The 72,089-nt window shown below is 43.4% G+C and overlaps 2 protein-coding genes and 1 long non-coding RNA gene across 4 annotated transcripts; 2 read left to right on the top strand and 1 right to left on the bottom strand.

Annotated features, from left to right (window-relative positions):
• Positions 1-29,301: 29,301 nt before the first annotated feature.
• LOC125524154 (uncharacterized) lies at positions 29,302-48,598 on the top strand. 2 transcript variants are annotated; one of them, XM_087535516.1, is made up of 2 exons: positions 29,302-29,521; positions 48,091-48,598. In XM_087535516.1, exon 2 carries the CDS (start codon positions 48,113-48,115, stop codon positions 48,323-48,325), a length of 213 nt encoding a protein of 70 aa, XP_087391642.1. In that variant the 5' UTR covers positions 29,302-29,521; positions 48,091-48,112; the 3' UTR covers positions 48,326-48,598. The 2 variants fall into 2 exon arrangements, with proteins under 2 accessions (XP_087391642.1, XP_087391641.1); XM_087535515.1 differs by having other exon boundaries at positions 29,347-29,521; positions 48,094-48,598.
• LOC147960181 (uncharacterized) lies at positions 43,659-46,875 on the bottom strand. The gene is made up of 3 exons (XR_015611445.1): positions 46,579-46,875; positions 45,273-45,347; positions 43,659-43,981 (listed from the first exon to the last, which is right to left on the bottom strand). It is a non-coding gene; the product is annotated as an uncharacterized LOC147960181 (long non-coding RNA).
• Positions 48,599-51,062: 2,464 nt separating the features above from the next.
• On the top strand, positions 51,063-53,381 carry LOC125520928 (lipid phosphate phosphatase 2). The gene is made up of 7 exons (XM_048685971.2): positions 51,063-51,482; positions 51,613-51,700; positions 51,810-51,919; positions 52,089-52,182; positions 52,277-52,465; positions 52,569-52,628; positions 53,021-53,381. Exons 1-7 carry the CDS (start codon positions 51,249-51,251, stop codon positions 53,200-53,202), a joined length of 957 nt encoding a protein of 318 aa, XP_048541928.1. The 5' UTR covers positions 51,063-51,248; the 3' UTR covers positions 53,203-53,381.
• Positions 53,382-72,089: the final 18,708 nt, after the last annotated feature.

The following is a 72,089-nucleotide window of genomic DNA, read 5'->3' as shown; positions in this document are numbered from 1 at the left end:
ACCCTCCACCCTCGTGGGGCCCTCGTGTCCTTCCCGGACTGCTACTTAATTTTCTATTTTTCTAAATATTCCAAAACGGAGAAATATTGCCTTAAAAATTGTTTTGGAGTCGGTTTACTTACCGTACCACATACCTAGTCCTTTTCGGAGTCTGAAACGTTCTGGAAAGTGTCCCTTATGTATTCCTCCGGGGTTACGGTTTCAATAATATTGGTTTCAACATTTATGGGATTACTTGAGATATAATGTTTGATTCTTTGACCGTTTACCACCTTCGGATTTGTGCCTTCGAAGTTGTTGATTTTTATGGCACCGGAACGATAGACCTCCTCGATAACATAGGGGCCTTCCCATTTAGAGAGAAGTTTCCCTACAAAAAATCTTAAACGAGAGTTGTATAGCAATACATAATCACCTACATTAAACTCACGCTTTTGTATCCTTTTGTCATGCCATCTTTTAACCTTTTCTTTAAACAACTTGGCATTTTCATAAGCTTGGGTTCTCCATTCATCAAGTGAGCTAATATCAAATAACCTCTTTTCACCGGCAAGTTTGAAATCATAGTTGAGCTCTTTAATAGCCCAATATGCCTTATGTTCTAGTTCGAGAGGTAAGTGACATGCTTTTCCATATACCATTTTATACGGAGACATACCCATAGGATTTTTATATGCATTCTATAGGCCCATAATGCATCATAAAGTTTCTTGGACCAATTCTTTCTAGACCTATTGACAGTCTTTTGCAAAATTAATTTGAGTTCTCTATTACTCAATTCTACTTGACCACTAGACTGTGGGTGATACGGAGATGCAATTCTATGATTGACGTCATATTTAGCAAGCATTTTACGGAAAGCACCATGAATAAAATGTGAACCACCATTAGTCATTAAATATCTAGGGACTCCAAACCTCGGAAAAATAACTTCTTTAAGCATTTTAATAGAAGTGTTATGATCAGCACTACTAGTTGGAATAGCTTCTACCCACTTAGTAACATAATCAACAGCAACTAAAATATGTGTATATCCATTAGAGGCAGGAAAAGGTCCCATATAATCAAAGCCCCAAACATCAAACGGTTCAATAACAAGTGAATAGTTCGTAGGCATTTCTTGACGTCTACTAATATTACCAATTCTTTGACATTCATCACAAGATAGGACAAACTTACGGGCATCCTTGAAGAGAGTAGGCCAATAAAAACCGGATTGCAATACCTTATGTGCATTTCTATCTCCCGCGTGGTGTCCTCCATAAGTTTCGGAGTGGCACTTGCGCAGGATCTGTTCCTGTTCATGCTCAGGTACACAACGTCTAATAACACCATCTACTCCTTCCTTATAAAGATGTGGGTCATTCCAAAAGTAATGTCTCAAATCATGGAAGAACTTTTTCTTTTGTTGGTATGTGAAGCTAGGTGGTATAAATTTAGCAACTATGTAATTAGCATAATCAGCATACCAAGGGGTACTACGAGAAGTACTTATGACATTTAATTGTTCATCAGGAAAACTATCATCAATAGATAGTGGGTCATCAAGAACATTCTCTAACCTAGATAAGTTGTCTGCAACGGGGTTCTCAGCTCCTTTTCTATCAACAATATGCAAATCAAATTCTTGTAGCAAGAGAACCCATCTAATAAGTCTAGGTTTAGCATCTTTCTTCTCCATAAGATATTTAATAGCAGCATGATCAGTGTGGATAGTTACTTTAGAATCAACAATATAAGGTCTGAACTTATCACAAGCAAATACAACTGCTAAAAGTTCTTTTTCAGTAGTAGCATAATTTCTTTGAGCATTGTCTAGAGTCTTACTAGCATAATGGATAACATTTAATTTCTTATCAACTCTTTGCCCTAGAACAGCACCTACAGTATAATCGCTAGCATCACACATAATTTCAAAGGGTAAATTCCAATCAGATGGCTGAACAATAGGTGCAGAGACTAATGCTTTCTTAAGTATTTCAAATGCTACTACACAATCATCATCAAAGACAAACGGTACATCTTTTTGTAATAAATTAGTCAGAGGCCGAGAAATTTTCGAGAAGTCCTTGATGAACCTCTTATAAAATCCGGCGTGACCAAGGAAACTTCTTATACCTTTGATGTCCTTGGGACATGGCATCTTTTCAATAGCATCAACCTTGGCTTTATCAACTTCAATACCTCTTTCAGAAACTTTATGCCCCAAGACAATACCCTCATTAACCATAAAGTGGCACTTTTCCCAATTCAAGACAAGATTAGTTTCTTCACATCTCTGCAAAACTCGATCAAGATTGCTCAAGCAATCATCAAAAGAAGATCCATAGACGAAAAAGTCGTCCATGAAAACCTCACAAATCTTTTCACAAAAGTCAGAGAATATAGCCATCATGCATCTTTGAAAGGTAGCAGGTGCATTACATAAACCAAAAGGCATACGTCTATAAGCAAAAGTACCAAAAGGGCATGTAAAAGTAGTCTTTGGTTGATCTTTAGCCAACACAGGTATTTGAGAGAAACTAGAATAACCATCTAGAAAGCAGTAATGTGTATGTTTGCATAATATTTCTAGCATTTGATCGATAAAAGGTAAGGGGTAATGATCTTTCTTAGTAGCCCTATTTAATTTGCGGAAATCAATTACCATCCTATGACCTGTAATAATTCTTTGTGGAATCAATTCATCTTTATCATTAGGAACAACAGTAATACCTCCCTTCTTAGGGACACAATGAACAGGACTTACCCACTGACTATCAGCAACGGGATAAATTATACCTACCTCCAGAAGCTTTAGTATTTCTTTTCTTACCACTTCTTTCATTTTAGGATTCAGACATCGTTGAGGATCACGAACTGGTTTGGCATCTGCTTCCAAATTTATTTTATGTTGACATAGAGTGGGACTAATGACCTTAAGATCATCAATAGTATATCCAATAGCAGCACGGTGCTTCTTCAGAGTTTTCAATAATCTTTCTTCTTCATGCTCTGAAAGGTTAGCACTAATAATAACAAGATATGTCTTCTTTTCATCAAGATAACCATATTTAAGATTGTCAGGTAATGGTTTAAGCTCAAACATGGGATCACCCTTAGGTGGAGGACGATCCCCTAGGATTTCAATAGGCAAATTGTGTTTTAGCATAGGTTCTTGTTTAAAGAATACTTCATCTATTTCCCTTCTTTCATTCATAAACATATCATTCTCATGGTCTAGCAAATATTGTTCTAAAGGATCATTAGGAGGTACGGCAATAGAAGCAAGACCAATAATTTCATCCTTACTAGGCAATTCTTCTTCACGGTGTTGTTTACTAAATTTAGATAAATTAAACTCATGAGTCATATCATCCAAGCCAATAGTAACAACATTATTTTCGCAGTCTATCCTAACGTTAACTGTATTCAAGAAGGGTCTACCAAATATAATGGGACAAAAGCTATCTTGTGGAGAACTAAGAACAAGAAAATCAGCAGGATATTTAGTTTTCCCGCACAAGACTTCAACATCTCTAACAATTCCCATTGCTGAAATAGTATCTCTATTAGCAAGTTTAATTGTGACATCAATATCTTCTAACTCAGCAGGTGCAATTTCATGCTTGATTTATTTATACAAGTCATAAGGTATAACACTAGCACTAGCACCCATATCACATAAGCCATGATAACAATGATCTCCTATTTTAACACAAATGACAGGCACGCCTACCACAGGTCTAGGTTTATCTTTAGCACAGGGTTTAGCAATTCTAGCAGTTTCATCGCAGAACTGAATAACATGCCCATCAATATTATCAGACAAGAGCTCTTTAACAATAGCAATATTAGGTTCAATTTTAACTTTCTCAGGAGGTGTATGTGTTTTAATATTGCTTTTACGAACCACAGTTGAAGCTTTAGCATGATCCTTTATCCTAACAGGGAAAGGTGGTTTCTCAACATAAGAAGTAGGAACAATAGGATCATTATAAGTGGCAGTCTTTTCTTCAACTTTAATAGGTCCAGCTACTTTTACTTCTATGGGAGGATGATATTTAAACCACTTCTCCTTAGGGAGATCAACATAAGTAGCAAAAGATTCACAGAAAGAAGCTACTATCTCAGAATCAAGTCCATATTTAGTGCTAAACTTACGGAAAATATCGGTATCCATAAAAGATTTAACACAATCAAACTTAAGTGTCATACCTAACTCCTTACCATTGTCGAGGTCCCAATCTTCAGATTTGCGTTTAATTCTATCCAATAAATCCCATTTCAATTCAATAGTCTTCATCATAAAAGAGCCAGCACAAGAAGTATCAAGCATGGTGCGATTGTTATCAGAAAGCCGAGCATAAAAATTTTGAATAATTGTTTCTCTTGGAAGCTCATGATTGGGGCATGAATATAACGTTGATTTAAGCCTCCCCCAAGCTTGAGCGATGCTTTCTCCTTTGTGAGGCCAAAAATTATATATATAATTGCGATCACGATGAACAAGATGCATAGGGTAATACTTTTGATGAAATTCCAATTTCAATCTTCTATAGTTCCATGATCCCATATCATCACATAGCCTATACCATGTCAATGCGTCTCCCTTAAAAGATAAAGGGAAGACCTTCTTCTTAGCAACGTCATTGGGAATACCTGCAAGCTTAAATAATCCACAAACTTCATCCACATATATTAGGTGTTCATCAGGATGCTTTGTTCCATCTCCTGTAAAAGGATTAGCTAGCAGTTTTTGTATTATACTCGAAGGATACTCATAAGGAATTTCATTTTCATATTCATTTTCAATAGGTTCAGTAGGTTGAGGAGCAACTCTTTGCTCTACTGGTCGGGGTGAAGATACCCCGAACAAGCCCCTCAGAGGATTAATTTCCATAGTAACAAGTGACAGTAAATTTCAGCACACTATATAAATTTTTCCTTACCAAATTCCACCTACCAAAGGCGCTTCACTCCCCGGCAATGGCGCCAGAAAAGAGTCTTGATGACCCACAAGTATAGGGGATCTATCGTAGTCCTTTCGATAAGTAAGAGTGTCGAACCCAACGAGGAGCAGAAGAAAATGATAAACGGTTTTCAGCAAGGTATTCTATGCAAGTACTGAAATAAGTGGTAACAGGTAGTTTTGTGATGAGATAATTTGTAACGAGCAACAAATAACAAAAGTAAATAAAGTGCAGCAAGATGGCCCAATCCTTTTTGTAGCAAAGGACAAGCCTGGACAAACTCTTATATAAGGAAAAGCGCTCCCGAGGACACATGGGAATATCGTCAAGCTAGTTTTCATCACGTTCATATGATTCATGTTCGGTACTTTGATAATTTGACATGTGGGTGGACCGGTGCTTGGGTGCTGTTCTTACTTGAACAAGCATCCCACTTATGATTAACCTCTATTGCAAGCATCCGCAACTACAACAAAAGTATTAGGTAAACCTAACCATAGCATGAAACATATGGATCCAAATCAGCCCCTTACGAAGCAACGCATAAACTAGGGTTTAAGATTCTGTCACTCTAGCAACCCATCATCTACTTATTACTTCCCAATGCCTTCCTCTAGGCCCAAATAATGGTGAAGTGTTATGTAGTCGATGTTCACATAACACCACTAGAGGCTAGACAACATACATCTCATCAAAATATCGAACGAATACCAAATTCACATGACTACTAATAGTAAGACTTCTCCCTTGTCCTCAGGAACAAATGTAACTACTCACAAAGCATAAACATGTTCATAATCAGAGGGGTATTAATATGCATAAAGGATCTGAACATATGATCTTCCACCAATTAAACCAACTAGCATCAACTACAAGGAGTAATTAACACTACCAGCAACCTACTAGCACCAATCCCGGACTTGAAGGCAAGAATCAGATACAAGAGATGAACTAGGGTTTTGAGATGAGATGGTGCTGATGAAGATGTTGATGGAGATTGCCCTCTCCCGATGAGAGGAGCGTTGGTGATGACGATGGCGATGATTTCCCCCTCCGGGAGGGAAGTTTCCCCGGCAGAACAGCTCTGCCGGAGCTCTGGATTGGATCCGCCAAGGTTCCGCCTCGTGGCGGTGGAGTTTCGTCCCGAAAGGTTGCTTCTTATTTCTTTCTCGACGAAAGACTTCATATAGGAGAAGATGGTCATCGGAGAGCCACCAGGGGGCCCACAAGGTAGGGGGCGCGCCCCCCACCCTCGTGAGAAGGGTGTGGGCCCCCCTGGTCTTCATCTTTGGTGAGGATTTTTCATTATTTATTATAAGGTGTTCCGTGGAGTTTCAGGACTTTTGGAGTTGTGCAGAATAGGTCTCTAATATTTGCTCCTTTTCCAGCCCAGAATTCCAGCTGCCGGCATTCTCCCTCCTTATGTAAACCTTGTAAAATAAGAGAGAAAAGCCATAAGTATTGTGACATAATGTGAAATAACAGCCCATAATGCAATAAATATTTATATAAAAGCATGATGCAAAATGGACGTATCAAGGGTTTATGTTGAGTTGGCATGGATCAAGACTGGGATTTGTCACTCCGTATGACAGAGAGGTATCTCAGGGCCCACTCGGTAATACAACATCACAACAGGATTGCAAGCAATGTGACTAATGAGTTAGTCACGGGATCTTGTATTACAGAACGAGTAAAGAGTTTTGCCACTAACGAGATTGAACTAGGTATGGAGATATCGACGATCGAATCTCGGGCAAGTAACATACCGATGGACAAAGGGAACTGCATGCAGGATTAGCTGAATCCTTGACATCGAGGTTCGACCGATAAGATCTTCGTAGAATATGTGGGAACCAATATGGACATCCAGGTGCTGCTGTTGGTTATTGACCATAGAAGTGTCTCTGTTATGTCTGCATAGTTCTCGAACCCGCAGGGTCTACACACTTAACGTTTGGTGATGATATAAGTATAGTTGAGTCATTATGGTGGTTACCGAAGGTTGTTCAGAGTCCCGGATGAGATCCTGGATGTGACAAGGAACTCCAGAATGGTCCGGAGGTGAAGATTGATATATTGGACGAAGGGTATTGGACTCCGAAATTGTTCCGGGGGTACCGGGTGATGACCAGCATGACCGAAAGGGGTTTCGGGGGGCCCCGACAAGTATTGGGGCCCCATGGGCCAAGGGGGGGCAAACCAGCCCACTAAGGGGCTGTGCGCCCCCCTCACCCTTTCCCACATAACCAGGAGAGGTGGGGCACCCCCTCTAGGGTGTCCTCCACCTGGCTTGGGGGGCAAGCTGTGACGCCCCCGATTCAATCATACACTAATCATACACGCAAATGTGTACGATCAAGATCAGGGACTCACAGGAAGATATCACAACGCAACTCTAGACACAAATTAAAATAATAAAAGCTTTATATTACAAGCTAGGGGCCTTGAGGGCTCGAATACATAAGCTCGAATACAAACGAGTCAGCGGAAGCAACAATATCTGAGTACAGACATAAGTTAGACAAGTTTGCCTTAAGAAGGCTAGCACAAAAGCAACAACAATCGAAAAGGCAAGGCCTCCTGCCTGGGAGCCTCCTAACTACTCCTGGTCGTCGGCGGCCTCCACGTAGTAGTAGGCATCCTCGGTGTAGTAGTAATCATCTGTGGTGTCGTCTGGCTCCTGAGCTCCACCATCTGGTTGCGACATCCGGAAATAATGGAAAAGGGGAAAAAGAGGGAGCAAAGCAACTGTGAGTACTCATCCAAAGTACTTGCAAGCAAGGATCTACACTACTTATGCATTGGTATCAATGAAAGGGGTAGCATCTGTGGACTAACTGCAGAATGCTAGAATAAGAGGGGGAGAAGCTAGTCCTATCAAAGACTAACATCTTCTGTAAACCACCATCTTGCAGCAACAGGAGGGAGTAGAGTAGTATAACATAAGTCATATTTATGTTGTTGTATCAACGCTCCGGGATCCTTTCTCGACCCCCGAAGCAACATATCCAAATCATGCCTCAACATCCAGTTCTAGTTATATCGATCAGGATACAACTCCAAGTGTCCGTTACCGTAGGACACAGGCTATCGATAGATGTTTTCTTCCCTGCAGGGGTGCACCAACTTACCCACCACGCTCGATTAACTCCGGCCGGACACACTTTCCTGGGTCATGCCCGGCCTCGGCCAAAGAATACGCCACAACCCGACCTAGGCTTAATAGAGAGGTCAGCACGCCAGACTAAACCTATGCCCCCAACGGTCTTGGTCCATCGCCCCGAGAACTCCTGCATGTTGCGAGGGCGGCCGGTGAGCAAACCTAGCTACCTCCTTAAAAAAGGCAGGTGCTTACGCAGTCCAACCCGGTGCGCACCGCTCATTCGCTGACGTCCATTAAGCTTCGGTTGATGCATACAACGCAGAACGCCCATACTATGCCCACGTGATGGTTAGTGCTATCAGGCCAGAGGCCCCTCGGATCAAATATCCAAATCATAGTGGATTAGGAACGTGCGGTAACAAGCAGAGACTCATGAAAGATGTGACCCGGTCGACCCGTCTCGAGGACTTGTGGCAAGGGCTAAGAATGCCCGGCCACGCCTCGTAGTTATCTCGCGGGCACCCTCCAGGTTAACCCGACTCCACATCACTGACATTAAGCATGCGCGGGTACCCCTCAGGGCCGACCCGTCTTTAGTAACATGGTTCAGTGTAAGTCATAGTAACCATAGTAATTGTGTGTCTAACACCAAGGGGAACCCTGAGGAACCACCCTCGATTGATTCCAATCGATGTAATCATCAAGGTGAACGTAAGAGGAACCACCCTCGAGGTTCACACTTGAGGGGTTGCACGACAGAGTCGTATCGGAAGTGGTTAAGGAGGAAATCACCCTCGATGACCACGACCGAATAGCTACACTACAGAGATCTCATCAGGAGTGATGTATGAGGTTCCACCTGTTGGGGAACGTAGTAATTTCAAAAATTTCCTACGCACACGCAAGATCATGGTGATGCATAGCAACGAGAGGGGAGAGTGTTGTCTACGTACCCTCGTAGACCGTTCGCGGAAGCGTTATATCAACGCGGTTGATGTAGTCGTACGTCTTCATGATCCGACCGATCCATGTACCGAAAGCACGGCACCTTCGAGTTCTGCACACGTTCGGCTCGGTGACGTCCTCGCCTTCTTGATCCATCAAGAGGGGCGAAGTAGTAGATGAGTTCCGGCAGCATGACGGTGTGGTGACGGTGTTGGTGAACAACAATCTCCGCAGGGCTTCGCCTAAGCACTACGAAAACTAGGACGGAGGATAAACTAGAGGGGACGGGGTTGCCGGCACACGGCTTGGTGTTTCTTGATGTGTCTTTGGTGCTAGCCCTGCCCCTCTATTTATATGTTGAGCCCTGGGGTCGAAACTTGGAGCAAAAGCCTCCTCAAAGTCGGTTTTGCCCGAAAGGCAAGAGTCCCACTCGGACTCCAGGACCAAACTCCACAATCCTTGGCGTCTGGCCCAGACGCCATGGGCCTCGGCGTCTGGCCCAGGGCCAGACGCCAGGGTCTCCGGCGTTTGGCCCCCTGGCCTCCGCAAAACTCCTTTTGCACCGACTTATAGCCCCATGGGCCTGACCCCTTGGCAAAACCATATCATCCAATATATGAATCTTTACCTCCGGACCGTTCCGGAGCTCCTCGTCATGTCCGTGATCTCATCTGGGACTCCGAACAACATTCGGTCGCCAACATACATAACTCATATAATACTATATCGTCAACAAACGTTAAGCATGCGGACCCTACGGGTTCGAGAACTATGTAGACATGACCGAGACACCTCTCTGGTCAATAACCAATAGTGGGACCTGGATGCCCATATTGGCTCCTACATATTCTACGAAGATCTTTATCGGTCAGACCGCATAACAACATACGTTGTTCCCTTTGTCATCGGTATGTTACTTGCCCGAGATTCGATCGTCGATATCTCAATACCTAGTTCAATCTCGTTACCGGCAAGTCTCTTTACTCGTTCCGTAATACATCATTCCGCAACTAACTCATTAGTTGCAATGCTTGCAAGGCTTTAAGTGATGTGCATTACCGAGTGGGCCCAGAGATAGCTCTCCGACAATCGGAGTGACAAATCCTAATCTCGAAATACGCCAACCCAACAAGTACCTTCGAAGACACCTGTAGAGCACCTTTATAATCACCCAGTTACGTTGTGACGTTTGGTAGCACACAAAGTGTTCCTCCGATAAATGGGAGTTGTATAATCTCATAGTCATAGGAACATGTATAAGTCATGAAGAAAGCAATAGCAACAAACTAAACGATCAAGTACTAAGCTAACGGAATGGGTCAAGTCAATCACATCATTCTCGTAATGATGTGATCCCCTTAATCAAATGACAACTCATGTCTATGGTTAGGAAACATAACCATCTTTGATCAATGAGCTAGTCAAGTAGAGGCATACTAGTGACACTCTGTTTGTCTATGTATTCACACATGTATTATGCTTCCGGATAATACAATTCTAGCATGAATAATAAACATTTATCATGATATAAGGAAATAAATAATAACTTTATTATTGCCTCTAGGGCATATTTCCTTCAGTCTCCCACTTGCACTAGAGTCAATAATCTAGTTTACATCGCCATGTGATTTAATACCAATAGTTCACATCACCATGTGATTAACACCCATAGTTCACATCGACATGTGACCAACACCCAAAGGGTTTACTAGAGTCAATAATCTAGTTCACGTCGCTATGTGATTAACACCCAAAGAGTACTAAGGTGTGGTCATGTTTTGCTTGTGAGAGAAGTTTAGTCAACGGGTCTGCCACATTCAGAACCGTAAGTATTTTTGCAAATTTCTATGTCAACAATGCTCTGCACAGAGCTACTCTAGATAATTGCTCCCACTTTCAATATGTATCCAGATTGAGATTTAGAGTCATCTGGATCAGTGTCAAAATTTGCATCGACGTAACTCTTTACGACGTACCTTTTTGTCACCTCCATAATCGAGAAACATATCCTTATTCCACTAAGGATAATTTTGACCGTTGTCAAGTGATCTATTCCTAGATCACTATTGTACCCCCTTGTCAAAAACAGTTTAGGGTATACAATAGATCTGGTACACAGCATGGCATATTTTATAGAACCCATGGCCAAGGCATAGGGAATGACTTTCATTCTCTTTCTATCTTCTGCCGCGGTCGGGCTTTGAGTCTTACTCAGTTTCACACCTTGTAACACAGGCAAGAACTCTTTCTTTAACTGTTCCATTTTGAACTACTTCAAAATCTTGTCAAGGTATGTACTCATTGAAGAACTTATCAATCGTCTTGATCTATCTCTATAGATCTTGATGCTCAATATGCATGTAAGCAGCTTCACCGAGGTCTTTCTTTGAAAAACTCCTATCAAACACTCCTTTATGCTTTGCAGAATAATTCTACATTATCTCCGATCAACAATATGTCATTCACATATACTTATCAGAAATGCTGTAGTGCTCCCACTCACTTTCTTGTAAATACAGGCTTCACCGCAAGTCTGTATAAAACTATATGCTTTGATCAACTTATCAAAAGCGTATATTCCAACTCCGAGATGATTGCACCAGTCCATAGATGGATTGTTGGAGCTTGCATATTTTGTTAGCACCTTTAGGATTGACAAAACCTTCTGGTTGCATCATATACAACTCTTTCTTTAATAAATCCTTTAAGGAATGCAGTTTTGTTTATCCATTTGCCAGATTTCATAAAATGCAGCAATTTGCTAACATGATTCAGACAGACTTAAGCATCGCTACGAGTGAGAAAAACTCATCATAGTCAAAACCTTGAACTTTGTCAAAAACCTTTTTCGACAAGTCTAGCTTTGTAGATAGTAACACTACTATTAGCGTCTGTCTTCCTCTTGAAGATCCATTTATTTTCTATGGCTTGCGGATCAACGGGCAAGTCAATCAAAGTCCACACTTTGTTCTCATACATGGATCCCATCTCAGATTTCATGGCCTCAAGCCATTTCGCGGAATCTGGGCTCATCATCGCTTCCTCATAGTTTGTAGGTTCGTCATGGTCAATTAACATGACCTCCAGAACAGGATTACCGTACCACTCTGGTGTGGATCTCACTCTGATTGACCTACGAGGTTCGGTAGTAACTTGATCTGAAGTTACATGATCATCATCATTAGCTTCCTCACTAATTGGTGTAGGAGTCACAGAAACAGATTTCTGTGATGAACTACTTTCCAATAAGGGAGCAGGTATAGTTACCTCATCAAGTTCTACTTTCCTCCCACTCACTTCTTTCGAGAGAAACTCCTTCTCTAGAAAGGATCCATTCTCAGCAATGAATATCTTGCCTTCAGATTTGTGATAGAAGGTGTACCCAACAGTTTCGTTTGGGTATCCTATGAAGATTTACTTCTCTGATTTGGGTTCGAGCTTATCATGTTGAAACTTTTTCACATAAGCATCGCAGTCCCAAACTTTAAGAAATGACAGCTTAGGTTTCTTGCCAAACCATAGTTCATATGGTGTCGTCTCAACGGATTTAGATGGTGCCCTATTTAACGTGAATGTAGTTGTCTCTAATGCATAACCCCAAAACGATAGTGGTAAATTGGTAAGAGACATCATAGATCGCACCATATCTAATAAAGTACGATTACGATGTTCGGACACACCATTACGCTGTGGTGTTCCAGGTGGCATGAGTTTGTGAAACTATTCCACATTATTTTAATTGAAGGCCAAACTCGTAACTCAAATATTCGTCTCTGCGATCAGATCGTAGAAAGTTTATTTTCTTATTACGATGATTTTCCACTTCACTCTGAAAATTCTTTGAACTTTTCAAATGTTTCAGACTTATGTTTCATCAAGTAGATATACCTATATCTGCTCAAATCATTTGTGAAGGTCAGAAAATAACAATACCCGCCGCGAGCCTCAACACTCATTGGACTGCATACATCAGTATGTATTATTTCCAACAAATCTGTTGCTCGCTCCATTGTTCCGGAGAACAGAGTCTTAGTCATCTTGCCCATGAGGCATGGTTCGCAAGCATCAACTGATTCATAATCAAGTGATTCCAAAAGCCCATTAGCATGGAGTTTTTTCATGCGCTTTATACCAATATGACCCAAACGGTAGTGCCACAAATAAATTGCACTATCATTATTAACTTTGCATCTTTTGGCTTCAATATTATGAATATGCGTATCACTACGATCGAGATCCAACAAACCAATTTCATTGGGTGTATAACCAAAGAAGGTTTTATTTGTGTAAACAGAACAACAATTATTCTCTGATTTTAAATGAATAACCGTATTGCAATAAACATGATCAAATCATATTCATGCTCAACGCAAACACCAAATAACATTTATTTAGGTTTAACACTAATCCCAAAAGTATAGGGAGTGTACGATGATGATCATATCAATCTTGGAACCACTTCCAACACACATCGTCACTTCACCCTTAACTAGTCTCTGTTCATTCTACAACTCCCGTTTCCAGTTACTACTCTTAGCAACTGAACTAGTATCAAATACCGAGGGGCTGCTATAAACACTAGTAAAGTACACATTAATAACATGTATATCCAATATATCTTTGTTCACCTCGCCATCCTTCTTATCCGCCAAATACTTGGGGCAGTTCCGCTTCTAGTGACCAGTCCCTTTGCAGTAGAAGCACTCAGTCTCAGGCTTAGGTCCAGACTTGGGCTTCTTCACTTGAGCAGCAACTTGCTTGCTATTCTTCTTGAAGTTCCCCTTTCTTCCCTTTGTCCCTTTACTTGAAACTAGTGGTTTTGTTTACCATCAACACTTGATGCTTTTCTTGATTTCTACCTTCGTCGATTTCAGCATCACAAAGAGCTTGGGAATCGTTTCTGTTATCCCTTGCATATTATAGTTCATCACGAAGTTCTACTAACTTGGTGATGGTCACTAGAGAATTCTGGCAATCACTATTTTATCTGGAAGATTAACTCCCACTTGATTCAAGCGATTGTAGTACCCAGACAATCTGAGCACATGCTCACTGCTTGAGCTATTCTCCTCCATCTTTTAGCTATAGAACTTGTTGGAGACTTCATATCTCTCAACTCGGGTATTTGCTTGAAATATTAACTTCAACTCCTGGAACATCTCATATGGTCCATGACGTTCAAAACGTCTTTGAAGTCCCGATTCTAAGCCGTTTAAGCATGGTGCACTAAACTATGAAGTAGTCATTGCTACGTCTTGAGCTTGCGTTGGTTTTCCCCGAAGAGGAAGGGATGATGCAGCAGAGTAGCGTAAGTATTTCCCTCAGTTTTTGAGAACCAAGGTATCAATCCAGTAGGAGCCCACGCTCAAGTCCCTCGTACCTGCACAAAGCGATAGCTACTCGCAACCAACGCGATTAGGGGTTGTCAAGCCCTTCACGGTCACTTACGAGAGTGAGATCTGATAGATAGAATATTTTTGGTATTTTTGATATAAAGATGCAAAGTAAAAGTAAAGGCAAAGTAAATAGCAAAACAATATAAAAGTGATGGAGATTGATATGATGAGAATAGACCCGGGGGCCATAGGTTTCACTAGTGGCTTCTCTCAAGAGCATAAGTATTCTACGGTGGGTGAACAAATTACTGTTGAGCAATTGATAGAATTGAGCATAATTATGAGAATATCTAGGCATGATCATGTATATAGGCATCACGTCCGTGACAAGTAGACCAAAACGATTCTGCATCTACTACTATTACTCCACTCATCGACCGCTATCCAGCATGCATCTAGAGTATTAAGTTAAAAATAGAGTAGCGCCTTAAGCAAGATGACATGATGTAGAGAGATAAATTCATGCAATATGAAATAAACCCCATCTTCTTATCCTCGATGGCAACGATACAATACATGCCTTGCTGCCCCTTCTGTCACTGGGTAAGGACACCGCAAGATCGAACCCAAAGCTAAGCACTTCTCCCATGGCAAGAACTACCAATCTAGTTGGCCAAACCAAACGGATAATTCGAAGAGACTTGCAAAGATAACCAATCATGCATAAAAGAATTAAAAGAATATTCAAATATTATTCATAGATAGACTTGATCATAAACCTACAATTCATCGGTCTCAACAAACACACCGCAAAAAGAAGATTACATCGAATAGATCTCCACAAGAGAGGGGGAGAACTTTGTATTGATATTCAAAGAGAGAGAAGAAGCCATCTAGCTACTAAATATGGACCCGAAGGTCTGAGGTAAACTACTCACACTTCATCGGAGGGGCTAGGATGATGTAGAAGCCCTCCGTGATGACGGCCCTCTTCCGGCGGAGCTCCGGAACAGGCCCCAAGATGGGATCTCGTGGATACAGAAAGTTACGGCGGTGGAATTAGGTTTTTGGCTCCTGTTCTGATCATTTGGGGGTACCTGTGTATATATAGGAGGAAGGAGTACGTCGGTGGAGCACCGAGGGGCCCACGAGGCAGGGGGCGCGCCCTAGGGGGGGCGCCCCCCACCCTCGTGACCACCTCTTTGATCCCTTGCAGTAGGGTCCAAGTCTCCTGGATCAAGTTCGGTGAGAAAATCACGTTTCCGAAGATTTTATTCCGTTTGGACTTCGTTTGATATTCTGTTTATCCGAAACACTAAAATAGGCAAAAAACAGCAATTCTGGGCTGGGCCTCCGGTTAATAGGTTAGTCCCAAAAATAATATAAAAGTGTAAAATAAAGCCCAATATAGTCCAAAACAGTAGATAATATAGCATGGAGCAATCAAAAATTATAGATACGTTGGAGACGTATCAGGCATCCCCAAGCTTAATTCCTGCTCGTCCTCGAGTACGTAAATGATAAAAGGAGAATTTTTAATGCGGAGTGCTACTTGGCATAATTTCAATGCAAATCTTCTTAATTGTGGTATGAATATTCAGATTAGAAAGATTCAAGACAAAAGTTTATATTGACATAGCAAATAATAATACTTCAAGCATACTAACAAAGCAATTATGTCTTCTCAAAATAACATGGCCAAAGAAAGTTATCCCTACAAAATCATATAGTCTGGTTATGCTCCATCTTCCCACACAAAGTATTTAAATCATGCACAACCCCAATGACAAGCCAAGCAATTGTTTCATACTCTAACTTTTTCAAAACTTTTTCAATCTTCACGCAATACATGAGCGTGAGCCATGGATATAGCACTATGGGTGGAATAGAATGGTGGTTGTGGAGAAGACAAAAAGGAGAAGATAGTCTCACATCGACTAGGCGTATCAACGGGCTATGGAGATTCCCATCAATAGATATCAATATGAGTGAGTAGGGATTGCCATGCAACGGATGCACTAGAGCTATAAATGTATGAAAGCTCAACAAAAGAAACTAGTGGGTGTGCATCCAACTTGCTTGCTCACGAAGACCTAGGGCAATTTGAGGAAGCCCATCATTAGAATATACAAGCCAAGTTCTATAACGTAAAATTCCCACTAGTATATGAAAGTGACAACATATGAGACTCTCTATATGAAGAACATGGTGCTACTTTGAAGCACAATATATGAGACTTGTTATATCATGGTGCTACTTTGAAGCACAAGTGTGGAAAAAAGGATAGTAGCATTGCCCCTTTTTTATTTTTATTTTTTGGGGCCTTCTTTTTTTCTTTGGACTTTCTCCTTTTTGGGGGGACAATGCTCTATTGAATGATGATCATCACACTTCTATTTATTTACAACTCAATGATTACAACTCGATACTAAAACAAAGTATGACTCTATATGAATGCCTCCGGCGGTGTACCGGGATATGCAATGAATCACGAGTGACAAGTATGAAAGAATTATGAACGGTGGCTTTGCCACAAATACTATGTCAACTACATGATCATGCTAAGCAATATGACAATGATGGATGTGTCATGATGAACTAGATGGTGGAAAGTTGCATGGCAATATATCTCGGAATGGCTATGGAAATGCCATAATAGGTAGGTATGGTGGCTGTTTTGAGGAAGGTATATGGTAGGTGTATGATACCGGCGAAAGTTGCGCGGTATGAGAGAGGCTAGCAAAGGTGGAAGGGTGAGAGTGCGTATAATCCATGGACTCAACATTTGTCATAAAAAACTCATATACTTATTGCAAAAATTTAGAAGTTATCAAAGCAAAGTATTACACGCATGCTCCTAGGGGGATAGATTGGTAGGAAAAGACCATCGCTCGTCCCCGACCGCCACTCATAAGGAAGACAATCAATAAATAAATCATGCTCTGACTTCATCACATAACGGTTCACCATACGTGCATGCTACGGGAATCACAAACTTCAACACAAGTATTCTTTAAATTCACAACTACTCAACTAGCATGACTTTAATATTATCACCTCCATATCTCAAAACAATTATCATGCTTCAATCTTTTCTTAGTATTCAACACACTCAAAAGAAAGTTTCACAAATCTTGAATAACAAGCATATTATTATTAGGCAAATTACCATGCTATTAAGAGACTCTCAAATTAATTTAAGTGAATCATGAGAGATCAATAGTTTCTTTAAAACGAATCCACCACCGTGCTCTAAAAGATCTAAGTGAAGCACATAGAGTAAAAATATCTTGCTCAAAAGATATAAGTGAAGCACATAGAGCAAAATTATCTAGCTCAAAAGATATAAGTGAAGCACATAGAGTAAAATTATCTAGCTCAAAAGATATAAGTGAAGCACATAGAGCAAAATTATCTAGCTCAAAAGATATAAGTGAAGCACATAGAGTATTCTATCAAATTTTAATTCGTGTATGTCTCTCTGAAAAGGTGTGTACAGCAAGGATGATTGTGGCATACTAACAAACAAAGACACAAATAATACAAGACTCTCCAAGCAAAACACATATCATGTTGGTGAATAAAAATATAGCTCCAAGTAAATTACCGATGGAAGTGGACGAAAGAGGGGATGCCTTCCGAGGCATCCCCAAGCTTTGACTTTTTGGTGTCCTTGGATTATATTGGGGTGCCATGGGCATCCCCAAGCTTAGGCTCTTGCCACTCCTTGTTCCATGATTCATCAAAAGAATTCACCCAAAACTTGAAAACTTCACAACACAAAACTCAAAATAGAAAACTCGTGAGCTCCGTTAGCGAAAGAAAACAAACGACCACTTCAAGGTACTGTAATGAACTCATTCTTTATTTATATTGGTGTTAAACCTACTGTTTTAAAACTTCTCTATGGATTATAAACTATTTTACTAGCCATAGATTCATCAAAATAAGCAAACAACACACGAAAAACAGAATCTGTCAAAAACAGAACAGTCTGTAGTAATCTGTAGCTAGCGCAAGATCTGGAAACCCCAAAATTCTAAAATAAATTTCTGGACGTGAGTAATTTATCTATTAATCATATGAAAAAAGAATTAACTAAATATCACTCAACAAATAAAAATGACAGCAGTTCTCGTGAGCGCTAAAGTTTCTGTTTTTTATAGCAAGTTCAACAAGACTTTCCCCAAGTCTTCCCAACGGTTCTACTTGGCACAAACACTGATTAAACACAAAAAACACAACCAAAACAGAGGTTAAATAATTTATTTATTACTAAACAGGAGCAAAAAGCAAGTAATAAAAATAAAATTGGGTTGCCTCCCAACAAGCGCTATCGTTTAACGCCCCTAGCTAGGCATAACGAGCAAGAATAGATCTAGGTATTGCCATCTTTGGTAGGCAATCCATAAGTGGCTCTCATGATATTTTCATATGGTAATTTTATTTTCTTTCTTGAAAAGTGTTCCGTGCCCTTTTTTAATGGAAATTTAAATCTAATATTCCCTTCCTTCATATCAATAATCGCACCAACCGTTCTAAGGAAAGGTCTACCAAGAATAATAGGGTAAGAAGGATTGCAATCTATATCAAGAACAATGAAATCTACAGGCACATAATTCCTATTTGCAACAATAAGAAAATCATTAATTCTTCCCATAGGTTTCTTAATAGTGGAATCCGCAAGATGCAAGTTTAGAGAGCAATCATCAAAATTACGGAAATCTAGTAAATCACACAAAGTCTTGGGAATAGTAGAGACACTAGCACCCAAATCACACAAAGCATAAAACTCATGATCTTTAATTTTAATTTTAATAGTTGGTTCCCACTCATCATAGAGTTTTCTAGGGATAGAAACTTTCAACTCAAGTCTTTCTTCATAAGATTGCATCAAGGCATCAACAATATGTTCGGTGAAGGCTTTATTTCGACTATAAGCATGTGGAGAATTTAGCACGGATTGCAACAAGGAAATACAATCAATCAAAGAGCAATTTTCATAATTAAATTCCTTGAAATCCAATATAGTGGGTTTAGCAACATCTAGATTTTTATTTCTTTCAATCCCACTTTCATCAATTTCATCATTAAGATCTAAACACTCCGAATTTTTAGAACGCCTTCTAGGTAAAGGAAGATCATATTCAGTTTCATCAAGATTCATATTGAAAAATAAAGATTTAATTGGAGACACATCAATAACTTTTATATCTTCAACTTGATTTTCATAGGAATTGGAAGAACACGCTTTAATAAAGGCATCTTTGGAAGCACGCATCCTAGCGGTTCTTTCTTTACACTCATCAATTGAAATTCTCATGGCTTTTAGAGACTCATTAATATCTAAGTTTCAAATCATCAACATCAAGAGCAATTCTATCAATGTTCCTAGCCAAATCATCAATCTTAAGCAATTTTTCTTCAATCATAGCATTAAAATTCTTTTGCGAAGAAATAAATTCTTTAATATTAGATTCAAAATCAGAGGGCATCTTATTATAATTTCCATAAGAGTTGTTGTAGGAATTCCCATAATTATTAGAAGGATTACTAGGATGTGGCCTAGGATTAAAATTCCCTCTATAAGCGTTGTTACCAAAATTATTCTACCAATAAAATTCACATCCATAGATTCATGATTATTCTCAATCAAAGTAGACAAAGGCATATCATTAGGATCAGAAGAAACACTCTTAGTAGCAAATAATTTCATAAGTTCATCCATCTTTCCACTCAACACATTAATTTCTTCTATCGCATGCACATTTTTATTAGAAGTTCTTTCAGTATGCCATTGAGAATAATTAACCATAATATTATCTAGGAGTTTAGTAGCACCTCCTAAAGTGATTTCCATAAAAGTGCCTCCCGCGGCCGAATCTAAAAGATTTCTAGAAGCAAAATCCAATCCGGCATAAAAATTTTGTATAATCATCCACAAATTCAAACCATGAGTAGGGCAATTACGTATCATTAATTTCATTCTCTCCCAAGCTTATGCAACATGTTCATAATCAAGTTGTTTAAAGTTCATTATATCGTTTCTAAGAGAGATGATCTTAGCGGGAGGAAAATACTTAGAGATAAAAGCATCTTTGCATTTGTTCCATGAATCAATACTATTCTTAGGCAAAGACAAAAACCAAGCTTTAGCACGATCTCTAAGCAAAAAAGGAAATAACTTCAATTTAACGACATCATTATTGACATCTTTTTTCTTTTGCATATCACATAAATCAACGAAGCTATTCAGATGAGTAGCGATATCTTCACTAGGAAGGCCGGCGAATTGATATTTCATAACAAGATTCAACAAAGCAGTATTAATTTCACAAGATTCAGCATCGGTAAGAGGAGCAATCGGAGTGCTAAGGAAATCATTATTATTGATATTGGTGAAGTCACACAATTTGGTAGTATCTTGAGCCATCGCGACAAACAAGCAATCTAACACACGAGCAAACAAAAAGCAAGCGGACAAAAGAGGCAAACAGAGAGGGAGGATAGAGAGAGAGGGCGAATAAAACGGCAAGGGTGAATTGGGGGGAGAGGAAAACGAGAGGCAAATGGCAAATAATGTAATACGAGAGATAGGGATTGTGATGGGTACTTGGTATATTGACTTTTTGCGTAGACTCCCCGGCAACGGCGCCAGAAATCCTTCTTGCTACGTCTTGAGCTTGCGTTGGTTTTCCCCGAAGAGGAAGGGATGATGCAGCAGAGTAGCGTAAGTATTTCCCTCAGTTTTTGAGAACCAAGGTATCAATCCAGTAGGAGCCCACGCTCAAGTCCCTCGTACCTGCACAAAGCAATAGCTACTCGCAACCAACGCGATTAGGGGTTGTCAAGCCCTTCACGGTCACTTATGAGAGTGAGATCTGATAGATAGAATATTTTTGGTATTTTTGATATAAAGATGCAAAGTAAAAGTAAAGGCAAAGTAAATAGCAAAACAATATAAAAGTGATGGAGATTGATATGATGAGAATAGACCCGGGGGCCATAGGTTTCACTAGTGGCTTCACTCAAGAGCATAAGTATTCTACGGTGGGTGAACAAATTACTGTTGAGCAATTGATAGAATTGAGCATAATTATGAGAATATCTAGGCATGATCATGTATATAGGCATCACGTCCGTGACAAGTAGACCGAAACAATTCTGCATCTACTACTATTACTCCACTCATCGACCGCTATCCAGCATGCATCTAGAGTATTAAGTTAAAAACAGAGTAGCGCCTTAAGCAAGATGACATGATGTAGAGAGATAAATTCATGCAATATGAAATAAACCCCATCTTCTTATCCTCGATGGCAACGATACAATACATGCCTTGCTGCCCCTTCTGTCACTGGGTAAGGACACCGCAAGATCGAACCCAAAGCTAAGCACTTCTCCCATGGCAAGAACTACCAATCTAGTTGGCCAAACCAAACGGATAATTCGAAGAGACTTGCAAAGATAACCAATCATGCATAAAATAATTCAGATAAGATTCAAATATTATTCATAGATAGACTTGATCATAAACCCACAATTCATCGGTCTCAACAAACACACCGCAAAAAGAAGATTACATCGAATAGATCTCCACAAGAGAGGGGGAGAACTTTGTATTGAGATTCAAAGAGAGAGAAGAAGCTATCTAGCTACTAACTATGGAACCGAAGGTCTGAGGTAAACTACTCACACTTCATCGGAGGGGCTAGGATGATGTAGAAGCCCTCCGTGATGACGGCCCTCTTCCGGCGGAGCTCCGGAACAGGCCCCAAGATGGGATCTCGTGGATACAGAAAGTTGCGGTGGTGGAATTAGGTTTTTGGCTCCTGTTCTGATCGTTTGGGGGTACGTGTGTATATATAGGAGGAAGGAGTGCGTCGGTGGAGCACCGAGGGGCCCATGAGGCAGGGGCGCGCCCTAGGGGGGCGCACCCCCGACCTTCGTGACCACCTCTTTGATCCCTTGCAGTAGGGTCCAAGTCTCCTGGATCACGTTCGGTGAGAAAATCACGTTTCTGAAGATTTTATTCCGTTTGGACTCCGTTTGATATTCTGTTTATCCGAAACACTGAAATAGGCTAAAAACAGCAATTCTAGGCTGGGCCTCCGGTTAATAGGTTAGTCCCAAAAATAATATAAAAGTGGAAAATAAAGCCCAATATAGTCCAAAACAGTAGATAATATAGCATGGAGCAATCAAAAATTATAGATATGTTGGAGACATATCAGGCATCCCCAAGCTTAATTCCTGCTCGTCCTCGAGTAGGTAAATGATAAAAAGAGAATCTTTGATGCGGAGTGCTACTATGTTGATCATATCTACTATATTATTCACGCTCGACCTTTCAGTCTCCGTGTTCCGAGGCCATATCTGTTATATGCTAGGCTCGTAAAGTTTAACCTGAGTATTCCGCGTGTGCAACTGTTTTGCACCCGTTGTATTTGAACGTAGAGCCTATCACACCCGATCATCACGTGGTGTCTCAGCACGAAGAACTTTCGCAACGGTGCATACTCAGGGAGAACACTTATACTTTGATAATTTAGTGAGGGATCATCTTATAATGCTACCGTCAATCAAAGCAAGATAAGATGCATAAAAGATAAACATCACATGCAATCAATATAAGTGATATGATATGGCCATCATCATCTTGTGCTTGTGATCTCCATCTCCGAAGCACCTTCATGATCGCCATCGTCACCGGCGCGACAGCTTGATCTCCATCGTAGCATCGTTGTCGTATCGCCAATCTTATGCTTCCACGACTATAGCTACCGCTTAGTGATAAAGTAAAGCATTACAGGGCGATTGCATTGCATACAATAAAGCGACAACCATATGGCTCCTGCCAGTTGCCGATAACTCAGTTACAAAACATGATCATCTCATACAATAAAATTTAACATCATGTCTTGACCATATCACATCACAACATGCCCTGCAAAAACAAGTTAGACGTCCTCTACTTTGTTGTTGCAAATTTTACGTGGCTGCTATGGGCTTAGCAAGAACCGTTCTTACCTACGCATCAAAACCACAACGATAGTTTGTCAAGTTGGTGTTGTTTTAACCTTCGCAAGGACCGGGCGTAGCCACACTCGGTTCAACTAAAGTTGGAGAAACTGACACCCGCCAGCCACCTGTGTGCAAAGCACGTCGGTAGAACCAGTCTCGCGTAAGCGTACGCGTAATGTCGGCCCGGGCTGCTTCATCCAACAATACCGCCGAACCAAAGTATGACATGCTGGTAAGTAGTATGACTTATATAGCCCACAACTCACTTGTGTTCTACTCGTGCATATGACATCTACGCATAAAACCTGGCTCGGATGCCACTGTTGGGGAACGTAGTAATTTCAAAAATTTCCTATGCACACGCAAGATCATGGTGATGCATAGCAACGAGAGGGGAGAGTGTTGTCTACGTACCCTCGTAGACCGCTCGCGGAAGCGTTATATCAACGCGGTTGATGTAGTCGTACGTCTTCACGATCCGACCGATCCAAGTACCGAAAGCACGGCACCTCCGAGTTCTGCACACGTTCGGCTCCGTGACGTCCTCGCCTTCTCGATCCAGCAAGAGGGGCAAAGTAGTAGATGAGTTCCGGCAGCATGACGGCGTGGTGATGGTGTTGGTGAAGAACAAGCTCCGCAGGGCTTCGCCTAAGCACTACGAAAACTAGGACGGAGGATAAACTAGAGGGGACGGGGTTGCCGGCACACGGCTTGGTGTTTCTTGATGTGTCTTTGGTGCTAGCCCTGCCCCTCTATTTATATGTTGAGCCCTGGGGTCGAAACTTGGAGCAAAAGCCTCCTCAAAGTCGGTTTTGCCAGAAAGGCAAGAGTCCCACTCGGACTCTAGGACCAAACGCCACAATCCTTGGCGTCTGGCCTAGACGCCATGGGCCTCGGCGTCTGGCCCAGGGCCAGACGCCAGGGTCTCCGGCGTTTGCCCCCCTGGCCTCCGCAAAACTCCTTTTGCACCGACTTATAGCCCCATGGGCCTGACCCCTTGGCCAAACATATCATCCAATATATGAATCTTTACCTCCGGACCATTCCGGGGCTCCTCGTCATGTCCGTGATCTCATCCGGGACTCCGAACAACATTCGGTCACCAACATACATAACTCATATAATACTATATCGTCAACGAACGTTAAGCGTGCGGACCCTACGGGTTCGAGAACTATGTAGACATGACCGAGACACCTCTCTGGTCAATAACTAATAGCGGGACCTGGATGCCCATATTGGCTCCTACATATTCTATGAAGATCTTTATCGGTCAGACCGCATAACAACATGCATTGTTCCCTTTGTCATCGGTATGTTACTTGCCCGAGATTCGATCGTCAGTATCTCAATACCTAGTTCAATCTCGTTACCGGCAAGTCTCTTTACTCGTTCCGTAATACATCATTCCGCAACTAACTCATTAGTTGCAATGCTTGCAAGGCTTTAAGTGATGTGCATTACCGAGTGGGCCCAGAGATACCTCTCCGACAATCGGAGTGACAAATCCTAATCTTGAAATACGCCAACCCAACAAGTACCTTCGGAGACACCTGTAGAGCACCTTTATAATCACCCAGTTATGTTTGATGTTTGGTAGCACACAAAGTGTTCCTCCGGTAAACGGGAGTTGCATAATCTCATAGTCATAGGAACATGTATAAGTCATGAAGAAAGCAATAGCAACAAACTAAACGATCAAGTGCTAAGCTAACGGAATGGGGCAAGTCAATCACATCATTCTCCTAATGATGTGATCCCGTTAATCAAATGACAACTCATGTCTATGGTTAGGAAACATAACCATCTTTGATCAACGAGCTAGTCAAGTAGAGGCATGCTAGTGACACTCTGTTTGTCTATGTATTCACACATGTATTATGCTTCCGGTTAATACAATTCTAGCATGAATAATAAACATTTATCATGATATAAGGAAATAAATAATAACTTTATTATTGCCTCTAGGGCATATTTCCTTCACCACCCTCGGCACTCGATGGTAACTCTGCAGAGTCGAGCAACAAAAGGGGCGTGATGTGATGTGAGATGTCGGGCTCTGGTCATCGATCACGTTGATCGAGTCGTCGATGATGAAGCAAGGGCAACAAGGACAAGGTGGGGGTCACTGATGGATCACTAACTAACCTATACTAAGCAGTTTAGGATAAGCAGGTAAGGTACAATGAGCAGGTTACAAAAGCAGGCTATGCATCAGAATAGGAGCGAACAATAATAGTAGCAAAATCTAATGCAAACATGAGAGAATGGAATGGGCGATATCGGGATGATTAAAGGGGGGGCTTGCCTGGAAGCTCTGCTGAAAAGGAAGAAGTGTCGTCATCGATGTAGTCGATCACAGGGGCAGCATCAATCTCGGGGTCTACCGGAGAGAAGAGGGGGAAGAAACAGTAAATATAGAGCAAACAGATGCATCACTAAGCATAACATAGCAATATGCTGTGCATGGGGGAACTAACGCAGTGCTAGATGTTGCAGACGGAGAGGGAAACTACCGGAGGGGTTTTTCTGGTGTCTGGCGTTTTCCGAACAGATGAAAAGAGAGGGGACGGTTCCATGTTCAGCATGCTAGGGGCATGTGACAGATAAACAGACCGTGTATCCGGATTCGTTGGATTTTTCTAAGCAACTTTCATGTAGAAAATATTATCATCAGAGTTACGGTTTTATTTCTATGAGTTTTCAAAGATTTAAAGCATTTCCTGGAATTATTATTAACAGAAATTCATTATGACATCAGCATGATGTCACGGTGAGGTAAGCAGTCAACTGACCCGCTGACTGGTCAAACTGACCAGTGGGTTCCACCTGTCATAGAAAGAGGCCTTAACAGAGTTTATTTAAAACTAATATGTTAGTTAGCAGCTGGGCCCCACAGGTCAGTGACTATTTAGTTTAACTAATTATTTTTACTTAGGAAAATGTTTTAATTAGGTTAGTTATGCGGTGGGCCCGCGTGTCAGTGGCACTATGCTGCCACGTCATCTAGTTGACCGGTCAACGTACATGGTCAACTGGGGGCCCTGGGCTCACTTGCCAGCGACCCAGGGAGTGGCCCCGTCCAACCACATCAGCGGCGACCCACGATGAGCCACCGACGACCTCCAAACGCGGAGGAGGACCACGGGGGTGGTCGGATTCGCGCTAGGGATGACCAAAGCACGTGGTTTTGGGCGTGTTAGAACGGGACGACCAGGCCGCGTCCAACCACGGTGGTGGCACGGGTTGGCGTGGCCGGAAACGGGCGCGACGGTGGTGGCAGGCGGTGGCGCTCTCGGTCGATCTTCGGAATCGGTGAAACAGTGCACGCGAGCGATCTAAGAGGCTCGGCCGCACCACAGAAGTGCCCTGAGCACGGTGGTGGGCTCGGGTGACCACGACAGCTACCACAACACCAACGAGGAGTTCAACAGCGGAGCAAAGCTCCGGCAATGGCACGACGGCGGCCACCGCAAGCTACGGCGAAAAGCGGGCGGCCAGAGGGAGAGGAAGAGAGGGGAATGCTCACCGAGCGGCTAAGAAAGCCCTCGACAGGTTAGGAGCAGCAGACCGGAGCGGATCGGCGGCCGCGGTGCGTCGGGATCCGAGGAGGAAGAAGGCGGCTTGCCGGGATGCAGGGCTCCTCCTCCCTCGTACGTGGTCGAGGAAGAAGTGGCCGACGTCGGCGAGCCCAGAGGACGAGACGGAGAGACGAATGGGGCGAAGTGGTCGTGTGGACGACGGAGAACGGCGGCGATGGCGCTCGGGCGTCGATGGGAAATGAGGGGGAGAGGAAGTGAGCGCCTGATTGATCCGGGAGGAGGGCAGGTGAGTGGGGGAGTGGGAGTGGCGGTAGGTGAGGGGGAGGACTCGAGGCGTCCGGTGCGGCGACCTTATCGTCTCGGCAACGGGGACGGCAAGCTGGTCCGGCGGCGACGCACCGGCGTGCGCCCTTGGCTGATTGAACAGGGGGAGGGGAACAGGACCGGGTAAAGGTAGGTGGGCCGGCCTGCTGGGTGGGCCGAAGCCCAAGGGGAGGCCCACCCCTTCTTCTTTCCTTTTCTTTTTTCCTTTTGATTTTCTTTTTTTACAGCAGTTTATACATTTTCTTTTAGACACAACTGACTTTGCAAAAATATGCCACTGGCCAAAACAAATTCAAAGAAGTACTGAGCACTGCCACAAAAGATTGTGAGACTTCTAAAAAAGTTTGCAATTTTTATAAATTAAAAAGATATTTAATTTATTGCTTAGGTCACTGTTTTAAGTAGTTTAGGCCACTTAAACACTTTGCAAAAATGTTGGTTCACCATCAATATTAGTTATGGATTATTTGGCACATGATGAACATTTTAGTTTTCATGTTTGAGCAATTTTGAATTTCGCTCAGAATTTGAAATTGAAATCAACTGGAATTTGAAAGAGATAGGAGACAATGATGATCAAACACTTGTTTAGCAAAATGATTAACTTAACCGCAGGGGTTACTGTAGCATCATTACACCCGGGTGTTACACAAGCCACCCTAGGGTTTCCCTAGGGGCGCCCCCATCTGCCTTGGCCGCCACTCCCCCTAAGGGAAACCATAGGGGCGCCACCCCTCCTCCCTTCCCCCTATATATAGAGGGGTAGAGGGAGGGCAGCCGCACCCATCTATGCCACGGCGCTGCCGCTCCCTCTTCCTCATAGTCCTTCTTCTTCTCCGTGAGGCTTGGCAAAGCCCTACTGAGATTTCTCCACCACCACCGCTATCACGCCGTCGTGCTGGCGGAGGACTCGAGCTACTACTTCACCATCGCTCGCTGGATCAAGGAGGTGAAGGCGTCATCAAGCCGTACGTGTGTTGAACGCGGAGGTGTCGTCCGTTCGGCACTTGGATCGGGGGGTTCGTGGGACGGATCGTGATTGGATCGCGAAGGCGTTCGACTACATGAACCGCGTTTCTTAACGCTTCCGTTTAGCGATCTACAAGGATATGTAGATGCAATCTCTCCTCTCGTAAATGGTCATCTCCTAGATTGATCTTGGTGAGCGTATGAATTTTTTTGTTTCCCATGCAACGTTTCCCAACAACGAACGCCATCACGAAAGGATAAGGTCTCCATGATTAGCGTGTCAGTAACATCTTGGTAAGGCTTGCTCCATGCAGCAATAAACGAGGAAACAAAACTAGCAACGCCACCCACTCCTCCCTTCCGCATATCAGAACAGATGGCACCATCTGTATTAATTTTGATAATTCCATCATCATGCGGACGCCATCCAACACCAGGCAAAAATTTTGCATGATCACGAGGTAGTTCAAGCAGGGTAAGGGATTCCTTAGTCCGCTTAGCAGAAAGAACTGGATTGATTTACTCATTGTCATGTGTCCATCGGTTTCTCGAGTGCCAAATCGCCACATCACCGTGATGATATTGGCTATGTTTATTCTGCTACCACAATATTGGCTATGATAAACACCGCTATGTAGGTCAAAGCGAGACACATCATTCATCAGTCTAGCTCAGGCAGGGTCCATCAATACAGTTTGTTCAATCAAAACATATTTCTTCATGGCGCCTTAGGAAATCAAGTCGGGATGAGACAACCACATTTTTATTTTTTGAAATGACTTTTTAAAAGTCCCTTACATCATCATGACATCACAGACATAGTTTGTGAAAATGACATTATAAAAGTCCATTATCTCGTCCTTGCTTTTGATTCAAACTATTCTTTATCTATCACACCTGTATAATCTGATAATTTTTCTTCTATTACAACGCACGAACATATTTGCTAAAATTTTTGCTAGTATATATTTCATATACTAGCAAATATATATATGAAATAAAGGAAAGGAAAAAAAAGGCGGACGCTTTTCTTTTTTGAGGAAAAAAAAAAGTCGGTCGCTTAGTTCGGTTGCTGCCGAAGCCCACCACCACATGTCGAGGTCCAACCCAGCCCAGCACACAGGACGCACCAATCCAAAACCACTTTCCCTTTCACTGGTCCTTGGCCCTCCCCACGCCGCGTCGCCGTCTCCGCCGCACCGCCGCCGTCCCGCTCCTTCTCCTCCGCCGGATCCACCGGAGCACGCCTCGAAGAGGAGCAAATCTCTGTACGCCTCTCTGCTGGATCTGTATCGGCTCCCGGGACTGCTCCTCCCTCTGTCGGTAAGGAAAGCCCCTAGCTTTGGTACAACCTTTTGCGGCGAAGAACCGAACCGAATCCAATCACTTCCCATCCGTAGCGTAGGCAGGGCTGTCGTAACGAGGGGGGGTGTGATGTTGCATCCAACGGTGCATCCGCCCATGTAGTATATTGCCACAGCATTTTGGGAATTTAAGCATCTCTTTCAGAAGGGATTTCGGGACCAAATTGGATTACTTTGTGCCTGTACCCGTCTTTAGATTTGTGTATTAGACCCTAATACACAGGTAAACAAGCTTAGGAACCAAATTATCTATCAGTTTGACGATATTAGCTTAGGAATCAAGGCACTTGCTCTTGCATTCTGTGCCTTGGATCCCAATCCCGATCATGGGTAGGGTCTGTGGATGCTCACAGGATGGGAAGGAAGGAGACAAAATATTTTGTACTGTATATAATTTCTGGTTATATGATCCATGTAGCACTTTCAGTGACTCCATGACATGCAATTACAAATAGGGTTTCAATTTTCATAGCATCAACCACAAGGGTACTGCAATGGTTAGTGAACGCAGATTATAAATTCGTGAGCTCCCAAAAATGTAATCATGTTCTGTGCAAACGACTGAACGAGGAATTGTGGAAGAATTTTTTTCTAACTTCCTTCGAATTTTCTTTCAGTAAGTCACCATGTCAGAATGCCAATTATCAGCGCTATGATAAATTGCATCATGTGTCGTTTACACATTTCAGCACAGTGGTCTATATAGATTCAAGTTACATGTGCTCTATCGAAAGGGAATTGCTCTTCTCTGTACTTAGCTGTGACGCCCCTGATTTAATCGTACACTAATCATACACGCAAACGTGTACGATCAAGATCAGGGACTCACGGGAAGATATCACAACACAACTCTACAAATAAAATAAGTCATACAAGCATCATATTACAAGCCAGGGGTCTCGAAGGCTCGAATACAAGAGTTCGATCATAGACGAGTCAGCGGAAGCAACAATATCTGAGTACAGACATAAGTTAAACAAGTTTGCCTTAAGAAGGCTAGCACAAACTGGGATACAGATCGAAAGAGGCGCAGGCCTCCTGCCTGGGATCCTCCTAAACTACTCCTGGTCGTCGTCAGCGGGCAGCACGTAGTAGTAGGCACCTCCGATGTAGTAGGAGTCGTCGTCGACGGTGGCGTCTGGCTCCTGGACTCCAGCATCTGGTTGCGACAACCAGAAAGAAAGGAAAGGGGGAAAAGGGGGAGAAAGCAACCGTGAGTACTCATCCAAAGTACTCGCAAGCAAGGAGCTACACTACATATGCATGGGTATCAAATGGAGTAAGGGTATCATATGTGGACTGAACTGCAGAATGCCAGAATAAGAGGGGGATAACTAATCCTTTCGAAGACTACGCTTCTGGCAGCCTCCGTCTTGCAACATGTAGAAGAGAGTAGACTGAAGTCCTCCAAGTAGCATCGCATAGCATAATCCTAACCGATGATCCTCCCCTCGTTGCCCTGTGAGAGAGCAATCACCGGTTGTATCTGGCACTTGGAAGGGTGTGTTTTATTAAGTATCCAGTTCTAGTTGTCATAAGGTCAAGGTACAACTCCAAGTCGTCCTGTTACCGAAGATCACGGCTATTCGAATAGATTAACTTCCCTGCAGGGGTGCACCACATACCCCAACACGCTCGATCCCATTTGGCCGGACACACTTTCCTGGGTCATGCCCGGCCTCGGAAGATCAACACGTCGCAGCCCCACCTAGGCACAACAGAGAGGTCAGCACGCCGGTCTAAACCTAAGCGCACAGGGGTCTGGGCCCATCGCCCTTAGCACACCTGCACGTTGCGTGGGCGGCCGGAAGCAGACCTAGCCTAGTGGCGTTCCAGTCCAATCCAGCGCGCGCCGCTCCGTCGCTGACGTCAAGAAGGCTTCGGCTGATACCACGACGCCGGGATACCCATAACTACTCCCACGTAGATGGTTAGTGCGTATAGACCAAATGGCCAGACTCAGATCAAATACCCAGATCTCGTTAAGCGTGTTAAGTATCCGCGAACGCCGAACAGGGCCAGGCCCACCTCTCTCCTAGGTGGTCTGAACCTGCCCTGTCGCTCCGCCACAAAGTAACAGTCGGGGGCCGTCGGGAACCCAGGCCCACCTCTACCGGGATGGAGCCACCTGCCCCTTCAGCCCCCATCTCCAAACAGTTTCTCCGGTAACGTAACAGTGTAAAGTATATAGTATATGCCCGTGATCACCTCCCGAGTGATCACGGCCCAGTAGTATAGCATGACAGACGGACAAGAGTGTAGGGCCACTGATGGAACACTAGCATCCTATACTAAGCAGTAGGATAGCAGGTAATGGTAACAACAGTAGTAGCAAGGACAGGCTATGCATCAGGATAGGAATAACGGAAAGCAGTAACATGCTACACTACTCTAATGCAAGCAGTATAGAGAAGAGTAGGCGGTATCTGGTGATCAAAGGGGGGGCTTGCCTGGTTGCTCAGACAAGGAGGGGTCGTCAACACCGTAGTTGATCGGGGTACCAGCAGCAGCGTCGGTCTCGTAGTCTAGCGGGAGAAGAGGGGGAAGAAACAATAAATATTTAAGCAAACAGATGGGGGGTTATGGGGGTGAGTGGGGGTGGATAGGGTTTCGGTTGACCAGGGTGGGGGGTTATGGGGGTGTGTGGTGGGGCCGGCTGGGCCGGGGGGGGGGGGGGCGTTCGGGCGGCTGAGGCCAGCTGGGCCACTTGGCCCAGCGGGGGGGGGGGGGGGGCTTTCTCTTTTTTGTTTTTTGTTAGTTTAGTTTTTCTCTTTTCTGTTTTATCTTTTCTTTTATTTATTTTCTTGTACTGTTTTATTTCTAGTTTCTTTTATTTTTAGATTTATAAAAATTATAACTAGTACCTAAATTTGTATTTATAAACAATCTACTGTTAGATTAAATCTTAACCCATAATAAAATAGTTTTAATATTTTTATAAAATTCAATAGGCATTTGTTTAATTGTTTTCACTACTGTTTTAATCATTTTAGAGCCCTTAAACATTTTATCAAGGTTTGGTTTCTCCACCACAATTATCTATGCTATTTTTGGTTCACCCCGAACATTTTTGTTTCAATGTTTGAAAACTTTTATTGTATGCCATATTTGGAATTTGAATTTTGAACCGGTTTTTGAACTAACGAGGGATTGGCAGCAGTAACTGAGGTGACGTGGCATCATTAGCGGAGGTTCACTGTAGCTTAATTATCCGGGCGTCACAATTCTCCTCCACTACAAGAAATCTCGTCCCGAGATTTAAGAGGGGAGTAAGGGGAAAGTTCTGGTTACGATATGTTAACGGATCTTCTCGAAGAAGTTAATCCCTTCCGTTGATGTCTTCAAATCTTTATTCCAATGCATCATGATGAAGTCGTCGTCCTTTCTTCGGGGAACTCCATCGTACTTACGAATAGGTAAGGGGCAGCCCTACCAGGATAGGATGTTATAAGGGAGAATCATCTAGGGGTATCCCAAGAATGAACATATGATTATCTCTCGAGTTGAACAAATGAAACACATCGAGAGCAAAGTAAGACGGTGCAATAAGAAGTTTCAAGCGGATAGGCAATCGTTCATTGCCTGAAACAGAGTGTGAAAGGGGTTCAGAGTAACCTGAATAAGTATTACCAGAATAGATCACTAGCTAGGAACGTGGCTTATGAATTGCATACAAAGCCACGCGCGAGGGACAACTTTGAAAACAAGGAGAGTCAGGTTTCGATCCTGTGGGACTGGTGGGTTATGGGCCCACCATGTGGGTTAAAAGCAGGAAGGGCGGTAACGGCTTGCATGATCGTGTAAGCAAGGCATGTCAGAGCTTAGCCTGTCAGTTATGTTGGCAACATCGTTGGTACCAAGGGCGAGGGACGAAGAGAACCATTCTCCTGCTCGTTGAACGAGGCGGACTAATAGGCAAAGTTCTCATCCATCGGTGGTTACCGGAATGTCATCAACAATAGAAACAAGGTCTTACTGACAGAATTGTACACCGAGGTGTTTACCTAAGTAGGAGAAAACTACTGCTTACATCATATAGATCACAAGAAGGTTTAAACAATCCCAATGGAAAGGAAAAGTGATTGTCAGGTTTAAGCAGAACAATGGAAAGGAAAATGTGTTTAAACACATATTTCAAGGGTATATCCTTCCCAAGGACAAGCAGAGTATGATATCCATGACAGGATATAATGTAGAAAACCCTTTAGAAAAGGGGAGAGAAACTTCATGACATTACCCATACAGCGGTGTTTGGATAATTTAGCAGGAAACATTTAGCATTGGCTTCAAATGTCCTTGTTGACAATCGGAGTACCACAAACATGCTTCGAGATAGCATTACATGGTCTTCAAGCAAGTTCAGACTTTGGAAACAAAAAGGGTCCATCAGGAAGAACTTATAGAATAAGTCTTACAATTTCCTCATGGAAGAATGGATAACCTTGCTAACAAGGAAACTATAGCAATAGGCCCTCCGGCCTGGTGTACTAGGCATGACATCACCTTACCGGGTCATATAAAGACCATTGTTATTAATCTTGGAAATATGTTCCCACCATCATATCTGATTGAGGTTCAGATCTAATTGGTGTCGGGATACCTCCGACTTAGTAAGCCTGAGAAGAAAAGGTGCAACACAATTGACGAGATGACAATGTAAGATTCTCGGGAAAAGAACTATGAAGTGATTTCCGTTAACAAGAGTTCATCATTAATCCAAGGAGAGGACAAGGAGGTGTCTGGTGAACTCAACGGCAATTCATCGAGATTTCCAAAACATGGATTTCCACAATTAAGTGAACAACGAGATAACATTTGTCAGATCAAATGATATAAGGAAGTATGCTCACGGAAAACATACACAATTAAACATTGGTTGAAAGGTGCGCCCAAAATATGGGTTGGGTTGCACGACCAATGTCAGAATGGTGATTCATTAATCAACAGTCTAAGAACGAACGGCCGATCATTAACTTCAAAGCAATAGGGTTGCTAGAAGTGCAGAATCCAAACAACACCGTTCACTTGTTGGTACCCCGGTTGGAATCAACACGAGGACCAAGAAAGAATGGTGATGGTGAGAAGTATCACGATACCAAGAATTCTTAAGAGGTGGTGAAATTCTCACAACATTCTTGACATAAAAGATGGTAATACTCCAAGGTAAAGGAGAACAAATGCTGGATAGTAAGGATCTCAAGGTATAACACAAAACACGAACAAGTTTGTGTTTGAACGGAAGGCAATCGAGTGGTCGATGATAACACAAATCATCGAGGGCAAGGATGGTATTTCTCATCAGGAATTCAATTGATATCCTTGAGGAGCTCGAAATGTTGATGATGATCATGACAATTTCTGTCAAGAGGTTTCATGGAGATGTAATCGGTCGGCGATGACATCAAGTCAAACGAATGATGAAGCGAAAGGTTATTGGAACCATGGGTGCGACACAAACTTGAAATCAAGTTTGTTGTTTGAGGTGAAACAATAAGACAAGGAAGATCGACGTAAGCCCAGCCCATCGTCGAAATTGTGCTCCAGAAAGAAGGACCAGGTAGCACAGTTAAAATTTGGCACGATAATGATATAGACGAGTAGGCTCGGAATGACGTGATCGAGTTCAGACTCGTAAGTAATGAAGGTTACCAAGAGTTGTTGAATCATAGTGCGGACTCAATTCAGTTGTCGGTGTCCTTGAGGGGTTCTAACAACTGAGAACCCGTTGGAAAAATGGAATCGGCAAGAATATTAGTTGATGAAGAACTCATAAGAAGTTATGTATCCCGTGGTATCCTCGAGATACCAGGGGGTAATACTCGACGACAGATCAAAGTAGAGGTTGGACTGGGGTATTGCTCTGCAGAAGACAAGTGCTTAAACTTGCACGAGAAACGGTACCTAAAAGAGAACATGGTCGAAACCACGATTGCAAAAGGCCAGATCCCAGATATAATATGAACTTATATCAAGGGAGTAATTAATTTAAGAGAAGCTTTAACGATAAGATCTACATCGTGTCCATGGGCATGAACACAAAGTTCAAGGTCGACTCCCACTTCTTCAATGCATAACCTTACATTTACCTCCCCTTTTCGAAGTTGTAGTGTTGAAAAGTTATCTGATGAAGCGTCAGCAGGGTATAACCCGCATAAATTTCGAGGTCACACAAATTAAGGAAGGCATAGGTTCAACCCGTCAAGGTATCGTGGAAACATATACCACAAGCTTTGAGAGTAAATATTACCAGCTCGAAAGAAGAGCATGGTTGGCAAAAGGAGAGGATACAAATTACCAAAGGCATTATGTATCGGAGAAATAACTCACAAGGTGATTAATTATGAAGGACATTGTCGGATAATAATCCAACAGTGGATATGGTGATCCACAATGGAGCTGATGTGAGTATCGATACCCAATCAGAGGAAGAAAGAATGCAAATGCATCGTTTTACAAAACATCTGAATAATTCAACGTTTAAATAACAAAGGATTTATGATTTTCAAAACAAGGGATCAGGAGCAAACGCTCTGATCAAGGACGGACAAGTTGAATAGACTTAGGGGTACAATCGATGGCAATCTGATTGGCCGAGGACCAGCTCACGTTTTAAATGACATCTGAGCTGGAAGGATGAATTCTATGTTCTGAGTGAGGATTGCGAGCTTCGCAACATATTGAGTCAATGGACTCAAAATGATATTGACAAGGTTGCCAATAAGACTACTATACTTATGGGATTAACCATAATGCAAGCAAGCAAGAATTCCAGGAGCAATAGGTTGCTCAGGATTTTCGGAAGACCGAATGGTATTTCGAAGAATTTTGTGAACTGCATGAATATCTGGGGATGAGCGGATACTCGATGAGTGCGAGAATTATCCGTAGGGGTATTCAGGTGACAAAGAACAACAAGGCAGTAAGCTCGAAGGATTCTCGAAAATACGACGAGTATTTCGGGGTATCTTGTAATAACAAGACCAACTAGGGAGGTATGCAAGCATAACAACTGCAAGTATTTATCCATAAGGGTTGATCGGTGGTCGGGAATTGCAAAAGCAACGGGCACAAGGTCTCGAGAGAAAATCGGAGAGTATCTTCGAAATCTTCTGGTGTAGCCGGCGATCACCTGGACTGAAGGGGCTCTCCGGGAGAAAGTATTTACGAGAACCTAAGTTAGATTTTTAGTAAATTCATTTAACCCGAATAGAAGAGAGATCAGAGTCCCAGAGTATAGGTCGAGGAATAAAAGATCCTAATACCACCCAAATGGCTACGTGGGCCTGTAAGCCACACAACCATGTTAGTAAACAGTTTTCACTGACTAGACTCGACTTCGGCCAAGGAGTTTGGAAGGGGGATTCCTACAGGCAGTCGGCTCTGATACCAACTTGTGACGCTCCTGATTTAATCGTACACTAATCATACACGCAAACGTGTACGATCAAGATCAGGGACTCACGGGAAGATATCACAACACAACTCTACAAATAAAATAAGTCATACAAGCATCATATTACAAGCCAGGGATCTCGAAGGCTCGAATACAAGAGCTCGATCATAGACGAGTCAGCGGAAGCAACAATATCTGAGTACAGACATAAGTTAAACAAGTTTGCCTTAAGAAGGCTAGCACAAACTGGGATACAGATCGAAAGAGGCGCAGGCCTCCTGCCTGGGATCCTCCTAAACTACTCCTGGTCGTCGTCAGCGGGCAGCACGTAGTAGTAGGCACCTCCGATGTAGTAGGAGTCATCGTCGACGGTGGCGTCTGGCTCCTGGACTCCAGCATCTGGTTGCGACAACCAGAAAGAAAGGAAAGGGGGAAAAGGGGGAGAAAGCAACCGTGAGTACTCATCCAAAGTACTCGCAAGCAAGGAGCTACACTACATATGCATGGGTATCAAATGGAGTAAGGGTATCATATGTGGACTGAACTGCAGAATGCCAGAATAAGAGGGGGATAACTAATCCTTTCGAAGACTACGCTTCTGGCAGCCTCCGTCTTGCAACATGTAGAAGAGAGTAGACTGAAGTCCTCCAAGTAGCATCGCATAGCATAATCCTAACCGATGATCCTCCCCTCGTCGCCCTGTGAGAGAGCAATCACCGGTTGTATCTGGCACTTGGAAGGGTGTGTTTTATTAAGTATCCAGTTCTAGTTGTCATAAGGTCAAGGTACAACTCCAAGTCGTCCTGTTACCGAAGATCACGGCTATTCGAATAGATTAACTTCCCTGCAGGGGTGCACCACATACCCCAACACGCTCGATCCCATTTGGCCGGACACACTTTCCTGGGTCATGCCCGGCCTCGGAAGATCAACACGTCGCAGCCCCACCTAGGCACAACAGAGAGGTCAGCACGCCGGTCTAAACCTAAGCGCACAGGGGTCTGGGCCCATCGCCCTTAGCACACCTGCACGTTGCGTGGGCGGCCGGAAGCAGACCTAGCCTAGTGGCGTTCCAGTCCAATCCAGCGCGCGCCGCTCCGTCGCTGACGTCAAGAAGGCTTCGGCTGATACCACGACGCCGGGATACCCATAACTACTCCCACGTAGATGGTTAGTGCGTATAGACCAAATGGCCAGACTCAGATCAAATACCCAGATCTCGTTAAGCGTGTTAAGTATCCGCGAACGCCGAACAGGGCCAGGCCCACCTCTCTCCTAGGTGGTCTGAACCTGCCCTGTCGCTCCGCCACAAAGTAACAGTCGGGGGCCGTCGGGAACCCAGGCCCACCTCTACCGGGATGGAGCCACCTGCCCCTTCAGCCCCCATCTCCAAACAGTTTCTCCGGTAACGTAACAGTGTAAAGTATATAGTATATGCCCGTGATCACCTCCCGAGTGATCACGGCCCAGTAGTATAGCATGACAGACGGACAAGAGTGTAGGGCCACTGATGGAACACTAGCATCCTATACTAAGCAGTAGGATAGCAGGTAATGGTAACAACAGTAGTAGCAAGGACAGGCTATGCATCAGGATAGGAATAACGGAAAGCAGTAACATGCTACACTACTCTAATGCAAGTAGTATAGAGAAGAGTAGGCGGTATCTGGTGATCAAAGGGGGGGCTTGCCTGGTTGCTCAGACAAGGAGGGGTCGTCAACACCGTAGTTGATCGGGGTACCAGCAGCAGCGTCGGTCTCGTAGTCTAGCGGGAGAAGAGGGGGAAGAAACAATAAATATTTAAGCAAACAGATGGGGGGTTATGGGGGTGAGTGGGGGTGGATAGGGTTTCGGTTGACCAGGGTGGGGGGTTATGGGGGTGTGTGGTGGGGCCGGCTGGGCCGGGGGGGGGGGGGCGTTCGGGCGGCTGAGGCCAGCTGGGCCACTTGGCCCAGCGGGGGGGGGGGCTTTCTCTTTTTTGTTTTTTGTTAGTTTAGTTTTTCTCTTTTCTGTTTTATCTTTTCTTTTATTTATTTTCTTGTACTGTTTTATTTCTAGTTTCTTTTATTTTTAGATTTATAAAAATTATAACTAGTACCTAAATTTGTATTTATAAACAATCTACTGTTAGATTAAATCTTAACCCATAATAAAATAGTTTTAATATTTTTATAAAATTCGATAGGCATTTGTTTAATTGTTTTCACTACTGTATTAATCATTTTAGAGCCCTTAAACATTTTATCAAGGTTTGGTTTCTCCACCACAATTATCTATGCTATTTTTGGTTCACCCCGAACATTTTTGTTTCAATGTTTGAAAACTTTTATTGTATGCCATATTTGGAATTTGAATTTTGAACCGGTTTTTGAACTAACGAGGGATTGGCAGCAGTAACTGAGGTGACGTGGCATCATTAGCGGAGGTTCACTGTAGCTTAATTATCCGGGCGTCACAATTCTCCTCCACTACAAGAAATCTCGTCCCGAGATTTAAGAGGGGAGTAAGGGGAAAGTTCTGGTTACGATATGTTAACGGATCTTCTCGAAGAAGTTAATCCCTTCCGTTGATGTCTTCAAATCTTTATTCCAATGCATCATGATGAAGTCGTCGTCCTTTCTTCGGGGAACTCCATCGTACTTACGAATAGGTAAGGGGCAGCCCTACCAGGATAGGATGTTATAAGGGAGAATCATCTAGGGGTATCCCAAGAATGAACATATGATTATCTCTCGAGTTGAACAAATGAAACACATCGAGAGCAAAGTAAGACGGTGCAATAAGAAGTTTCAAGCGGATAGGCAATCGTTCATTGCCTGAAACAGAGTGTGAAAGGGGTTCAGAGTAACCTGAATAAGTATTACCAGAATAGATCACTAGCTAGGAACGTGGCTTATGAATTGCATACAAAGCCACGCGCGAGGGACAACTTTGAAAACAAGGAGAGTCAGGTTTCGATCCTGTGGGACTGGTGGGTTATGGGCCCACCATGTGGGTTAAAAGCAGGAAGGGCGGTAACGTCTTGCATGATCGTGTAAGCAAGGCATGTCAGAGCTTAGCCTGTCAGTTATGTTGGCAACATCGTTGGTACCAAGGGCGAGGGACGAAGAGAACCATTCTCCTGCTCGTTGAACGAGGCGGACTAATAGGCAAAGTTCTCATCCATCGGTGGTTACCGGAATGTCATCAACAATAGAAACAAGGTCTTACTGACAGAATTGTACACCGAGGTGTTTACCTAAGTAGGAGAAAACTACTGCTTACATCATATAGATCACAAGAAGGTTTAAACAATCCCAATGGAAAGGAAAAGTGATTGTCAGGTTTAAGCAGAACAATGGAAAGGAAAATGTGTTTAAACACATATTTCAAGGGTATATCCTTCCCAAGGACAAGCAGAGTATGATATCCATGACAGGATATAATGTAGAAAACCCTTTAGAAAAGGGGAGAGAAACTTCATGACATTACCCATACAGCGGTGTTTGGATAATTTAGCAGGAAACATTTAGCATTGGCTTCAAATGTCCTTGTTGACAATCGGAGTACCACAAACATGCTTCGAGATAGCATTACATGGTCTTCAAGCAAGTTCAGACTTTGGAAACAAAAAGGGTCCATCAGGAAGAACTTATAGAATAAGTCTTACAATTTCCTCATGGAAGAATGGATAACCTTGCTAACAAGGAAACTATAGCAATAGGCCCTCCGGCCTGGTGTACTAGGCATGACATCACCTTACCGGGTCATATAAAGACCATTGTTATTACTCTTGGAAATATGTTCCCACCATCATATCTGATTGAGGTTCAGATCTAATTGGTGTCGGGATACCTCCGACTTAGTAAGCCTGAGAAGAAAAGGTGCAACACAATTGACGAGATGACAATGTAAGATTCTCGGGAAAAGAACTATGAAGTGATTTCCGTTAACAAGAGTTCATCATTAATCCAAGGAGAGGACAAGGAGGTGTCTGGTGAACTCAACGGCAATTCATCGAGATTTCCAAAACATGGATTTCCACAATTAAGTGAACAAGGAGATAACATTTGTCAGATCAAATGATATAAGGAAGTATGCTCACGGAAAACATACACAATTAAACATTGGTTGAAAGGTGCGCCCAAAATATGGGTTGGGTTGCACGACCAATGTCAGAATGGTGATTCATTAATCAACAGTCTAAGAACGAACGGCCGACCATTAACTTCAAAGCAATAGGGTTGCTAGAAGTGCAGAATCCAAACAACACCGTTCACTTGTTGGTACCCCGGTTGGAATCAACACGAGGACCAAGAAAGAATGGTGATGGTGAGAAGTATCACGATACCAAGAATTCTTAAGAGGTGGTGAAATTCTCACAACATTCTTGACATAAAAGATGGTAATACTCCAAGGTAAAGGAGAACAAATGCTGGATAGTAAGGATCTCAAGGTATAACACAAAACACGAACAAGTTTGTGTTTGAACGGAAGGCAATCGAGTGGTCGATGATAACACAAATCATCGAGGGCAAGGATGGTATTTCTCATCAGGAATTCAATTGATATCCTTGAGGAGCTCGAAATGTTGATGATGATCATGACAATTTCTGTCAAGAGGTTTCATGGAGATGTAATCGGTCGGCGATGACATCAAGTCAAACGAATGATGAAGCGAAAGGTTATTGGAACCATGGGTGCGACACAAACTTGAAATCAAGTTTGTTGTTTGAGGTGAAACAATAAGACAAGGAAGATCGACGTAAGCCCAGCCCATCGTCGAAATTGTGCTCCGGAAAGAAGGACCAGGTAGCACAGTTAAAATTTGGCACGATAATGATATAGACGAGTAGGCTCGGAATGACGTGATCGAGTTCAGACTCGTAAGTAATGAAGGTTACCAAGAGTTGTTGAATCATAGTGCGGACTCAATTCAGTTGTCGGTGTCCTTGAGGGGTTCTAACAACTGAGAACCCGTTGGAAAAATGGAATCGGCAAGAATATTAGTTGATGAAGAACTCATAAGAAGTTATGTATCCCGTGGTATCCTCGAGATACCAGGGGGTAATACTCGACGACAGATCAAAGTAGAGGTTGGACTGGGGTATTGCTCTGCAGAAGACAAGTGCTTAAACTTGCACGAGAAACGGTACCTAAAAGAGAACATGGTCGAAACCACGATTGCAAAAGGCCAGATCCCAGATATAATATGAACTTATATCAAGGGAGTAATTAATTTAAGAGAAGCTTTAACGATAAGATCTACATCGTGTCCATGGGCATGAACACAAAGTTCAAGGTCGACTCCCACTTCTTCAATGCATAACCTTACATTTACCTCCCCTTTTCGAAGTTGTAGTGTTGAAAAGTTATCTGATGAAGCGTCAGCAGGGTATAACCCGCATAAATTTCGAGGTCACACAAATTAAGGAAGGCATAGGTTCAACCCGTCAAGGTATCGTGGAAACATATACCACAAGCTTTGAGAGTAAATATTACCAGCTCGAAAGAAGAGCATGGTTGGCAAAAGGAGAGGATACAAATTACCAAAGGCATTATGTATCGGAGAAATAACTCACAAGGTGATTAATTATGAAGGACATTGTCGGATAATAATCCAACAGTGGATATGGTGATCCACAATGGAGCTGATGTGAGTATCGATACCCAATCAGAGGAAGAAAGAATGCAAATGCATCGTTTTACAAAACATCTGAATAATTCAACGTTTAAATAACAAAGGATTTATGATTTTCAAAACAAGGGATCAGGAGCAAACGCTCTGATCAAGGACGGACAAGTTGAATAGACTTAGGGGTACAATCGATGGCAATCTGATTGGCCGAGGACCAGCTCACGTTTTAAATGACATCTGAGCTGGAAGGATGAATTCTATGTTCTGAGTGAGGATTGCGAGCTTCGCAACATATTGAGTCAATGGACTCAAAATGATATTGACAAGGTTGCCAATAAGACTACTATACTTATGGGATTAACCATAATGCAAGCAAGCAAGAATTCCAGGAGCAATAGGTTGCTCAGGATTTTCGGAAGACCGAATGGTATTTCGAAGAATTTTGTGAACTGCATGAATATCTGGGGATGAGCGGATACTCGATGAGTGCGAGAATTATCCGTAGGGGTATTCAGGTGACAAAGAACAACAAGGCAGTAAGCTCGAAGGATTCTCGAAAATACGACGAGTATTTCGGGGTATCTTGTAATAACAAGACCAACTAGGGAGGTATGCAAGCATAACAACTGCAAGTATTTATCCATAAGGGTTGATCGGTGGTCGGGAATTGCAAAAGCAACGGGCACAAGGTCTCGAGAGAAAATCGGAGAGTATCTTCGAAATCTTCTGGTGCAGCCGGCGATCACCTGGACTGAAGGGGCTCTCCGGGAGAAAGTATTTACGAGAACCTAAGTTAGATTTTTAGTAAATTCATTTAACCCGAATAGAAGAGAGATCAGAGTCCCAGAGTATAGGTCGAGGAATAAAAGATCCTAATACCACCCAAATGGCTACGTGGGCCTGTAAGCCACACAACCATGTTAGTAAACAATTTTCACTGACTAGACTCGACTTCGGCCAAGGAGTTTGGAAGGGGGATTCCTACAGGCAGTCGGCTCTGATACCAACTTGTGACGCCCCTGATTTAATCGTACACTAATCATACACGCAAACGTGTACGATCAAGATCAGGGACTCACGGGAAGATATCACAACACAACTCTACAAATAAAATAAGTCATACAAGCATCATATTACAAGCCAGGGGTCTCGAAGGCTCGAATACAAGAGCTCGATCATAGACGAGTCAGCGGAAGCAACAATATCTGAGTACAGACATAAGTTAAACAAGTTTGCCTTAAGAAGGCTAGCACAAACTGGGATACAGATCGAAAGAGGCGCAGGCCTCCTGCCTGGGATCCTCCTAAACTACTCCTGGTCGTCGTCAGCGGGCAGCACGTAGTAGTAGGCACCTCCGATGTAGTAGGAGTCGTCGTCGACGGTGGCGTCTGGCTCCTGGACTCCAGCATCTGGTTGCGACAACCAGAAAGAAAGGAAAGGGGGAAAAGGGGGAGAAAGCAACCGTGAGTACTCATCCAAAGTACTCGCAAGCAAGGAGCTACACTACATATGCATGGGTATCAAATGGAGTAAGGGTATCATATGTGGACTGAACTGCAGAATGCCAGAATAAGAGGGGGATAACTAATCCTTTCGAAGACTACGCTTCTGGCAGCCTCCGTCTTGCAACATGTAGAAGAGAGTAGACTGAAGTCCTCCAAGTAGCATCGCATAGCATAATCCTAACCGATGATCCTCCCCTCGTCGCCCTGTGAGAGAGCAATCACCGGTTGTATCTGGCACTTGGAAGGGTGTGTTTTATTAAGTATCCAGTTCTAGTTGTCATAAGGTCAAGGTACAACTCCAAGTCGTCCTGTTACCGAAGATCACGGCTATTCGAATAGATTAACTTCCCTGCAGGGGTGCACCACATACCCCAACACGCTCGATCCCATTTGGCCGGACACACTTTCCTGGGTCATGCCCGGCCTCGGAAGATCAACACGTCGCAGCCCCACCTAGGCACAACAGAGAGGTCAGCACGCCGGTCTAAACCTAAGCGCACAGGGGTCTGGGCCCATCGCCCTTAGCACACCTGCACGTTGCGTGGGCGGCCGGAAGCAGACCTAGCCTAGTGGCGTTCCAGTCCAATCCAGCGCGCGCCGCTCCGTCGCTGACGTCAAGAAGGCTTCGGCTGATACCACGACGCCGGGATACCCATAACTACTCCCACGTAGATGGTTAGTGCGTATAGACCAAATGGCCAGACTCAGATCAAATACCCAGATCTCGTTAAGCGTGTTAAGTATCCGCGAACGCCGAACAGGGCCAGGCCCACCTCTCTCCTAGGTGGTCTGAACCTGCCCTGTCGCTCCGCCACAAAGTAACAGTCGGGGGCGGTCGGGAACCCAGGCCCACCTCTACCGGGATGGAGCCACCTGCCCCTTCAGCCCCCATCTCCAAACAGTTTCTCCGGTAACGTAACAGTGTAAAGTATATAGTATATGCCCGTGATCACCTCCCGAGTGATCACGGCCCAGTAGTATAGCATGACAGACGGACAAGAGTGTAGGGCCACTGATGGAACACTAGCATCCTATACTAAGCAGTAGGATAGCAGGTAATGGTAACAACAGTAGTAGCAAGGACAGGCTATGCATCAGGATAGGAATAACGGAAAGCAGTAACATGCTACACTACTCTAATGCAAGTAGTATAGAGAAGAGTAGGCGGTATCTGGTGATCAAAGGGGGGGCTTGCCTGGTTGCTCAGACAAGGAGGGGTCGTCAACACCGTAGTTGATCGGGGTACCAGCAGCAGCGTCGGTCTCGTAGTCTAGCGGGAGAAGAGGGGGAAGAAACAATAAATATTTAAGCAAACAGATGCATAGTGATGCATGACATGACAAGTATCGGTGCTAGGGGTGCCCTAACACGGTATGAGGTGATACTGGTGAAGGGGGGAAACATCCGGGAAAGTATCCCCGAGGTTCCGCGTTTTCGGGCAGAGGAGCCGGAGGGGGAAAGTTGCGAGTACGATAGGTTAGGGATGCGTGGCGGACGAACGGGCTGCGTATCCGGGTTCGTCTCGTCGTTCTGAGCAACTTTCATGTAGAAAGTATTTTCATCCGAGTTACGGATTAAAAGATATGATTTTCTAAAGATTTAAATCATTTTCTGATAATTAATTAATTAATTAATTTAATTCAAAAATGGATATATGACATCAGCATGATGTCATGCTGACGTCGGCAGTCAACAGGGGTTGACTGGTCAACCCGACGTGTGGGGCCGGTCAGTGCCTAGTCAGCAGTACAGTCAGCGTTGACTGGGTCAAAGTTGACCAGTCAACAGGGCCAATGGGGCCCATCTGTCAGTGTCACATATTTTAAAAAGGGGTTTAAATTAAGCTAACTAGGGGTGGGGCCCCACTGTCATTGGCTGTTAACTAAACTAATAGATTAATTAACTAAACTAAGTGATTAGGTTAATCTAATCAGGATTCATTAAACTAATTAATTCTTCAATTAATTAATATTTTAATTAGTATTTATTAATTTATTTATTAAATCTTTTTTTTTCGTTCTGGGCATGGGCCCCGTTTGCCATAGGCACCAGGGGCTTAGCGGGCGTGCGGGCAGCGGGTTACGGGCGCAGAGGCGCTGTGAGCGCCCAGACCCGGGCGAGGGCCGAGCGGGCGCCGGGCGTCGGAGATGGCCGCGGCGAGGCCACGGCAGGGCGGCGGCCCAGCGAGCCGGAGGTGGGGCGGAGCAGGACGGCGCGTCGGCGGCCGCAGTGGTGGGCGGAACCGGCATGGCCACGACGCGGTTCGGCGGCCGGGCGCAGCGGTGGCAGCGATGGCAGAGCAGGCGACCGCGGGAGGCACGAAGGCGAGCGCGAGGTCATGGCGAGACTTGCGGCGCGCGCAGCAGAGACCGGGGAGAGGGAAGGTAGTGGCGCGAGCATTTCAGCCGGGGCGCGCGGCCGATGCGGTGAGCGCGCGCGGGGGCTTGCGGCGACGAGCGCGAGCGTGCGAGGGAGAGGGAGGAAGCGAGGCGCGTGCTCACTGGGGCCGTAGGGGAAATGGCAGCGGGGGTCGGGGGGTGTCGGGGACGACGCGGCGGAGACGGGGAGGCAGTTCCAGCGGGGAGGCGGAGGCGCGTCGAGCTCCGGGCGGCGATGGGTCGAGGCCGCGGCTTCCGGCGGGCGCCGTCCGAGGGAGAGGATGGGCGCGAAGGAGTTCCGGTGACGGGGCGGGGCAGCGCCGGGGACGGGCGCCGACGTCGGGGGCGCGGAGAGCGGGCGTCTCAGGCGAGGTTGACGGGGATCGATCCCGATCCAGATCGGATCGGGAGGGGGAAGTGGGGCGATGTGGGGGTGAGTGGGGGTGGATAGGGTTTCGGTTGACCAGGGTGGGGGGTTATGGGGGTGTGTGGTGGGGCCGGCTGGGCCGGGGGGGGGGGGGCGTTCGGGCGGCTGAGGTGGCCCAGCGGGGGGGGGGGGGGGCTTTCTCTTTTTTGTTTTTTGTTAGTTTAGTTTTTCTCTTTTCTGTTTTATCTTTTCTTTTATTTATTTTCTTGTACTGTTTTATTTCTAGTTTCTTTTATTTTTAGATTTATAAAAATTATAACTAGTACCTAAATTTGTATTTATAAACAATCTACTGTTAGATTAAATCTTAACCCATAATAAAATAGTTTTAATATTTTTATAAAATTCAATAGGCATTTGTTTAATTGTTTTCACTACTGTTTTAATCATTTTAGAGCCCTTAAACATTTTATCAAGGTTTGGTTTCTCCACCACAATTATCTATGCTATTTTTGGTTCACCCCGAACATTTTTGTTTCAATGTTTGAAAACTTTTATTGTATGCCATATTTGGAATTTGAATTTTGAACCGGTTTTTGAACTAACGAGGGATTGGCAGCAGTAACTGAGGTGACGTGGCATCATTAGCGGAGGTTCACTGTAGCTTAATTATCCGGGCGTCACATTAGCATATGGAGAAACATGAAGAACTTAAGCTGGGGTTTCGAGTGCTTCATTTAGTCTTAAAAAGTTCACCCAACAAATCTCACACATGGCCCAGGTGAAGCTTTGAAACAGCATGTACAGTATTATTTAGTTTCCCTCTCGACTCATTTGATCCTTGTTGCTGACAAGTTCCAACTCTATTTTTCACTCTGAAGTTGCTAACAAAGTAACAAGTAGACAGACGTTGTTAGAGTGCTCTGTACTGTATACACGAAAGCTGTTTCAGTAGTTCCTGTTTTGATGTACAAATAATATTTGTTTTATCTGGAAAGGCTACACATCAGTAACACCTATTTTCCTTCGATAAAACAGAATATTTTTTTAGGGTAACACTGACTGAAGTCACATTTGAGTTGCTGCAGAACTACGAGTGTTAAAATTGTGTAACTTCTAGAGGGGAGCCAGAAGAAGGAAACCGAAGTCATGTGCTTGAATCTCTATGTTTATACTGTCACACATTTACATAGCCTTTGCATTTTGAATTGATATCAACATGTCCCACAAGTTGCCATAACATTTCCATATCTGTGTCCTGCATGCAGCAGCGCCGAGTTGCCGGAGCAGATGGTGAGATTCGGTAGCCTTGCTCCCAAGACCAAGAACCTGGTGGTGGGCGGTGGGTTGACGGGGTTCGTCTTTGGGGTGTACTATTACACCATGAGAGCAGTCGGCAGCACTGATGAGCTGCAGGTCGCCATCGACAAGTTCGAAGACCTGAAGAAGAAGGACGCCGACGCCACCCCCGCTGCAAACCCCTCCACCCCAGGCTCATCTTAGGAAAAACATGCTCTGAAACTTTTGTTTACCCGTACCGAGCTTCTAAACTAGTTACCTCACAACCAGAACCCAGAACCATGGTTTGGTTTCTGTGATGATAATAGGTCATGTTAGATAGAGCTTTTTATGGCATGGGTGGAGTCCAGAATTAGTAGTGCTTTAATGTTTATGGTGACCGCGGTGCCTGGAAGTTTGATATACTAGTACTGGAGTAGATTTTTTGGAGGCACGTTATTGCAGTTTGTTGCTATTATATATTCATTCCGTTCTTGATCACGAAGAACTTTGCAGTAACTCCCTGATCAACCTCAGACCACACTTGCACGGGAGCAAGCATCGGATAGAAAAGTGTTCCACCTCCATGAAACAAAGCTCGCCACGTGCAAAGAAGTCTTTTGGAGATCCATTTCCTCTCCAACATGCAAACACTCCTAACGCACTGACCAGAGGATTCACGCCAAAGCCTCGTCCAGAAGATCTTCAAGAAACCTCCTACGATCTTCAAAGGTTTGTCATGCAGCTCATCCTGGGGAAATGCACCCTTGGAATCCATGGCGGAAAGTTCTTGCTTTTCTTGGTAATGAAGCAAAGAATTGAGGCCAGTCCTGAGAAGATCCATACCATACTTGCTATAGCAGCAATGCTAAGTCAAAGATGTGAAGGATGGCCGCCTTGTCAGATTCAGTCTATCTCTGAACCCTGATCGCTGCAGCACACACTAATTTGAACAGAAATGGATGGATTTCAGAGGAGATTTAGCTAGGGTTTGACCACTGGTAGATGCGCATATATGGCCAGCCGGAACACAAGGGCTAGGGTTTAACCTGATTACAAAAGTAGGTGAGCCTCAGGCTCCCACTCACTGTCTCTTGTAGGATTGCAGATGAGAAAAGGTGTTAGTAAACAGTAGAAGAACGTGCTATTGTCGTAATTCAAATAGCGTCACGCCGATGCACAGGAGCCCTTGGATCGGAGATCAACATGGGCTGCAACGTCTCCCGAGAACGAAGTGGTAAGTGGCACAGGAGGACGCTGGATCGGAGATCGGCGATCAGGGACGGCACACTGAGAATGAGCATAAACACTTGATGATAGTCAGACATATATTCATAACGAATGCACCCGCAACTCATACCAAATATATTGCCTCAAGCCCCAAAGCCTGGGAAAATTTTGTGGATAAAGGCGGAGTCCTCCCATGTCGCCTACTCCGGAGGCATGTTCTTCCATTTGACCTTCCACTGAAATGACTGGGATACTGATGTTACCCTGCACTCGAGGAATAAGCTTGGGTTCTAGTAATTCTTACAGACTCAATGAGGATTGTACCATCAGGATTAAGTGTGAGGTGTTGTAGGGATGGCCTTTGGGCCAATGTGCCTTTTCAATTGGGATACATGGAATGTATGGTCCAGTTGGCAGCCAACAGGGAGCAACAACTTGTAGGAAGCATTGTCAATGTGTTCTAGTACTCGAAAAGGACCATAGTACTTGGAATGAAGTTTGAGGTGATGGTGGATGCTCATGGATGTATGCATGTAGGGCTGGAGCTTGAGATAGTGTCTCCAAGTGGAATTCCCTGTCCTTTTTTTTTTCTGTCAGCATAATGCCCATGAGTCTTCCATGAGATTTTTGTAGAAGTAGCTAACGCAAAGAGCTCTCAGAGACACAATGTTTGTTAGCGCGCATAAGATATCAATCACGCAAGTAATCATGGGTGTGAATTTTCACGAAAGAAGATGGTTACTACTGTTCGAGGTGGGCTAGTTTGTTGTCTCTGTGGGTTGGGATGAGTCGATTAGATTGAATAGATGGGTTGAAAAGTCACGAAAATATTGTCATGTAAGATAAGAATATATGTTGTGATATACTAACAAATTTATCGAGCTGCTCATGAAACTCGTTAGCTCATTTAGCGTAACGAATTGAAATTAGTGATTGACTCTATTTGTCAAGAAACGGGCTGCAAGTTTAATAGTCGAACTATTGGGTGATCATTAAGCTCACGATGTACGCGGTTTTGCTCTAGTCCTCCGCTACCCAAAATACGTTCACCTGCAGCCACACACACTAGGGAACGTGAAGCCCATTCCAAATTAACTTGCACCTGCAACTCATACCGAATGAAAAACCATCAGCCAAACAGACACAAGACGGAGGCAACTGCACAGAACACATGGACAACAAAACACACCTAGACAAAGTGTTTAGCATTAGATTAGCACAACTACGGCATGCGGTTCCCAAAACGACCACTTTTCAGGGGCGTGACAAAAACCTATCGCCTTGAGGTTAATTTTTCGCACAGACCTACCACCTTCTGTTAGTGACCGGTTCGGGTGATTTAAACGCGTTTATGACAGAAATGGCCCACCCATCAGGGCTGATGTGGCATAATAGTCAACTATGTTACGTTTGACTGGTGCTTCAACAAAAATGTTATGTTTGACCGGCACTTTGAACGTTATGACATGTGGGACCCACATGTCAGTGTCAGCCAACAATAAAAAAATCCCAACCTCACTCTCTCCCTCAGTCCTCACGAACCCTCTCCCTGCCCGATACGCACAGCCGCCGCCAACCTCCTGTGCTCGCCCGCACGGGGCACACCTGAGGCAAACACGGCACGTAGTCGCTGCTGAAATTGTTTGTTCGCCCGGGTGCGTGTGCACCAGGGAATGACTTCCCCAATCCCCATGCAGCCTTTTCGCGCCTGCCTTCCTTCCAGCTTCCACGAACAAACGCAGAAAGCGTCTCCAGCAGTACCAACCAGCGAGTCAACAACTTCCCGCCAGCTCGTCAACGTCGTCTTCCTCCGCTCAAGAAATAGAAAACGCCCTCAACTCTCCTGTCCTCAGTGCTGCCTTTCTCGGGACGAGGAGGAGGCTGTGGCCTGTGTCAGGTGTCAGGCGTGCAGGAGAAGATGCCGCCGCCGGCGACCCCTGCCCCTAGCGCTACCGTGCACCCATGCTTGAGGACGCACGGAAAAGAGGTCGCTAGGCTGCACCTGTTCGACTGGATCGTGTTGCTCCTGCTTGTCGCCACGATTGGTTTGCTGGGCCTGGTCCAGCCGTTCCACCGCTTCGTGTCCCAGGACATGATGGCGGACCTCCGGTACCCCATGAAGCGCAGCACCGTGCCCGACTGGGCCGTGCCGGTACGGCACACATATACGCCCCATCTTCCGATGAAGATCATGCTCTGGGTTCCATACATCACTGATGAAATCGCAGCTGCAGTTTCCCGGAGTGAGCTTTGATTCTAGTAGTTTTGGGGTTTTCATGCAGGTTATTGCCGTCGTTGTGCCGATGGTTTTCATCGTTGGGACATATATCAGGAGGAGGAACGTTTATGACCTGCATCATGCTATCCTTGGCAAGTTAATTTCCCTTCTTACGCAAGCTAATTTGATCTTTCTGGGGCTGTGATGCCTCTGTGTGGTCACTAAGCTTATTTCTGACATGCACACAATATTCCCAAGCAGGCCTCCTGTTTTCCGTTCTTATAACTGCTATCGTGACCGTTGCGATCAAGGATGCGGTTGGGCGGCCGCGCCCGGACTTCTTTTGGCGCTGCTTTCCCGACGGAGTGCCGGTGAGTTCATCCCACAGCTTCCTCAGAGCTAGCAGTAGTTGCTTGTTTCTCCTTCGTCACCACTGCAAAATTTACGCGATTTCTAGCTTGAGTAATAAGTAGAACGGTGATGGGCTATCCATCTGTAACTCTGAGCTAACGATTCATCTACCCCAACACCCGATTTTAGAAGTACGACAACGTCACCGGAGATGTGATATGCCACGGTAAACCAGGCGCGATCAAAGAGGGGTACAAGAGCTTCCCGAGTGGGCATGCTTCAGGTAATTGCCGAAAGCCATTCTCTGAATCTCTGACGCCCGCAAAAAAAGCCTCTCACTCTTGCAATGGCTGGCTGTCTTTCTTGTCCTCTTCAAGGTGCTTTCGCTGGGCTTGGATTTCTGTCATGGTACCTGGCTGGCAAAATGAAGGCTTTTGATCGAAGAGGACACATCGCCAAGCTCTGTATCGTTCTTCTGCCTCTCCTTTCTGCGACGATGGTTGCGGTATCGCGGGTGACGGACTACTGGCACCACTGGCAGGATGTGTTTGCTGGTGGAGTCCTTGGTAGGTGTCAAATTCAGTTCAGTTACTTCCCGTCTACTGTAACTCTGATGATTCCTGAATTAAGATCACACAGCCGCTGATTGTGCTTCGTACAACTCCGTAGGATGGGTGGTTGCTTCATTCTGCTACCTTCAGTTCTTTCCACCACCCTACAGTGAACATGGTATGATCCATAGTTTCATATGTATATCAGAATAATAAAGTTTTCTTTCTTCTTATTTAGAAAAATATATCATGTGTCCACTACCGCCCAAGTGGGCTTGAAGACGTCTGCAGTTACCATAAAACACACGACTAAGCAAGTCTTTCTCTCCTTTCATCAACCTATAGTCAAAGGGATATCATTCAGAAAACCAATAGTCAAAGGCTGCTAGCATAGGTGGACATATGAAAAGGCAATGGGCCTGTCCTTGACTCACCAATGCATATCGTTTCTAATAAAGGTAGTCAATAAAAGTGAAACTTTTGATCGCTAGCTAATTTATGCTGTATTTTATAATATATTCATAAGACCAACAAATTACACAAGTTATTTCATGAACTGTTGAATAACAGGAGTTTGGCCTCATGCGTACTTGGAGCACATTCGTCGTCCGGAGGGTGAAATGCATGTGCAATCAACAACAAACTCGAATATGCACCATAACTCACTGCCACTTGATCTTTCTGGATCAAATGAGACGAGAACCACCAGCCATGCACTGGATTCCATGGAAGAAGGGAGCAGAGATCAGTGACAGATGAATGCAAGGTTTCCTCTTATTTATTTCCTTTTCCTTTTGTATTACAGGCTGACTTCATACCGTGGCACTACGTTAAAAAAAGGTCAATAGTGACCGGCCATTAACCGCCAATAGCAAAATTACAAGTGAGGAATTTCATGAATGCAGAAGTTATTTATAGATTTTCTCAACCATTGATGATGTCATCTGGAGTGATGGGCCCTTCCGTGTGGACCGGAGTTCGGTTGCAGTTGTGTTTTGGTTGTCGGTCTCATCCAGCGTTTTTGACCCGAATCCTATTTGGCGCCCTCAGCGTCAATTAACTGGGCTCCCGGCCTATTTCTTTCGCCAACAAGTTTTGGAAACCTTCTAAAAGTTTCCCACCGGTTTACTGGACTGGGTTTTTTCGCTGGTTTTTTTCACACGGTTTTTTGTTGTTCTGTTTTTCTTTTTTCATTCTATTTCCATTTTTTCTTTTCCCCTTTTCCAAAATATGATTTTTAAAATATCATGACTCTTTTTTTCAAATTCGTAGAAAATATAAATTTTATGATTTTCTGTATTTTGATAAAATTTCAAATTTCTCGAACTTTTTTGCAAAAAAATTGTGAACTTTTTTTCTAATTTATGTAATTTTTTTATTTCAATTTCTGAACTTTTTTCAAATTTTTGTTTCTTGAAATATAAGTGGATTTTTCTCTACTTCGTGAACTTTTTCATTTAAAATTTTAACTTTTTAAAAATTCGTGATTTTGTTAAATAGTTTGTAAACTTTTCTCAAATTTGTTATCTTTTATATATAGATTTGTGAACTTTTTATCAGACTTGCGATTTTTTGGAAAATGTTGTGAACATTTTCTAAATTCGTGAGCTTTTTCAAAATCTTGATGTATTTTTAAATTCATGAACATTTCTTGTTATCATGAAGTTTTTCAAAATTTTGAAAAGGCAACGGTGAGTCGCCAAGGGTCAAAATCAACTAGCCACCAAGGTAGTGAACATCGATCGAGCAAGCCTACCCATGGAGCGATCAAGCGAAACGATTGATCGAGCTTAATGATGCGGTATAGGAGGTCTGCATGTTCGAAGGGTTGCCCTCACTTTGTTTTTAGAGTCGGAGGTGCTGAAAAGGGGCCCTTGCGGTGACAATGACACAAGACAGGTGATTGGTTCCGACGCTTGCTCAGCGCAGGCCCAACGCTTTTCTCCTGCGACGCTCGTCGATAGACTTGAGCTGCTTGGTCGTTAGCGCGTGCGGTGAACTGTTTGGAATTGGCCGATGCAAGCCTTGGCGTTTGTTTGCGGAGTAAGCTATCTCGGTGGTAGTCAATGGTGTAGCCGGAGTCACTGGCTCGAGGAGGAATGATGACGATGACATCGGATTGCAACCTCGATAGTGCTTTTCTCCTTGACGGTGTGTGTGCGTTCTTGTGTGGGTTGTCAGTCGCCGGAAGTGTGTTGTTTTTGCGGGCATGTTGTACCGGCTTTTGCTTGGTTTTCCTTTAAGAGCCGACTTCAAAAAAATAAAAAATAAATTTCATGAAAAGAAGGAAAGATACTGAGCGGAAGGGCTTTGAATCCTGATTCCGAATTCCTTCCCACCGTCTCCCGTCCATTCCTCGTTGACCCCTTCCTAGTCAATATGTATGTGAAATCGTCTTACGTTGTATGTACTAAAATTGTTCGGAAGACATGGTCAAAGCCCGAAGAAAGAGCAAGAAAATTTAAAAAGGTTTATCTAGGGCACATCTAGATGTGCTATAGTTATTGCACATCTAAGTGACACAATCAAGTATGAAAAGGAAATGAAAAAACTCAAAAAAAAAATTCACACGAATCTCTGCATAAGATCAATGACATAGAACTTAGATGTGCAATACATATGGCACATCTAGATGTGCTTTAGCAAAACTGAATTTTAAAAAAAAAGCGTTAGCGCATTGATTTGAAATTAAAATTGTGCTAGCTGACAAAGAAAAAAAGAATATAACATAGAAATATTGGTTCTGAGTGGTTGGTAAAAGGACTCTAAATCCTTTATAAAAGCACCGGAGATCCATTGAGTGCCAAGTCCATACCTCGCTGATCCCTTCCTGGTCAAAGCAGCTGTTGTACCCCTATTTTTGCTCTTGTATCCTGCTCGCATGTTAGACGTGCTGGTCGTTCATGGATCGTTCTGTGCAGGGACATCCTCGACCAACGAGGCGGCAGCGACGCTACCGACACCGGCGCAGCAGCCTCTGCCTACGCGGCAAAGTGCACCACCGTTGCACTGGAATTAATTTCGCCCCTGGTCCTGGTGGGGAGTATATACTGTAGTGCTAGAGCGAAATACGTCATCTGCTGATCGAATCTTCTTCTGGCACATCAACCGTTTTATACAGGCATGCCCTGGATATTTGGTAAAATGGATAGAATATGCATACAACATGGGCTGAAGAACATGATTTTAGATCTGGAAACCGGCCAGCCAACCAAGAGAATGCCTCGACAACGATCCACGAAATGATTGGCCCCTAGATGCACATGACTGGCACGAGATGTGCCAGGACTTGGGACTCTGCCCAGTCTGGATTCGCTCTTTTGCCCACATGGTCATGGCCATGCCAACTAACTTATGCCCAACACATGTGGATTTCTCCGATGCAGAAGTATGTAATCGTACATGTACCACCCTGTTGTCATGTGAATTTCTTGTAGTTTAATCCTCCGTAAGTACACAAGTATGTTTTTCCTGGCGCTCTGGTCCCTTCGCAAAAACCTAAAAGGGCTTCAAAAAAAAGTTTTTTCTACCTGTAATCATTTATCGACAATAAAAAACCTCAGCAGCGCTCGCTTAATCAGGTTTTGTTTTTTGCGATGGGCTTAATCAGGAATATTACCGTGGAGCCTGCATGAAACTCAAACCTTGAACCTCACGTTTCAGGCGAGTTTCTCCTCTCTTAATGAATGAAAGCAGCGCTCTCCCTGCATTTCATCAAAAAATCTTCAGCGGCAAAGGAACTACACCCCGTGCCCGGTTCAAAAGAAAAGTCAGTGATCGACACGGGAAGAACTACTTTTGGCACTCCTGGACATACCACGTGAAAATCATTGACGGATATAGACGTAGTACTAGCATACTGTGGGTTAATGTTTCTCCCCTCATGTAAAACCTTGGTCCGCGTAATTCATCCAGAAGTTAGAAAATGTTGTTTCAAAAATAAATAATGCAAATTTACGACGGTAAGATGAAGAAACATCTCCTTTTAATGCAAATTTACACGTGCTACATAGTCACTCATCTTTTCAAAATAAATAAATTGTATAGCAGTCTCTGTTGAGGTAACAATCCTGACAATGAATACTACATATACGAAAGAGAGGCAGAGCCTTGCTACGGCACAGGTGTAACACTCGGCGTTTACAAGTTCAGACCCCTCTCAGAGGAGGTAATTGCCCTACATCTCGTGCTCTAAGACTTGTTTTCTTTTGGGGTGTGTGATTACAGAGAGTGCTTAACCCTTGCTTAGGAGGAGGACGCCTTATATAGAGTGTGTCACTGCTCCCTTCACTCCCACGTCGCCAAGGTGATTAATGTTGATAGCTATGGCAGTTACAAGAGTAAATAGCTACAACTACGGCTGTTACAGGTAACTGTAGCCTTGACTATACTTAAAGCCTTGTTTAAGACTACTCGATCGTTGTAGCTCCCTCGTTGTCCCTTCATCTTCCTTTTTTCGACTGGTGATGGTCGGGCCGACTAGAGGGAAGGCATCCGAGTGCCATCGGTAGGGGTGGAAAGTGGTAGCGGATAATTCGAAATATCCGATATTCGTATTCGAGAAAATGCCTATTCCTATACGAAACATCCGCATCCGAACCAAAATGGAAATGAAAATTATCCGTATCCGAATTTATTAAACAAATAAAAAATAAAATATGGTAGGAGATTTTGACACAAATATGGATATGGAAGTGGATATATCCGTATCTGAATAAGATTATGGGAGGTAATTTTTAAAATTCTAGGCCAAATATTTCAATTATCCAACATAAAAGACAAATAAGCGGTCAAATTTTACTCTTTATATGATTAAACTTATAAATTATTATGCATTACAATAGTATTTATTCATAAACCTATTTATCATTGACTTATTGTATGTCACAAGTTGATTATTTTAGGTCACATAGCTATCGACTAATTTACTTAAGCAATATGTTGATATTATTCGTATCCGTTCCGAATCAAGAAAATATCCGATACGTATCCGTATTCGAATAATATCCGAGCCGCATCCGTATCCGATAACATCCGTATTCGGATTTGTATTCGTTTTGAAAATATGAAAATGAAAGTGGTAAGAGCACTATCCGATCCGCATCCGATCCATTTCCACCCTTAGCCATCGGTGCATCCGAGTGGACTTCCTGTCTTACACATCCGAATGTGTCTACGATCCACGGACCTACCAATGATGGTGTGGGGCCCTAGGTGGGCCCTAGATGACAGGTCCTTGACCCTATCTGTAGTAGGTGACCTCATCATTAGCCCCCGAATCGGTTGAGGTTTCGTTGGGCAAACGGAGTGAGCTTTTCGGTTCAGTCCAAGTGCTTCAGTGGCACTCGGAATATGTTTCCGAATAGTAGTCCATCGCGCCTTGGACGAAAACACGACGGACTCTGGACTAAAGGGTTCCCCAAGTGATTGGGTGTTGTTGATCGCCGAGTAAAACTTGGTGGCATTCATATGTCTCTCAGGAGAGATAGACTTGAGGTCCGAGTGTGGACATGCCATAAAAACCCGAGTGGCAACGCCAACGCGTGGTCGGACTCTCCGGGGAGATGCCACGCCTTATCCCGGGGGAACGCCAACGCAAGCCATCTCCGAGTCCAAGTTTATGAGGCATGCGCCTTGGGTCCTAGTGGAAGGGCCAAGTCAACCCGCGGAGGGGCGTCAAGATCATCTCATAGCAAACCTGAAGGTGACTTCGGTCGGGTGTTTTACGTGTCCGAGTGCACATGGGTCACCGCGGAGGGTGGTCAGTCGAACTGACAAACGTCCTTTAGGAAAGGAACGGTGGGTAATCAATCGGATTGATTCACCGCGGAAATTCCGGGATTCCAAATTGAGTGTGCGCGCGTAGAAGCGGTAACGTCATGGCTTAGTGGGGAAAGTGGGGCATGACGCCTCAATTTTCGACCCGCAAATCCGCTACGTATCGTGGTTTCCTTGTGCACTTTGTCGGTATTATATTGGTGTCGTCGATCCAGGGATCAACGGTTGAGGATCCTGGGAGCGATTTCACCCGCGGTATAAGAGATTTCGGGGCTAGGGTAATTCCCTCAGATCCCCTTTTCCTCTCGTCTCCTCCGCTTCTCTTCTCCACCCGACCGCTTACCCTGTGTGCCAGAGCACTCGAGGCCATGGCGAAGGACTCCACGGCGAAGGTGGAGATGGCAAAAAAGGCCAGGAAGGCCATGTCGTCGAGCTCGGGTCCTCCAGCCGCCAGCGCTTCGGGGGATTTGATCCCCTCGCGGCCTCGGCAAAACGGCTGGAGGACCTCGTGGAGGAGCTCATTCCAGCGGATCGGTGGAGGCATCCGAGGGCGGGCGAGGTCGAGCCAGCCTCACAGGAGGACGAGCGCGTCCTCTTGGTGACCCACATCGAGCGAGGTTTCTCGATGCCTCCTCACCCCTTCTTCGGGGTTTTTTGGATTACTTGGGGCCACAGCTCCCGCATCTCCCTCCAAATGTTTTTGTCTACCTCCCAGCCTTTATCTCTCTTTCCGATAACTTCATTGGTTGCTGATACGTTTCCAACGTATCTATAATTTTTGATTGTTCCATGCTATTATATTATCTGTTTTGGATGTTTTATATGCATTAATATGCTCTTTTATTATTTTTGGGACTAACATATTAACCTAGAGCCCAGTGTCAGTTCCTGTTTTTTCCTTGTTTTAAAGTTTCACAGAAAAGGAATATCAAACGAAGTCCAAATGGAATCAAACTTTCGCGATGATTTTTCTTGGACCAGAAGATATCCAAAGGACTTGGAGTGCACGTCAGGAAAGCCACGAGGCGGCCACAAGGACGGAGGGAGTGCCCAGGGGGGTAGGGCGCGCCCCCCACCCTTGTGGGCCCCTCATGACTCCACCGACCTATTTCTTCCGCCTATATATTCTCAAATATTCCAAAACCTACCAGGAGAGCCACGAAAACACTTTTCCACCCCCGCAACCTTCTGTACCCGTGATATCCCATCTAGGGGCCTTTTCCGGCCTCCTGCCGTAGGGGGATTCGATCACGGAGGGCTTCTACATCAACACCATTGCCTCTCCGATGAAGCGTGAGTAGTTTACCACAGACCTACGGGTCCATAGCTAGTAGCTAGATGACTTCTTCTCTCTCTTTGATTCTCAATCCCATGTTCTCCTCGATGTTCTTGGAGATCTATTCGATGTAATACTCCTTTTGCGGTGTGTTTGCTGACATCCGATGAATTGTGGATTTATGGTCAGCTTATCTATGAATATTATTTGAATCTCCTCTGAATTCTTATATGCATGATTTTATATCTTTGCAAGTCTCTTCGAACTATCGATTTGGTTTGGCCAACTAGATTGGTTTTTCTTGCAATGGGAGAAGTGCTTAGCTTTGGGTTCAATCTTGCGGTGCTCAATCCCAGTGACAGAAGGGGAAACGACACGTATTGTACTATTGCCATCGAGGATAACAAGATGGGGTTTTCATCATATTGCTTGAGTTTATCCCGCTACATCATGTCATCTTACTTAATGTGTTACTCTGTTCTTATGAACTTAATACTCTAGATGCGGGCAGGAGTCGGTCGATGTGTCAAGTAATAGTAGTAGATCCAGGCAGGAGTCGGTCTACTTGATACAGACGTGATGCCTATGTTCATGATCATTGCCTTAGATATCGTCATAACTTTGCACTTTTCTATGAATTGCTTGACAGTAATTTGTTGACCCACCGTAATAATTTCTATCTCGAGAGAAGCCTCTAGGGAAACCTATGGCCCCTGGTTCTATTTTCGATCTACAATTTTAGTTTCCTATTTACTTCCTTTGCAATCTTTTACTTTCCGTTCCATAAACCAAAAATACCAAAAATACTACTTTACCTTTATCCATCTCTATCAGATTTCACTTTGCAAATAACCGTGAAGGGATTGACAACCCCTTTATCACATTGGGTGCAAGTTGGTGTTTGCTTGTGCAGGTACTCAGTGACTTGTGCGTTGTCTTCTGCTGGATTGATACCTTGGTTCTCAAAAATGAGGGAAGTACTTACTCTACTTTGCTGCATCACCCTTTCCTCTTCAAGGGAAAAACCAACGCAAGCTCAAGAAGTAGCAGGAAGAATTTCTGGCGCCGTTGCCGGGGAGATCTACGCCAAGCCAAGACATACCAAGTAACCATCATAAACTCTCGTCTCTCGCATTACATTATTTTACATTCGCCTCTCGTTTTCCTCTCCCCCACTTCTAAAATGATTTTCGAAAAGATTTGCCTTTTCTTCGCCCCTCTTTCGTTCGTCTTCTTCGCTTGCTTTTTTGTGTGCCCGTGTGTTGGATTTCTTGCTTTGTCACAATGGCTCCACCAAAAAGCATTGATCCTCACCTTAGGAGGTTGGACGAAATTGAAAATAATGTTAGAAGTTTCATGTCTTTGCAATTTGAGCATAATAATTTCTTTAGAAATGAGCTCAAGGAGCAGAAAAGTTTTATGGAATACATGAATAAAGAGCTTGATGATATGTCTAAGGAATTTTATGGCCTAAGATCTCAGTTTGCTCATCTTGAAATTTTAGTATGCCAAATTTCTGACAAGCAAGCTACCTTGTAAATAAGATGGCCGCTAAACCAGAATCTTTAAATAATGATGAAGATCTTAAAGAGATTGATGTGAGTCCTATTCAATCTTTGTTTTCCAATATAAATCTTGATAAAGATGGGACCGGAGATGAGTCAACATTAGTTAGAAGGCATCCCAATGATTCGGAGTTTTTAGATCTTGATGCAAAAATTGATAAAAATGGGATTGGAGAGGTCAAAACTTTAAGTAGCAATGAACCCAATCTTTTGGATTTCAAGGAATTTAATTATGATAATTGTTCTTTAATAGATTGTATTTCCTTGTTGCAATCCGTGTTGAATTCTCCTCATGCTTACAATCAAAACAAAGCTTTTACTAAACATATCGTTGATGCTATGATGCAATCCTTTGAAGAAAAGCTTGAATTGGAAGTTTCTATTCCTAGAAAACTTTATGATTAGTGGGAACCTACTATTAAGATTAAGATTAAAGATTATGAATGCCAAGCTTTGTGTGATTTGGGTGCTAGTGTTTCCATGATTTTAAAAACTCTTTGTGATGTGTTAGATTCTCGTGAATTTGATGATTGTTCCTTAAATTTGCATCTTGCGGATTCCATTATTAAGAAACCTATGGGAAGGATTACTGATGTTCTTATTGTTGCAAATAGGAATTATGTGCCTGTAGATTTCATTGTTCTTAATATAGATTGCAATCCTACATGTCATATTATTCTTGGTAGACCTTTCCTTAGAACGATTGGTGCAATTATTGATATGAAAGAAGGAAACATTAGATTTCAATTTCCGTTAAAGAAATGCATGGAACACTTTCCAAGAAAGAAAAATAAATTTCATTATTAATCTATTATGAGAGCCACTTATGGATTGCATGCCAAAGATGATAATATCTAGATCTAGGGCGTTAAACAATAGCGCTTGTTGGGAGGCAACCCAATTTTATTTTTTGGTTCTGTTTTGCATTAAATATTTTATCTAGCCTCATGTTCGATGTGGTTTTGTGTTTTAATTAGTGTATGTGCCAAATAAGACCTTTGGGATAGCTTACGGTGATAGTTGATTTGATCTTACTGAAAAACAGAAACTTTTGTGCTCAGGAAATTAATTTTCGTTTTTAGCAGAAGCCTGATAAAATACTAATTATTTTTGCAGAAGATTAATAAACAAATTTCTTAGGTCATCGTAATTGTTTAGAATTTTTGGAGTTACAGAAGTATTCGAAATACCCAGATTACTAAAGACTGTTCGATTATGTTTTCTATGTGTTGTTTGCTTATTTTGATGAATCTATGGTTAGTATCGAGGGGTATCAACCATGGAAAAGTTAGAATACAGTAGATATTAAACCAATATAAATAAAGAATGAGTTCACAACAGTACCAAAAGTGGTGATTTATTTTCTTATACTAACGGAGCTTATGAGATTTTCTGTTAGTTTTGTGTTGTGAAGTTTTCAAGTTTTGGGTAAGGATTTGATGGACCACGGAATAAAGAGTGGCAAGAGCCTAAGCTTGGGATGCCCAAGTGAAAGTGAAACTATCCCTGGGTGGTTTTGGTAATTACTAAAAAATATAGCTCATTGAACTAATACTATTTCAAGATGATCATTTCAGAAAGTTCAATGATTGGCATGGCATGGATTAGGAATGTGGACCCCTCAAAATGCTAAGGGCACACATTGTCTCAAGCTCAAGACTCTACATTTTCATTTTAGTGATCCAAGATCACATTGAGTCCATAGGAAAAGCCAATACTATTAAAAGGGGATGAGGTGTTGCTTAATGACTTACTTGCTCAAAATGCTTAGTGATATACTCCAAAAATCCTCAACCACTTTCTCATATCCACATATGTCCCAAACCAAAAGTCAAACTCGGCCCCACCGAAATGTTCTATCCGGCGCCACCGAGTTCACTTGACATAGCCACTGCCAGAAACCCTAGTCATTTCGGTCTCACCGATAGGGATCTCGGTCTCACCGAGATGGGATTGCAAACTCTCTGTTTCCCTTCGTAATGTTTCGGTCAAACCAAGATGAGAGATCGGTCCCACCGAGTTCGCAATGCAAACTCTTTGTTTCCCTTTCGTAACGTTTCGGTCTCACCGAAATGAGCGAATCGGTCTCACCAAGTTTGCCTGACCAACTCTCGGGTTAGCTTATTACCAAAGTCAGTCCTACTGAGTTTGTGTAATCGGTCTCACCGAGATTACGTTATGCCCTAACCCTAATGGAATCAGTCCAACCGAGTTGACATGTTGGTCCCACCGAAAAGCCTAACATTCACATTTTGAACTGAATCGGTCTGACCGAGTTTTCTGATTCGGTCCCACCGAGTTTGGTAAATTGTGTGTAATGGTTAATTTTTGTGTGGAGGCTATATATACCCCTCCACCCTTCCTTCATTATGAAGGAGAGCCATCAGAACGTGCCTACACTTCCAACATTCATTTTCTGAGAGAGAACCACCTACTCATGTGTTGAGACCAAGATATTCCATTCCAACCATATGAATCTTGATCTCTAGCCTTCCCAAGTTGCTTTCCACTCAAATCATCTTTTCACCAAATCCAAATCTGTGAGAGAGGTTGAGTGTTGGGGAGACTATCATTTGAAGCACAAGAGCAAGGAGTTCATCATCAACACACCATCTATTACCTTTCGGAGAGTGTTGTACCTAGATTGGTTAGGTGTCACTTGGGAGCCTCTGACAAGATTGTGGAGTTGAACCAAGGAGTTTGTACGGGCAAGGAGATCGCCTACTTCATGAAGATCTACCCTAGTGAGGCAAGTCCTTCGTGGGCGATGGCCATGGTGGGATAGACAAGGTTGCTTCTTCGTGGACCCTTCGTGGGTGGAGCCCTCCGTGGACTCGCGCAACTGTTACCCTTCGTGGGTTGAAGTCTTCATCAACGTGGATGTACGATAGCACCACCTATTAGAACCACGCCAAAAATCTCCGTGTCTACATTGCGTTTGCTCCCTACAAACTCCTCTCTTTACCTTCATATGCAAATGTTTTACATTCCGCTGCTATACTCTTAGACTTGCATGTGTAGGTTGATTACTTGACTTGTGCTAAGTTGCTTGAATCTGCCAAGACTTAAAATTGGGAAAAGGCTAGATTTTTTATTTGGTCAAGTAGTCTAATCACCCCTTTCTAGACATACTTTCGATCCTACAAGTGGTATCAGAGCTTTGGTCTCCATTTGCCTTGATTTCCATAGCTTTTGGTGATCGTACCCTTGGTTTCACAACCTAGGAGAGTATGGCGTCTAGCGAGGGAAATTACCACCGTAGAGGTCCTTACTTTCATGGTACTAATTTTGCTAGTTGGGAGCATAAGATGAAAATGCATATTCTTGGACATAACCCCGCCGTTTGGGCTATTGTGTGTATTGGCTTGCAAGGTGAATTCTTTGATGGGAGAGAACCGAACCGTGAAGCTAGTGCGTAAGAGTTGAAGATGCTGCAATACAACGCTCAAGCTTGTGATATCCTTTTCAACGGATTGTGTCCCGAAGAATTCAACAAAATCAACCATCTTGAGAATGCAAAGGAAATTTGGGATACTTTGATTGATATGCATGAGGGTACCGACTCCATCAAGGAATCCAAATTGGATGTGCTTCAAAGTCAACTTGACAAGTTCAAAATGAAGGATGATGAAGGTGTCGCCGAAATGTACTCTAGGCTTGCTCTCATCACAAATGAGATTGTCGGCTTAGGAAGTGAAGAGATGACCGATATATTCATCATCAAGAAGATCCTAAGAGCCTTGGATGGAAAATATGATACCGTGTGCACATTGATCCAAATGATGCCCAACTACAAAGATCTCAAGCCAACAGAAGTCACTGGAAGAATTGTTGCTCATGAGATGTCACTCAAGGATAAGGAAGAGCTTCACAACAAGTCAAGTGGTGCTTACAAAGCCTCATGTGATTCTCCTACATCATCAAGTGAGAAACAAGCCTTCAATGAAGAATTGAGCCTAATGGTGAAGAACTTCAACAAGTTCTACAAGAGTAGAAGTAAGGAAAGAAGTTCCAAGTCAAGGTCCTACAATGACAAAAGATCTTCGAGTCATGAACGAAATTGCTACAATTGTGGAAGACCCGGACACTACTCCAATGAGTGTACGTCCCCGTACAAAAGAAGAGAAGATTCACCCAAAAGGAGAAATAGAAGAGAAGAATCACCACCAAGAGAGAGAAGGAGTAGAGATGATCGTTATGAACAAAGAACATCACGGAGAAGCAAGGATTCAGAAAGGAAGGACAATTCATCAAGGAGCTACACAAAATGAAGACATCAAGCTCATGTTGGTGAATGGTTATCCGACTCCGACTCCGACAATCACTTCGAGAGAAGTTATCACTCCGACTCCGAATATATTCAAGATGAAGGTGTTGTTGGTCTAGCACTTGTGTCAACCAACTCCTACGACATATTTGACTCACCAAATGAAGGAATTAGAAGATGCTTCATGGCTAAAGGCCCAAAGGTATCACACCCCAAGTATGTTGATTTCAATAGTGATGAAGATGATTTGCTAGGTGATGATGATTTACTTGTTGACAACTCTAGTGATGAAAACTATGATGAACTTGCTATTAATCATGATAATCGAGATAAAACAAATGATGATGATAAGAAGGAGATTGAGCGTCTAACTAAAGAACTAAACACTCTTAAGTTAGCTCATGAAACTACCTTGGAAAATCACCGAGAGCTTTTAAAGACTCATGAGAAGTTACGCTTTGAAAAGATCAACCTTGAGAAAGAGCATGGGTTCTTAAAAGCAATCAATGATGATCTTCGCAAGAAAAGTTCTTCTTACATTACCAAGCGTTTACTCTTGTCTACTTACATGCCACAAGTTAAATCTAGCAACAAGAGTAAGAAAGATTCTTCTTCTAGTAGTAACAACAATCATGTTAAATCCAATGTTGTTGCTTCTAGTAGTTCTCTTGATTCCACTAATGATTCTCTTAGCCAAGTTACACTTGAGCAAGAAAATAGCTTATTGAAGGGAATTATAGAGAAAGGTTTTTACAAGAGCCTTGCCGGGAGTAAGCAATTTGAGGAAATTGTACGCAAGCAAGGAAGGCACCGGAAGAATCAAGGTATTGGTTTTGATCAAAAGTTCAATGCCAATGGAGTTGAGTGGGAAGAAGATCAATACCCCAAGACGAAGTTTGTCCCTCAACAAGATAAGTATGATCCTACTTCTTTCCAAGGGACACAAGCTCAAGATGATCTTCCACCACAAGACCACAAACAAAAAGGCAAGGACAAGCTTCATGAGGAAATTGATGCATTTGAAGAAGCTCCTAAGGCCTTGGTCAAGTGGTTTCCCAAGACTACATCAAGTTCTACTTTATCAAGTACGACTACAACTCCAAGGATTCCCATCAAGATGATGTGGATCCCGAAGAAGAAGAACTAGAGAGTTGTTTAGGGTGACTCCACCAACATACTTCACTCACATCATTTTGGCGAGGACAAGTGCAAACAACTTCCACATCTTGCACTAGTTCAAGGAGTCACAAACCCTCTTGTTGGTAAGACAAGGGACAAGGTAACCTATTGCCTTCATGGACATCATCTTGTGTGAACATCACTCTATGTCTATGGATATCCTTGTTTGTTCCTTGTGGGACTAACCTGTGTAGGTATTAAAAGTGCAACTCACTCCAATGGATTGCTCCAAATTATCTACATCAACATTGAGCATCCACATCTTCAACATCTACATGAAGTCATCATCGACAAAACCCAAGGTTAGTTCATCCCTCTTAGGGGGGACATCACATCTAGGGGGAGCTTTACTCTAATCAATTGAGCTAAAGCAACTCTGATGGTGTGAACACAACAATGCTTTATGTAAAAGTGGTAACCCCACTTGTGCTTAAACGATGAGTATAGCCTACGATCAAATGTTCTCATTTGACTCCTAAGTCAATATACTCATATATAGATGACCTAGTCATTGCCAATTGCTTGATAGATGCTAGAGTGTTTGTGCATGCTTTGCCACATATTTCATTTGCCATTTTATTGTGTGAGCATGTTGATTGCATATTTTACTCATTCGAGGAAATCCACTTGTTGTTTTGATCGTTTGGCGTCTTCTCTTTTGCCAAGTGGATGGACAAGAATGCCTAAGAACCTCCTCTAGCTATCTATGCTTTTCTCGTCTCAAACTCTATTCATGCTACATCACAAAGTTTGATCAAGTCAGATTCGAACCACTCTATGTGAGGAGCACTCGGAGTCCCCGATTCGTCATAGACTTAAACTTCCAAAACCTCTCTGTGCATTTCGGTCTGACCAATCCATCCATTTCGGTCACACCGAGTTCACTAAGTTGATCTAGGTTTTTAATCTCGGTGCAACCGATTTGAACATTTCGGTCACACCGAGTTGCAGTAACCGCTTACGATTCTGCATCTTGGTGCCACCGAGTTGTTCCACTCGGTCACACCGACATGGTCATGATATATATACCCACGTGTGAGATTTTGGTAATTACTTCAAACCTCCCCAGACCGCGTGTGTCCTGCTCTGCCGCCTCGGGTCTCCGGATCGTCTCCTCGTCGCCAGCCACCTCCCGTCGCTGGTTTTCATCACCGTCAACGGGATTCTGCCCCACCGTTATCGTTGTAGAGAACTCCCGCCGAACTAGGGTATGAGTTCGATCTTGTGTGCTAATTCCTTACTTTGATTCTTAGCACATTGCTTTGCCATGATTATTACCACGTGTGAAATCAATCTATCCAGAGAAAACTACCTTTAGGTTAGGTTTGATTCGAAAAGTTAGGGTTAGGTCTCCGCTGAACTCATCTCGGACCGACCGAGTTGTACAAATCGGTCCCACCTATTTGTCTTAAGCCATTGCACATGCGCTTTTTGGTCTGACCGAAAATTGCAAATCGGTGCGACCGAATTTGATTCTCTATGAAACCCTAGCAATCTTGGAGCCACTGAACTGTGACTCGGTCTGAACGAGTTCACTAGTTTAGACTCCAACAGTTGCTTCGGTATCACCGAGTTTAACAAATCGGTAGCTCCGAAATGATTTCTGTGGAGAACTAAAACTAAGTTTTTGACTCATTTGTTTTGCAAAAACTCTGCACTTTGTGATGCTCATCTATTCTACCTCATCTATATCTATTCACAGGGTTGCCGTCAGTTTGCTTTCCAGGATGTCTGACCAAAGTGACAGTCAGAACAAGTCAGAAGAGCAAGTGCAATTGAGTTACGGCACTAGTCCCTCAAGCAGCTATGATGAGGGCAGCAGGAGCACTCCTAGTAATTTGCCCAATGCAGCCACCAGAACAAGGAAGAAGAAAACCTCATATTCTGAAGATGAGGATTATGTGGCTATAGAGGAGGAAGTTATCTCCAAAAAGAAAGTGCCGAAGAAAGAATATGGTACTGCTGCAACAATAAAGCCTGGACTGCATAAGAAGACCCCTGCCAAGAGGGTGCCAACTTTAAAGGCTAGAGCCTCAACTGCTGAAATCTCTAAGCCAACCGAAAGGTTGCTGGAGAGGGAAAGCAGACGTCTGCTGCACTGCCAGTGCTAGATGCAAGATCTACTTCATCTGCACCAGCAACAACTTTTGTGCCACCTCCAGCAACCACTCCACTAGCTCCAACATCATCCACTAATGCCTTCGTCCTTGGAGTTCTCTCTACACCACCTCCCGAAGACCAAGCCTGAGAGACGCATAACACTATGCATTTTCAAACTTTTTGGTAACTTGTTGCCAAAGGGGGAGAAATGTATAGATCATAGGCTTCGAGAGAGAGTATTTTGCTGCTTTGTCTCTCTTGCCATTTGGTTGAACTTTTGTGTGTGCTTGGTTTATACTTTTTATGTCTGTGTGTGAGATACTTATATGATCATGTGTTTTATCATATTCTACTTTAATGTTAGTTTGGATGATATTATCTTCTATATCCCTATATGATCATTCAATTTGCTTGGTGATGAGTGCATGTTTGAATTCCTATCATTTTGAGCGCTCCAACAAGATGTATGTGACATGGAAGAGTGACCCATGGTCCTGATCGATTGTGCATTTGCATTCGAAAGAAAATCTTAAATAATGCACAAATTTAGGGGGAGCTCTTGCTTATCACATACTTCTCAAAGCGACGATGTATTTAAATCTTATTATCATTTGTCGAAGCTTTGATCTATATGTTGTCATCAATTACCAAAAAGGGGGAGATTGAAAGTGCAACTATCCCTGGGTGGTTTTGGTAATTACTAACAACATCTAGCTCATTAAACTAATACTATTTCAAGATGATCATTTCAGAAAGTTTAATGATTGGCATGGCATGGATTAGGAATGTGGACCCCTCAAAATGCTAAGGACACACATTGGCTCAAGCTCAAGACTCTACATTTTCATTTTAGTGATCCAAGATCACATTGAGTCCATAGGAAAAGCCAATACTATTAAAAGGGGATGAGGTGTTGCTTAATGACTTACTTGCTCAAAATGCTTAGTGATATACTCCAAAAACCCTCAACCACTTTCTCATATCCACATATGTCCCAAATCAAAAGTCAAACTCGGCCCCACCGAAATGTTCTATCCGGCGCCACCGAGTTCACTTGACATAGCCACTGCCATAAACCCTAGTCATTTCGGTCTCACCGACAGGGATCTCGGTCTCACCGAGATGGGATTGCAAACTCTCTGTTTTCCTTCGTAATGTTTCGGTCCAATCGAGATGAGCGATCGGTCCCACCGAGTTCGCAGTGCAAACTCCCTGTTTCCCTTTCGTAACGTTTTGGTCTCACCGAAATGAGCGAATTGGTCCCACCAATTTTGCCTGACGAACTCTCTGGTTAGCTTATTACCAAAGTCGGTCCTACCAAGTTTGTGTAATCGGTCTCACCGAGATTACGTTATGCCCTAACCCTAACGGAATCAGTCCAACCGAGTTGACATGTCGGTCCCACCAAAAAGCCTAACATTCACATTTTGAACTGAATCAGTCTGACCGAGTTTTTTGGTTCGGTCCCACCGAGTTTGGTAAATTGTGTGTAACAGTTAGATTTCTTGTGGAGGCTATATATACCCCTCCACCCTTCCTTCATTATGAAGGAGAGCCATCAGAACGTGCCTACACTTCCAGCATTCATTTTCTGAGAGAGAACCACCTACTCATGTGTTGAGACCAAGATATTCCATTCCAACCATATGAATCTTGACCTCTAGCCTTCCCCAAGTTGCTTTCCACTCAAATCATCTTTCCACCAAATCCAAATATATGAAAGAGAGTTGAGTGTTGGGGAGACTATCATTTGAAGCACAAGAGCAAGGAGTTCATCATCAACACACCATCTATTACCTTTTAGAGAGTGGTGTCTCCTAGATTGGTTAGGTTTTACTTGGGAGCCTCTTACAAGATTGTGGAGTTGAACCAAGGAGTTCGTACAGGCAAGGAGATCGCCTACTTCGTGAAGATCTACCCTAGTGAGGCAAGTCCTTCGTGGGTGATGGCCATGGTGGGATAGGCAAGGTTGCTTCTTCGCGGACCCTTCATGGGTGGAGCCCTCCGTGGACTCGCGCAACCATTACCCTTCGTAGGTTGAAGTCTCCATCAACGTGGATGTACGATAGCACCACCTATCGGAACCACGCCAAAAATCTCCGTGTCTACATTGCGTTTGCTCCCTCCAAACTCCTCCCTTTACCTTCATATGCAAATTTTTTACATTCCGCTGCTATACTCTTAGACTTGCATGTGTAGGTTGATTGCTTGACTTGTGCTAAGTTGCTAAAATCTGCCAAGACTTAAAATTGGGAAAAGGCTAGATTTTTATTTGGTCAAGTAGTCTAATCACCCCCCCTCTAGACATACTTTCAATCCTACACCAACGCACCCCAAGGTAATATTCAAGGACAACCAAGAGCCTAAGCTTGGGGATGCCCCGGAAGGCATCCCCTCTTTCGTCTTCGTCTAGTGGTAACTTTACTTGTGGCTATATTTTTATTCACCACATGATATGTATTCTGCTTGGAGCGTCTTGTATGATTTAAGTCTTTGATTTTTTGTTTGCCAGAATCATCCATGCTTTACACACCTTTCGAGAGAGACACACATGAATCGTGATTTATTAGAATACTCTATGTGCTTCACTTATATCTTTTGAGTTAGGCAATTTTGCTCTAGTGCTTCACTTATATCTTTTTAGAGTACAGTGGTGGTTTTATTTTATAGAAATTGATGAACTCTCGTGCTTCACTTATATTATTTTGAGAGTCTCTAAACAACGTGGTAATTTGCTTTGGTTATAATATTAGTCCTAATATGATAGGCATCCAAGAGGGATATAATAAAAAAATTCATATAAAGTGCATTGAATACTATGAGAAGTTTGATTCCTTATGATTGTCGAGATATGAAGATGGTGATATTAGAGTCATGCTAGTGAGTAGTTGTGAATTTGATAAATACTTGTGTTAAGGTTTGTGAGTCCCGTAGCATGCACGTATGGTGAACTGTTGTGTAACGAAGTTGGAGCATGAGATATTTTTTGATTATCTTCCTTATGAGTGGCGGTCGGGGACGAGCGATGGTCTTTTCCTACCAATCTATCCCCCTAGGAGCATGTGTGTAGTACTTTTTTTCGATGACTAATATATTTTTGCAATAAGTATGTGATTTCTTTATGACTAATGTTTAGTCCATGGATTATATGCACTCTCACCCATCTGTCATTGCTAGCCTCTCTTGTACCGCGCAACTTTCGCGGTACCTGATAATCCCCAAGTGCAGGGAATCATCGTAGCAATTCCCAAAGGTGGAAGTGATAAGTATGGAGTGTTGAACCCACAAGGAGCTAAAGGTAAGATCAATATTCTCTCAAGTCCTATCTGCGACTGATACGACTCAACGTACAACGAATGTTTGCTTCCAACTAGAAACGAGAAATAAAACTACGTTGTGGGTATGAAGAGGATAACTTTGCATGATATCGGAGAGCTAAACTATAAAAGTAGGTGATGTTATCATAAAGTTAGA

The sequence above is a fragment of the Triticum urartu genome, chromosome 7A (assembly GCF_056163025.1).
Source record: "Triticum urartu cultivar PI428250 chromosome 7A, HENAU_Tu73, whole genome shotgun sequence".
Taxonomy (NCBI): domain Eukaryota; kingdom Viridiplantae; phylum Streptophyta; class Magnoliopsida; order Poales; family Poaceae; genus Triticum; species Triticum urartu.
The sequence above is the reverse complement of the archived record's forward strand: the minus strand, read 5'-3'. Positions and strand labels throughout refer to the sequence as shown.

Coding starts and splice junctions, on each gene's coding strand:
- LOC125520928 (XM_048685971.2), top strand. CDS start 51,249: ATGCCGCCGCCGGCGACCCCTGCCCCTAGCGCTACCGTGCACCCATGC. Junction 51,483..51,612: donor TGCCCGACTGGGCCGTGCCG/GTACGGCACACA, acceptor GTTTTCATGCAG/GTTATTGCCGTCGTTGTGCC. Junction 51,920..52,088: donor GCTTTCCCGACGGAGTGCCG/GTGAGTTCATCC, acceptor ACCCGATTTTAG/AAGTACGACAACGTCACCGG.
- LOC125524154 (XM_087535516.1), top strand. CDS start 48,113: ATGGTGAGATTCGGTAGCCTTGCTCCCAAGACCAAGAACCTGGTGGTG.